At 31.3% G+C, this 50709-nt stretch overlaps 6 protein-coding genes and 1 non-coding gene across 9 annotated transcripts; 3 read left to right on the top strand and 4 right to left on the bottom strand.

Annotated features, from left to right (window-relative positions):
• Positions 1-13567: 13567 nt before the first annotated feature.
• On the top strand, positions 13568-14892 carry LOC124835745 (protein FD-like). The gene is made up of 3 exons (XM_088099884.1): positions 13568-14145; positions 14367-14447; positions 14677-14892. The coding sequence occupies exons 1-3, from the start codon at positions 13711-13713 to the stop codon at positions 14746-14748; spliced, it is 588 nt and encodes a 195-aa protein (XP_087956010.1). The 5' UTR covers positions 13568-13710; the 3' UTR covers positions 14749-14892.
• Positions 14893-19828: 4936 nt separating this feature from the next.
• On the top strand, positions 19829-19900 carry TRNAE-UUC (transfer RNA glutamic acid (anticodon UUC)). Its single transcript has one exon. It is a non-coding gene; the product is annotated as a tRNA-Glu (tRNA).
• Positions 19901-20888: 988 nt separating this feature from the next.
• On the bottom strand, positions 20889-22768 carry LOC148192066 (E3 ubiquitin-protein ligase At1g12760-like). The gene has a single exon (XM_088099916.1). It carries the CDS (start codon positions 21350-21352, stop codon positions 20987-20989), a length of 366 nt encoding a protein of 121 aa, XP_087956042.1. The 5' UTR covers positions 21353-22768; the 3' UTR covers positions 20889-20986.
• A 148-nt stretch (positions 22769-22916) lies between these two features.
• LOC124835723 (Trm112p-like protein) lies at positions 22917-24656 on the bottom strand. 2 transcript variants are annotated; one of them, XM_047310697.2, is made up of 4 exons: positions 24473-24655; positions 24341-24395; positions 23856-23993; positions 22917-23188 (listed from the first exon to the last, which is right to left on the bottom strand). In XM_047310697.2, the coding sequence occupies exons 1-3, from the start codon at positions 24559-24561 to the stop codon at positions 23865-23867; spliced, it is 273 nt and encodes a 90-aa protein (XP_047166653.1). In that variant the 5' UTR covers positions 24562-24655; the 3' UTR covers positions 22917-23188; positions 23856-23864. The 2 variants fall into 2 exon arrangements, with proteins under 2 accessions (XP_047166653.1, XP_087956043.1); XM_088099917.1 differs by lacking the exon at positions 22917-23188 and having other exon boundaries at positions 23576-23993; positions 24473-24656.
• Positions 24657-30441: 5785 nt separating this feature from the next.
• Positions 30442-32649, top strand: LOC124835749 (Pentatricopeptide repeat (PPR) superfamily protein). Its single transcript, XM_047310740.2, has one exon. The coding sequence runs from the start codon at positions 30602-30604 to the stop codon at positions 32321-32323; it is 1722 nt and encodes a 573-aa protein (XP_047166696.2). The 5' UTR covers positions 30442-30601; the 3' UTR covers positions 32324-32649.
• Positions 32650-33503: 854 nt separating this feature from the next.
• On the bottom strand, positions 33504-36163 carry LOC124835732 (SKP1-like protein 1B). The gene is made up of 2 exons (XM_047310715.2): positions 35744-36163; positions 33504-33802 (listed from the first exon to the last, which is right to left on the bottom strand). Exons 1-2 carry the CDS (start codon positions 36035-36037, stop codon positions 33629-33631), a joined length of 468 nt encoding a protein of 155 aa, XP_047166671.2. The 5' UTR covers positions 36038-36163; the 3' UTR covers positions 33504-33628.
• Positions 36164-41872: 5709 nt separating this feature from the next.
• On the bottom strand, positions 41873-47283 carry LOC124835740 (protein MID1-COMPLEMENTING ACTIVITY 1-like). Of its 2 annotated transcripts, none has more exons than XM_047310730.2 (9): positions 47129-47283; positions 46629-46806; positions 45998-46422; positions 44956-45371; positions 44590-44690; positions 43464-43535; positions 42904-43010; positions 42405-42498; positions 41873-42189 (listed from the first exon to the last, which is right to left on the bottom strand). In XM_047310730.2, exons 3-9 carry the CDS (start codon positions 46403-46405, stop codon positions 42137-42139), a joined length of 1251 nt encoding a protein of 416 aa, XP_047166686.1. In that variant the 5' UTR covers positions 46406-46422; positions 46629-46806; positions 47129-47283; the 3' UTR covers positions 41873-42136. The 2 variants fall into 2 exon arrangements, with proteins under 2 accessions (XP_047166686.1, XP_047166687.1); XM_047310731.2 differs by having other exon boundaries at positions 45998-46410.
• Between the last annotated feature and the right edge of the window lie 3426 nt (positions 47284-50709).

Raw genomic sequence — 50709 nt, 5'->3', positions numbered from 1 at the left:
TGGGGACCATTAATGAAATGGTTGGTTATTGGATAAAAAAATAAAAATAAAAATTAAATTTTATTGAAGGGTAAAAAGGGGATGGAGAGGTGCAAGGATGTGGTGGTGGTGGGAGTAATTCTCAGCTCAACGGAAACAAGAGAAGGGTTGGAAAGTGAGTTGTGAAGTGCTGTCCTTGGGATTGGGACGTGAATAGGTGGATAAAAAGGAATTCAAAATTAATTAATTAAATTTATTAGAAAGGAGGCATACCTCTGTATCTACTTCATATATTTAGTATTAATTATATCTATATTTGTATTTTTTTTTTCTCCTATAGTTGATCTTTTGAGTCCCACGATTGGTTGAGGGAAGAACTATCGTAAGCTCTTGCCGGGAGCAGCAATATTGAATTGAAAAAAAAAGCATTTTAATTATAATATAATTCTATTAAGTTAAATTAATTAAATTTACACTAATTATTTTCACTCGTTTTTTTACATTGTCTTAAATCCATCTTCCAATATAAATAAGAAGGTTTAAACCCTTTAGTTGTTCTTATTTATATGAGGTTTTTCCATTGTGATCATCTTCTTATTATAATCCTCAATTGAGTCCTTAAAAGTGTTAATTTGAATCAATTGAGTTTCTATCGTTAAATTTACTTATCAGGATTAAGTTTGTGCACAAGTGGAAGGTTGATGTGTATATTTTTTAAGACGTGACATGGTGAGAGTTGAAACGTGGCATGGTGAGACCTGAAATTTGGTAAAATGTAATAATTTAATATTTATGTGGGTAAATGAAGAAAAATTATCTTCCCCAACAGCAGAACCCATTTTCAATGGAGAAAAATCCAGCTGGGTGCCTGAAGAGATTGGAGCAATTCCTGGCACCCATTTTAGATTGAAGAGGATTCTCAGAGGCCATGGAGTTCACCACATCAAAAGAGTCACCACATCAAAAGAGTCACCAAAAGCATTGTCAAAAGCACTGGAAGAACCATTTAACATTCAGATCAAACTGATCCGCCCATAAATTCTCTATCCTAAACAAATCCAACAACCCCATTTAACATTCAAATCAAAAACCCACATAATTGTTCTTCTTCAAGACATTCTCAACAAAAACAGTTAACTTTTTTCTTCTAATATGTATTTTAATCCACTCACATTGGTTCTAAATCTCCTACCATACCTATTATCCTTCTTTGTTTTAATTTTCTCTAACTAATGTTAATTTTAAAAGAAGATACCCTCTTTAACGTGAATCGATTGAAAAATTGGAACCAAAGGTAAACAAAAAATGATGCCTTAGAGTTGAAGGGGTTTGGATCCTTCCAAACAGATATGTATCAAGCTGTTGCTGCTGTTGCTTAGGAGATGAGGGGTTTGGATCCTTCCAAACAACATTCTGCTTCCATACTTCAATTTCAACAATCGCAAAATTTCTCAAACAGGACAGTAGCTTTTGTGCAGGCCCAGATGTCGCAGCAGCCATAACATCAGCAGATTTTTGGAAATAATCAAGAGAATCAACATTCACCACAATCTCAGCTGCAAACTCAGGCTTATTTTTAGCAAGCTATCTCTTCCTTGTGCCAACAGCAAAAATTTTTTAATTCGAATGGAACTCTGGGCCTACTATTGTTTCTCCCCTGCACAGTATCTTGGGTTCATTCTCGCCCCGTTCGACGCTGTCGTGGCCGACGACGTCATCATGGTGTCGCTTAGGGTCGGAGGAGTAGTGGTGTCGTACCACCTTGACGAGATTGCGATTGGCGCCTTCGGCGCCACCTTGGCTGGCGTTTTTGTTCCTCCTCTGCTGGCAATGGCGGTCCCGGTGGCCTCACAATAACGAATGTGGAGCCGTGGGTTACCACCGTAGACCACTAAACTCCTTTAACATTGAGGCGTGAGATGGTGGATGCGTGAAGAAGGTGGCGGTGCAGCAAAGGCGATAATGGCACGATGGCTTCACGGTTGCAGCGTAGTAAGGTGGTGACGGCGAGACTGAAGGTTTTGCAGCGGCTTTACGGCGGCGACCGCTTGGGTAATTAGGTTTCTGCGGTTGGAAAAGATGACTCTAACATAGTACGAGTGATGTGGCAAAAACTGGCCACGTCAATGTTCTAACATGTGGACAAACTTAACCCTGTTAAATAAATTTAACGGCAGAGGTTCCATTGATTCACATTAGTACTTTTAAAGACATAATTGGGAATTCTAATAAAAAAGAGAGCAAAATGGAAAAAACGCACATAAACAGAGACAACTAAAGGGTTTAAACCTAAATAAGAATTATTCATTTGTTTAGATATATGAATGAGGCTCACCCTTCCCCTTAACCTTACCCGGACGATTAATAGTAAAAAAAAAAAGGTTTTTCAAGACAATTAAAAAACATCAAGAAAAAGTAAAAATATTAAAGAATGAAAAAATCTTATATTAATGAAGACATGTAACAAATAATAACGTTAAATAAAATTTCAAATTCACAACACAAACAAAAACTAATAATATTTAAAAAAAACAAAAACATTAAACAATAATTATGCAATTTCTCAAGTTTGTCCAGTATAACATTTCTACCATTATTATTTTTCTAATATTTAAAATGTTATTATTAGTTAGATTTATAAAAAAAAATTAAAAAAAAGCCAAAAAATTTCCACTTATTACACTCAACTCAACGAGAACCAACAGAACTCAAAAGATACCTATAAATTGATGTAAGAAAATATTGCAGGGAGAAAAATCACTAGTGTTACTAAAGTATTCATAATATATTAAATAATGAACCAGTATTCATAGTTGTAGAAATATACATCGATTTATTCACATTATTTTACATTATTAATATATTAAATATTGTCTTATGAGTATAACTAAATAATGGTCCATATGATTAAGGTCTTGTTTACTTGAGTGGATTTGAAAATAAATTTTGTTGTTGTTTATTTGAGTGAATTTGGAGGTAAGTGAGAATGAATTTGGAAGTAAAGTTTGTAAGTAAAGTTTGTGAGAATTAATCTAGGATTTAATTGACGTGACAGATTAAAAAAATTTACTTCCAAATCCAATCTTATTTACCTTTAAATTCACTCAAATAATCAACAAAAAAATTTATTTTCAAATTCTCTCAAATCCCCTCAATTACTCTCCCTCAAATCCACTCAAGTGAACAAGGTCTGTTTATCAGTCATGTTACACTTTCATCCTACATCGATAGCAATTTCTTTCTTAATATCGAGTTTGAGAAATTTAGATATTTAATTATATTAAATAATTAAACAAGAAAAAGAATTAGAGACAAAAAAATAACTAGTAATAGTTTTTGTTATAAATAAAAAACTATAATTATCTGTGAATTAGAATGCAAATTACCAACTAATTAAGAGATTAACTATAATTATAATTTATTTAACAAATTTTTTAGTACAATAGCTTATTTTATTACTGAAAACATACCAATTCAACTATATCAGATTTATTATTTATATTTAAAAAATTTAGAAAGTATGATTAAATTTGATTTTTAAAAAAGTATTATAATTTAAATAAAATAAAAAAAGTTAAGTTAAATGTACAAGAAATAAATTTAAATTTAATTCAATTTTGGCTTAATAGCACTGATGGTCTCTTTTGTTTAAAATGGTCCTAGTTTTTTTTTGGTTCAAAGTTGTCCTTGAGAATGTAATTTATGTTCAATTTAGTCTTTTTTTGCAGACAATGTTTAAATCGTTAACGACGCATTGTCCAGTTGTCCACAACCCAAATGAGATGACATTTAACTGCCTACGAGGATTCCCTTCAAGCACAATGAGATGGATTCTGAAAAAAAGGGAACCGAACGGTGAGGGAGAAGAATAATGGAACCAAAGAGCTGAAACGGTGAGGCTACCGAACGGTGGAAGCACGGGAGTCAATCGGTCCGCTAGAGGGATTTGCGATTTAAGCTCGTGGTCATGCAGATTTCTGGTTCTTGTGGTTTGCACGTTTGGGGTTGGCGAGGATGATGGAAGTGTGTGTGCCACAGCGGCGCGTTGAAGAAGGGAGAGTGGTAGCAGTAGCGGCGGCCATGGAGATTGCGCTGTTGTCTATGAGTGTTGTGCAAAACTCGTGATTTAGGTTGGTGCTAGAGGAGGAAGACTCGTGATTTTTTGCAGGTTTGATGGCGTCGTGGATGGAGATGTGGTGGTTGCAGGTTCTCGCGTTGAGTGGCGTGATTCTTACGGCGACGACGACCTTAAATGGGCTTTGTTGCGCGATAGCGATGGTGGCGACCTAAGATTTTGGAAGCGCGAGGAAGATGATGCGCGAAGATGGTGGTGTGGCGAGCTGAGACCCTAATCAAAAATATATTTTTAAAAAAATCAATAAATCCACCTCACTATGTCTTAATGTGTCCACGTGGGCAGTTAAGTGCCATCTCATTTGGATTTTGCACAGTTGGACAGTGCGCCGTTAACGATTTAAACGCGTTTGCAAAAAGGACTAAATTGAAAATAAATTACATTGCTTAGGACAACATTGAACAAAAAAAAAACACTAGGACCATTTCGAACAAACCTGACAAAATAGGAACCATGAGTGTTATTAAGCCTTCAATTTTATAAAACTTTAAATTTAACGTCCCAAAATTTAAAACAAACTACACTTAACAACTGAAATTACATAACCAAGAGAATGGTGAAAATCCATACTTTCTATTATACGTCTTAGTTTCACCGTTTACTAACACTTGCTCACTCTTGACATCTTTTAAACTCACACCATTAAGGTGATTATTGCAAAAAGAAAACACAAAACACACAAAAAGACAACACAAAAAGTAATGATAAGTTAATATATCAAAAGAAATAAATTATTAAATCAATCTCTACTTGGTGTTCACCAATAAGATATGAGTCCAACCACATAAGAGATTGAAACCTCTCTTTACCAAAAACCTTAAGGCAATGAATTAATGAATCTTTTATCTTTATATAGTGCTCTACTTTCTCATTTCTATTCAATGTGGGACTTAGACTCACACTTGATTCTCACCATAAAAAACCCCTTACTAGACGATCTATCAGACGCTTTCCACTAGACAACTTTTTGTCAAACGACTTCTTACCAGATGACTCCTTATCAGGCGACTCCTTATCAGACGATTCTTTTCTAGATGATTCCTTACTAGACAACTCCTTATTAGACGATTCCTTAATAATAGTAATAAAATAAATTTTAAAATAACGAGTATTTATATTTAAAAACTTGTTTTGGCTTTTCATAAAAAGATATGAATATTATAATTTGAAGAGTTTAAATTTTCTGTCATAATTTTATACTTTTAAAAAAACTTAAAATCGTAAATTGAGAGGTAGTAGAATTCGAATGAAATAAAGTGAAAATGTGTTAGGATGTAAAAAGGGTAGGTAGAAGAGGAAGCGAGGGAAAGGTGGTTTGGCCAAGTGTTGGTCTTTAATGATGTTATAAGACACAGAATGGTCTTTTCGGAGTAGCCATCAGGACCTTTACTTGGAACCACGTAGGACACCATGCCCTTATTATACTTTCTATTCTCTTCCTTCAGTTACTAACCAATTCCACTTTTCATACCACTGGACAATACCACATTGCCTTGTGCTACCTGACAAATATCCATTACATGGCTGTCACAAAAGATTTGATTCTAATCCAATCTAAGGTACCATAAACAACTCATCAAAAATCAAAATCAACTCCATATTTTATTATTATTATTTTTTCTTTCAAAACTATGTTTTCAAAATTTACTCAAATTTTAAATTTATTTATATATGTTATAAATTGGTTATATTTTTATTTGAGGTAATACTTTTAATATATTATTCATATTTTAAAATATATGCTTATCATAAAACTAAACGATTTGATAAAAATACAATAATAAATTTAACTTAACTCATAGTTCTAACTCTATAAAGTTAAACTTTAAATTTAATTGATTTATAAAATAAAATATATTATAAGTCTACCTGAGGTCTATCTTACACGCACGACAGTTCCAACAAAATTTAATATATATTTTGTTTTCATTGTAAACATAAAATAATTTTCTAAAACAAGAGCATGTCTTTACTTCACATTGATTCTGAGCATCTGTGCATTAATAGTGGTGGCATGGCATGGGTCGATGGGTCGATGGGTCTCAATCAATCACACCATTCTTGACGTGAAAGGTTTCGTTACTATGTATTGTTATTATTATAAGTTAGGAAGATTTCCTTGAAGTGAAACCCTAATTTTTTATAACAAATTTGGTGATCCCAAACGTTTGTAGAAAGAGAAAGAAATATGTTTGATGTTTTGGTTTGGTTTTGCAGGTACCAAGTAAGGTAAGAAAGAAGAACAGAGAAGGGTGTTTAAAGGAAGTTGTGTCTCGTCTTCATATGGTAAGTGAATTCGAAGAAGAAAGAAGAAAAGAAGAAAGAGAAAGAGTAGAAAAGAGGTTTGGTAGTAGAAGTAGTTGTAGGTAGTAATAGCCTACAAACAACCTGACATCAACGTAAACATAGACAAACTTTTATGGGTAAATGAGGTGTGGGAACACTCATTCATTCCAGTAAAAGCAAAAGTAGGTGGGCCCTGCGATCAAACCCTTATTTAATAATATTACATTTTTTTAATCCAAATAATAATACATGTGAATAATAAAATATTTAAATAATATTTTATGTCAAATAATTATATAAACAGTAAGTTTTTTCTTTAATTTTAATTTTCAGAACTCAAAGTTTATGTTGTAATTAAGATAAAGTTAAAAAATACGTTAAATTTAATTTCTCTTCGTTAATCTTGAATAATGATAAAAACTTTATACTATGATTTAAATTGTATATTATGAGTTTAATATAAAATTTAGATTTTGTAAAATTTAAATAGGTAAATAGGTTTAAAGACCTTTATCTTCTTGTTTTCTACATCTAGTAACCTATTCTAGCATTAAAGAATATTATGTGGTGCTTCAGTCCACTGTGGTTCCGATGACTTCTATGACCACATGTGTCGTATACAGTAAGAATCATAAAATAAATCTTCAGACAAACTTTCCGAGGGAAACTTTTATAAGAAAAGGATTAAATTATATTTTAAAACAAAAATTAAAATTATACTACTTGTCATTTTTTAAAAAATAAGTGAAAAAACTAGACTAAAATTTATGTACAAGTTAAGTTTTAGCTTATACATTTTTTTTATCCTTTTAAGTTGTTGTTGGAAAACTCATTTAAATATATTTTACTCCATAATATTTACACTTCTAGGTAGTCATATCATAACTAGAGACTGTAAGTCTGATTTGATAGTAACGAGATGATGAAGAAAAGAAAAGAAGAGAAAAAATATGTTTTGGATTCGATTCTACTATTATTCATAGAAACTAATATGTTTATTTATTGAAAAAAAAATTATATTATTTAATTTTTTTTGTCGTATCTAATTATTATTATTTTTCATCTCATTATATAATATTTAATAATAAATATTTCACAGTAAAAATTTAAAGAAAACGGCAAATTTAATTAACTTATTACGAGTTCACTCACTATTAATTTGTAGTTTTTTCTTTCAATTTTTTATTATATTTATTGCTTTCGTTGTGCATATGAAAATAAAATAAAATTTCTTACAATATTTTTGGTTGTGCATATGAAAAAATAATAATTTTCTTAAAATATTTTGAATGCACGGTGAAGTTATTGGATTCGAAAGAATCTAACAAATAAACATGTGTGTTTCTCATGAATTTTTATTCAACTAAAAACATATATTTTTACTGTATAGGAGAAAAAACAAAAAATCACACTTTAAAAAATCCAAAAAATCAATGATATTTTATAATATTTATTTCTTGATCATTTGATATGCCTTATATCAATGAAACTACCCACAAATTATTGTTTATTTCCACTGGATTTTGTCTTTTTGTATTATTTATTATTTATTTTGTTTGTTGAGAGATAGTTTTGATGAAGGGAGTGTGAATAGTGAAAGCAGGAGTGCATTGTATAATAAGCATGGGATGTATGACATGTGTACTTGAGGGACTGCTGCACGTGTCAAATCGGCGTGTCCTTAAAACATTATGGAACGGCTCTTCCTGTGGCTCAACAAGTGGGTTAACATCAGCCTTTCTTTTCTTTTTATTTAATTTTATTTTCAACAGATAGATTCGTACAACATCATGCTATGCCTATGCGTACGGTTTTTCTTTTATCATCAGACTTATAACAAAGCCTTTCTATATCTATTATTTTATTGAGTTATCAAATTTATTATTATATTATTATAATTTTTAATTACAAATTTTTAATTTAAATAAATTTCAAATATTTTTTCTCTGTATAAATTAGGAAGATTGTTGGTTTTGTCGCTTAAAATACTTTTCTTTAAAATTAAAATTAATTTTTTCATAATCTACTTTCAAAAGAACTATTTTAGTTATTTCTATAGTTAATTTAGTTGTATGTGAAAAAGTAGACAGAGCAAGCAAACAAGGGGATAATGTTTTAGCAACACATTCTTTAACACTCTTTGTTATAATCTGTAAAGATTTTTAAAAAATATGATTAGTGGAGATGTCTCTTATTAATTTAAAAAAAGAGAGTAAAAAAACAGATATTAATCTGCGTGAATAAAATTTATATAAAATATTGAAATTTTTTTAGTTAAAAATATTAATATTTTTAAAGGATCAAGATATATCTTAATTTGAGTCCATAAGTAATATACCTAAATGTTTTTTTAATTTCTTGATATAATTTGATATGTAATTCTTCAAATTCTAAGGTTGTCAGAGATGCATTAAGCAAACAAAACTTAAACCCTTAAATAGGCTAAGACCTGCAAAGATATTCTAATAATTAAGTTAAATAGGTGTGTAAGGTATTAATAAATATTATAATAAATACGTAATAATTATCTACTATTATTTATAGTAACTTTATAGGCTTTTAATTTGTTGAGACTAAATCACTTAGATAATTAAATTGTATAGGTTTTGTTAATCAATTTTATGTCTTAATCTCTTTATCAATCATGTTTGATCTCCAATTATGTCTTGTGCTTTTAACTATGATTATGATGCATTACTACTATGATGAAAATGTTACATAATATTGTTCTAGATTGACAAGACCATATCAATGACATATAATATATTATGAAATTACTTTAAGTTAACAAAATCATTTCGGTTACATATATACAATTAACATAATAAATTTATAAGATTTTTTAATTTTTTTAAGTATTTATTATTTATCCCACTTATTTTATTAAATTAAATGTTTCTAATCAATATTAAATTTCTAACCTAATTTTTTTTAGTTGGACAAGAAAAACAAAAATTATTTACAGGAAATAATAATAACAAATATAGATATTAAAAGAATAAAATATGAAGAAAATAAGATAAACTAAAAATATATATAATCAATTAATATTGAATACATTAATAATAGTTGTTTTTAATAGGATTATGAGAGAAAATTCCCGTTTACTTTGCTATTTTGATGTATATAAATGAATATTGAAAACCAAACTTGAATTTCACATGTAACTTCTTCTAGTTATATTAAAGTTTGAAAGTAATCATTTCTTATTTCAACATTTACACATGAGTTCTTCAATGTCGATTAACAAATTCTCTGAAATTCATTTTTATCATTCTCCCTCAAATCCATTTAAGTGAACATAGACTTAGTCAAGGTATTTTGTATTAGTATTTTTCATTGTAAAATAAAGAATTTAATTAGATTTTAAAAATTCAAATGATAAAGTATTTCTTTTTATACGATACCTATTTCCCGCTATTTACTAAATAAAGTGTATTTCCTAATTAAAGAATGTATCTTTTTATTATTATTCTTCTGGGACGTGTCAAAGATTTTATTCATGTTTATAGGGTCATATTTGTTTACAGTTCACATCAATCTTCCCCTGAATTTGATGTGTAAAGAAAGATATATATGAAAATTTATTATTCTTTATTCTTGTGGCTTTATTATTTAATTTTTATCATCAAATATATATATATATATATATATATATATATATATATATATATATATATATATATATTTGTATGTATATATATAAAGTAAGTCCGATATAAATTGAAAAAGAAATTTATCTGTGTTTCGACATTTTGGACTCTAAATGATAATATCTTTTCATTTTAAGAGTCATATAAATTTTGTTCTGTATTAATATACTGACTCCTCTATTTTTAAATAAGTTAAGTTATTATTTGTGTTTTTAACTACAACTCAAAGTACAACTCTGACTTTTCCTCTAACAAACCAAACTCTTTCTTATATATATTCTTTAACAATTCCAAATCTATTTTTAACCAAATACTTCTTATTTATTATTATTTTTTCTCAAAAGCTTTCAACATTGAAAAATGAAATTATTTTTTATATAATTATAAGTTATGCATTCTCATTTTATCAAAATATTATCTATTTTTAATACTTCCAATTAGATACGCAATTTTACAATCTAAACTTAAATTCTTAAATTTTACGCGACATGATAAACGCATAACACTCAAGCCATCATAATTGTTTGTTTTGATACCAAAATGTAATATTCGATCTTAGCATCTTACAATTAAAGATAACTTTGATATTTTGATAAATTCCTATATTAGATAACTACTAAAAGCAAAAAATAATTGTTACTCAATGGTGCCCTGTTATCACTTAACTTGAAAGCCTTCACATAATAGCCCAATTCAATTCTTAAAATAAAATCATTCATCAACATGCAAAAACATTTTATAGTCTGAAAGATCAAATTTTGTATTATTATTATTTCTAAAATGTTATTGTCTAGATCTTTACTTTTCTTTTATAATCTGAAAGATCAAATTTTAATCAATAAATTTTCAGTGAAATGAGATTCATGAAAATTAGAGGTGTCAATATGGGTAACCTGACTCGACCAGGTCTGGCTTATCACGGGTTGGTCACTTAGCGAGTCAACCCAACCCGGCTCACTTATTAGCGAGCTGAAAAAATTCGAACTCGGCTCGACCCACCACGGGTTGGTGGGTTAAACAGGTTGGCTCACTGACTCATTTAATTATAAATTTTTTTTTAAATTAAAAAATTACAATTTTTTTAATTCAAATCTAAATATAAGTTACACTAAAATATTGTTAAACTCCATAAACAATTCAAAATAAATAAAAAAGTATCATACAATTCAATCGTAATGCAAAAACATGTACAAAAGATAAACAAAATAAGTTTTTAATATTGATAGCTTTTGTAACACTTTTTCATTTAGAGTCTTGAATAAATAAATTTATAATATTTTTCTTTCTTGAAACATCTTTTTTATCATCATCTACAATATAATAAAAAATGCTAACTAATAATATTGAAACACAAAATAATAAATAACTAAATTAAATTAGATGGGTTAGTGAACTAACCCGGCTCACCACGAGTTTAACCTGGTGAGCCGGGTTCTAAGTGAGCCTGTGACGAGCCGGGTTGGCTTGCGGGTTACAATCCACTTTGATAACACTAACAAAAACCTTTAATTTTTGTTTTGATAGAAAAAAATTTCATTTTTAAGATACTTAAATGTATCGAATTTAAATTTAGTTTCTTTTTTTAATTTTTTTACGTAAAAAATCAAATTTAATATATCTCAATCTCATTTAAGCTTTACTTAACCTATACACAACATAATTTCATTCAATTTGAACATAACATAACAAATTCTTGATCAATATAGTGACTCAATAACTTGATTGGGTGTGAAGCAAAATTGACTTAGTTCAATTTAGACTTTGATGGACTTAGCTTTGTGCGTTAGTCCATATTCACACAAAAAATTATTAGAATAATTATAAATTATAGAAGAAATAAGATAATTAATAATATATTGTAATGTGTTCTTGATAAATCAAATACTAATATATTGTAAAACGATACTTAATATCGATATTCTATAATCATATTTTATTATAAAAAAATATCTTATTATTATTGTTTTGAAAATTTATTCGTGGATGGATTTCACTTATTTCCTACTAAAACATATGAAAATATTAATATGAATATAAAAAACTATTAGGAGTTCAGTATATTAAATATTTTCATAGAGGTGCACTTGCACTTATTTATGAGATTATGTTTCTTAAATAAAACTAATAAATTGTAAATTCAATGGTAAGTGAAGTTATATATAATGTAGAAATAAGAAAACTTAAAATAGTAATCCTTGATAACTTATTATCATAATATTTTAAATTAAAAGTAATATGAATATCTTATATGAATTGCATTGATATCTCATTATTATTTCTGGTGAATTCTTGAAAGATATATAAAAGATAATATAATTATATACATATATTTTATTTAGGGTTCAGAATCAAAGCAATTTTCTTGGTATTGTAACTGCACACATCGAATCAAGATATATAATTAATTGTCATGCTTTGTGTTAACTATGAACACAGGGTTTGACATGTAACATTAAGAACTTACTTACCACAACAACATTAGACAAAGGTACAGTTCCTGTCTCATGTTAACTCTTATGTGATAGGTATCGAAATATCTCGATGTTTGGATTAAGAATTTTGTCTTCAAATAGTGGAAAATGGTTCTTAAATGTACAGATACTTTTCATGATTAAACAGGTGTTATTTTCCCTTCTCGTAACCCAAGGCCCTGATTATTAGCTTGAATCTAAATATTCCTCGGGCTTATATGAAATTCAAGATTTAATGTTTCATTTTTTTGTGCCCTCAATGTCAATTTTATTTAGAAACCTGGACACGAACAACCTCTGGAGAAAAGATGAATACAAAATATTAATTATTGTCCTTTATTGTGCACATGAAAAGCTTTTTTTGTTGGTTCGCACATGAAAAGCTTCGATGGTCCACATTGAGTTTCTTCAATTGGCAAACAGCTAACATCATCATGCATCGAAAATATGCATAGGATCAAGCATTAAAGTGGTCCCATTTCTCACAACATCACTTCCTTCTTCTTGTAGACCATGATATAATAATCCCAATTTGACAATCCACACTTTGTTGTTTAAGTAGTGTTTAAATTTAGAAGAAAAAAAAGAGTGTAAAATACAACCTCAAGAGCTTCTAAAATAAGTGTTACTTGGAGTATATAAAATGACAAAAATATATATATAAATAGAGAGAGAGAGAAAAAAAAAGTTGACAAATTGTTAATTAGGATCATCATGTATACATATAAAAAACCACTTAAGATAAGATGGTCTCTTAAAATCAATAATTGGGAGTTAAAATTTTAGTTAACATGTTGATAAAAATAGGTATTTAATGAAATTATGAAGTGAAAAAAAAAAGTGTAGTTGAATTAATTTAACAGGTGAGAAAATGGAAACTGGGAGGGGAGGGTTATGATTTATCATTGGCTAGGGTTTTGGCTGGCGCATGTCACGTGTCGAGAATCCGACATGACTACTCACACAGAGTGCACAGAGATCTGCAAAATATAGAACAACCACCAAACACAAACTTGACTCACCCTCTTCTTTCTCTTTCTGTTTCTGTTTCTGTTTCACCTTCTCAACCATTTCTCGGTCTTTAATAAGCTAGAAAAGTTTGCAACATTGCCGAATCCTACCAAACAAGGTCATCATAAAATTCCCTAAAAATCACAATCACACTCATCACTTTCTCCTTTCAACAATGGAAGAGGTGTGGAAAGACATAAATCTTGCTACCTTAAATGACCAAGTCACACGCTCCGCAACAACGCACTCCAACTTGGGAGGAGTAATCCTCCAAGACTTTCTCGCTCGACCCTTCACCATGGATCCACCAAACACCATTCTTTCCTCTCAAACTCCCTCCCTCTACGGCGCCCCCTCCTCACCGGCACCACCACTCCTCACGGCTCTCAGCCTGAGCTCACACCCCCACCTCCATTTCGACCCTCACACTCAAAAACCCTCACATCCCCACCACCCTCCTCCACCTTCCAACCACTCTTGCTTCACCACCCCAACCACCGCCTCCTTAGGCGCCAAAAGATTCGCAGAACCCGATTGCAACCTCGGAGACAGAAGAAACAAGCGCATGATCAAGAACCGCGAGTCCGCTGCACGATCGCGAGCCAGGAAACAGGAAAAATTTAGCTTCACCTTTTCGCTCTCCTTAATTTTTCCGACCGTGGGATTTAAGTCCCACAATTCTAGGTTTAACTGAATCTAGTAGTTCCGCAAATTTAGGTCGAGGATAAAAACAAAACAAAAAAAAGTGTCATGAGGTTAAACGAAACAAATATCACTGTTGGCAAACTGGATGTATTACGCGCCTTACACCGTTTTTTTTTTTGGTCTCTTCAGGCTTACACGAATGAATTGGAGGTAGAAGTTGAGCAATTGAAGGAAGAGAATGCAAGGCTGAAAAGACAGCAAAAACAGGTATGTTTCTGGTTGGAGAATTTCCATTTGTGTATAGGGGGTTGAATGCGTTTCACAAATAACATTAAGAAGAGAGATAAAATGACAGAATTTGGGAACATACTATAAAAAAACAGAAGTGGTGTGATTAATGTCCTACGTCATTGTATAGCTAAAAAAGTGGTTGATGGTTTGATGTTGCACTGGTAGTAGTAGAAGGTGATTGTGTCCCTATTTGACTGCATTTCAGCTGAGTGAAGTTGCAGCCAGTGAGCAAAAGAAGAAGAGTAGCCTATATCGAGCATCTACGGCTCCATTTTGAAGAGGGTCCTCGATGGTTTAACCCACTTCGCCCACATGCCCCTCAATCTTCGGTTTACCCTTTTCAGTGATAATGATGTAATGCATTTCTGGATTTGTGGTCGCCACATTTCCACCTTTAAATTCCTATTCCTTCCTTTTCTGACCTTACATAGTAATAGTATATAGTGTAGTAGTAATTTGGGGAATGTAAGAGAAGAAACAAGAATGTGGTTTTTGCTTCTTCCATTCCCTACTTATTTTCATTGCCCTTTTTATGGTATTGCCTTCCTAACTAGTTTTGAGTTTTAACGTCTTTCTCTTTAGTTTTTCCTCTTTATCGCTAAAATTTCTTCATGCGGAGAGTAATGTTCCTGTTTCTTGTTTCTTTCCTGAACTATCCATTCTTGCCCTAGCTTATCCAACATTGCTTTATATGTATGTTTTAATTATTAGTACATATGTAACCGTACCATTTCACTTTAAAACCTCTATTAATGTTTTTCTTTTTTAATCTTTCTATCCCATCAACTTGTTTTATTTGCAATTTTCTTTATCTCTTTTGAGATGTCATCACTAAAACTCATCACTCATGTAGCATGCATCTAGGTACCCATTATCTTCTTTTGGAGAATCACTTTTAAACACTTTATAAGTTTTCACACATTTAATCAACCGTCTAGTCTTCCTTATAGATCTTTTTCTAGGTTTCAAAACGAGCCATTTCGAATAATCTTTAATTTGTTATCTTACAACTGCTTAATTACCATAAATGTGTTCTACGAATTAACAATTTAGTTAATTTAAACTTTTAAAACGATAGTTGAAATAGTAATCAAACTTAGAATTTATTATTGCCTTTAGCATTTTGATACTTTTTTAAACCCATTTAGTATAACATTTATTCTTTTATTTTTTTAGCAAAATATTAAGTTTAAAAAATATAAGTGTATAAAATTAATAGAGTATAATTATGTTTTTTACAAAAGATCGAAAATATAAAAAAATGAATATAACAAGATTTTTAATTTTAATTAAAATCTTTAAAAAAAATAATTTGTTTCATTAACGATTCCGGCTAGTGGAAGAGGGGACCAGAAAAGTTTTATATGCTGGAGGATATTTTGCAGGACAAGACGTTTTGTTCTTTTGGCTACGTGGCGCCAACTATTATTATGTCCCTTTAATTTGGACTTTTTTCTAAAGAAAAAAACAGTTATTTAAAAACAAATTATTTTTAAGAAATTACTTTATGCCTATATCATGACATGGTTGACATAAGGAACTGGGCAAAAAAGGCTAGTAAAAAATATTTTTTTATGTTGTCATGTTTAATAAAGTTAATTTAGTAAATAGCCATTTAAATAATGTCTTATTATTTTTATCTGTTTAAAGTAAGTTAAACTGGTTTTTTTATTTTTTAAGTTTAAGTTATATAGAGAACAATCCATGTGAAGTGTTCCATTGAAAAACTGTGCCAATTACCTTTTGATTAGCTCTCGACATTATTTATGTTGACATTGGGTGGTTCATCTCAGTAGTTTTGGTCATAAATATTTCTCAGATGTTATTATTGCAAACAAAAATCGCATAAGAATTTTGAATCATTTTCGACGTATAAAAACCGTGGTTTCCCTAATTACTTTTGTATTTGTGAAAGAAAAAAATAATAATAAAGGAAAGTGTCAATTGTGTCTAAAAGATTGTTTTGAAAGTTAAAAATATCATTAAAAAATATGGTAATACTGGAAAATTCAGTTCTTTTATAAAGTTGTAAATTCAACCATAACTTTTGTTTTTTTATTTCTAAGGAAGTCATACATTCAAAATTTTCTAAAAATGATAAAAAGTCGCGTTTCTAATTATAATTTATTACTTTTTTAATTTTTCTTTAATCTCAATAATGGTATAATATGTTGAAAAATTAAGATGAATAAGAGAATTTACATGAAAAAAACAAGATCACTAACGTATAAATAAAAAATTGATAAAATACATAGTCAAATAATATTATAGTTTTTTATATAAACGTGTTCTCAATTTATTATTATCGAATTTTTTTCAATAAACTTGGCATAAATGAAAGCTAGAAACAAGTATGAGCATTATGGGATTCCAAAAGCAATAAGATGATGAAGGTAATGGAAATAACAACAAAATATGAAGCTATGAGGTGCCGACAGCTACATGGTAAAAAATGTGGTATAATTTGTGAAACAAAAAACATGTTTTTTGTAGCACTTTGTGATGTGTGATTGGGCCAGTGTTTATTGTGAACCTGGGTTGTCGCAAGGTGCAACATAAAAAACAACAGATAAGTTGCTACTTCCAACATAATTTATCAATGTTGTTTTGCGGTCCCCAGTGAATGATCAGATTCAGGTCCTTCGTGTTTTTTTTTCTTCCAACAAAAGCTTTATTTTTGGTTAAAAAACAATTTTAAGTTTAACTTTATTTATAAAGTGAGATTGTTTATATTTACATATATATATATATATATATATATATATATATATATATATATATATATATATATATATATATATATATGGGGTTTGCTAACGCGCGTACGCCTGTTTTTCAGTTGGTACATTTTAGCAATGTGTACCGGATTTTAGTAGACAAAAATATCCTTATATACCATGGATTCTAAGTTTTAAGGTTAAGGGTATTTTAATAATTTTCATTCTCAAAACTTAAAAAAAAAAAAGAAACCCCCCAAACCCTTACTCACCTCTCTCATTCCTCTCAACCCTTTCTCTTTCATCTTTCTCACTCCAATCTTTTCTCTATCATCTCTGTAGTCCCAATTGAAAAAAAACATCCTACTGTAGCCCCAATTGAAAAAATCAGAAACACCCTATTGTAGCCCCAATTGAAAAAATCAGAAACACTTGCCGTCAAACAATCTTACAAAAAAATGATTTTATAATGAGTTTTGATCTTATAATTTTTGTCTTATCTAATTTTATCCAATTTTCACACACATAAAGGAATTGGTAATTGACCTCGAAAAGATCAGAAATATTTGTTGTTAAACAATTTCTTACAAAAAATGATTTTATAATGAGTTTTTATTTTATAATTTTTGTCTTATGTAATTTTTTCTAATTTTCACCAGCATAATGACATCAGAAGAATTGGTAATTGGTCTGGAAAAAATCAGAAACACTCGTTGTTAAACAATTTCTTACAAAAAATGACTTTATAATGAGTTTCATTTTATAATTTTTGTCGTATATAATTTTATCTAAAGGAATTGGTAATTGGCCTGGAGGGTTTTTTTAGAGATGATGATTCAATATATGCAGATGATGAAATTAGAGAAATTAGTGAAGATGGTGAAATTGAAGAGATCTTGAATGAACCTTTGCCTGAAGGTGAATATGTCAATGACTCAACTCTTTACAAAGGCAAATTGTTTAAAGACAAGTGCTTCTGATTTTTTCAATTGGGGCTACAGTAGGGATGACAGAGAAAATGTTGGAGTGAGAGAGATGAAAGAGAAAGGGTTGAGAGGAATGAGAGAGGTGAGTAAGGGTTTGGGGGTTTCTTTTTTTTTTTTTTAAATTTTGAGAATTAAAATTATTAAAATACCCTTAACCTTAAAACTTAGAATCCATGGTATATAAGGATATTTTTGTCTACTAAAATCCGGTACACATTGCTAAAATGTACCAACTGAAAAACAGGCGTACGCGCGTTAGCAAACCCCTATATATATATATATATATATATATATATATATATATATATATATATATATATATATATATATATATATATATATATATATATATATATATATATATATATATATATATATATATATATATATATATATATATATATATATATATATATATACTATAAATTGTCTTTGTTTTTAATTAATATAGAGTTTCTAACCTACTTTCCATTGAACTGTGAACTAGATATTAGTGAATGATCTCGTATTGATTCAATAAAAGATGAAATAATATGTTTATTAAAAACTGATGTCTTCACGGTGAGTAGCACAATAAGCCAAACAAACAATTTTTTTTATTAAAATAAACTTTAACACTATGATATTATGTTAGGAAATAAAATTTTTTAAATTTAAATTTAGTTTAATTTTATAAAACTAATTTGTAAGTTCAAATTTGCATTACATATATTTAAATTAACTTTATTACGAGACTCCAAACAAAAAAATTGTTTTTTTTTCTCCTTTTATGAAATAAATATTTTTATCCTGTGCTGTAATGTGAGTGAATTGTTGAGTGAAGAGTGGAGGAATTGTCTTCTCCACTTGGTGGTGTGGGAATGTTGGATGATAAGGAAATTTGTTGACGTGGGTAGAAGAAGGGTGTTATTGGTGTGAATTTTGAATGTCTGTCTGAGATAACATAAAGGCTTTTATCGAAAGATGATGTGGTACAACAAATGGGAATATTATTGTCGATGTTTCAGCTGAATGAATATCAATGGAGGCCCACTAGGTTCCTTGCTTCCTTCTCTCACAACACAACCATTGACTTCACCAAAACCACAGGATAAGCTTTTTCTTCCTTTTTATCCTAAATTCCCCCACGCCAACTCTACTCATATCATCTTCTACCTAAAAATATCAAATTCCAACTTTTCACTTAATTAAGTTTTTTCCTTTGGGAATTTATTATTTTCTTATTTTCTTGTGGTTTATTTTTTATTACGTGCTTCTCTTCATCGAATAGTCATATTATATAAATTTATATAAGAAACTTTACATTAACTTACATTTGTAGTCGTTATTGCCTTCATGCATTTCAATATGATATGATCTATAACATGTCTAATTTGTTTAAAATTATTTATCGTAACTGATATCATTTGCAAAGTGAGTCAAGAAAAAAGTCTGTTTAAATCACGTTAAATATACATTGTAAGTTTCATGTTACAGTGATTTCAGAAAAAGCCTATACTCAATAATTAAAAGGAATATTTACGCCGCTATAATTTCATGGTAGCACAAACTTGTAGGAAGAGCTAAACAAAATGATAAATTGTACGCTGGAATAATAAGTTATCAATAATTATGTATTAAAAATATATTTAAATGTGTAAAACGTGAATAAGATTCCGTTGTCGTCCAGCGGTTAGGATATCTGGCTTTCACCCAGGAGACCCGGGTTCGATTCCCGGCAACGGAACTTTTCTTAATGTGTTTTTTGGACTGATTATATTTGTATTTATTTTATTCATTAGTTTTATCTAATTAAAATTTTGAAACACAATTTTGGAAAAGTCGTTGAGAGTTTTCAGTGGGAGGAGACGTGAAAATTCATCCCCAATTATTCACGAACACGATGTGACATTGTTTTCCGTGGAAAAACATCCATCTAGAAGGGTACTAATTTAAGAAACCTAGTCTCGGACTTTCGAAAACTAATCGTCGTAAGTATGATGAGATATATTCCAAAAACTATGAATGAATTAGTTGCATAATGGGACAAACTCAAATGGGGTTAAGGTTTGCACAAGAAAAGGAAATGCTAAGCTAGAAAAGGAGAGAAACGTGAAAAAGGTTGCAAAAAGTAAGATAAATACGAGAAAGGATATAAAATCGGGAGAATGTGTATGTGTATAAAGAGGGTGATAAAAAGGTACTTATTAACGAAGTAATTTCCAAATGTAGTTTTCAGAATTGAACAAAAAATTCAAAAAAGAAAAATATAAAAATAAAAAAGACATTGGGCTGGATAGCTATTGCATTCACCTATTGGGCCCTGATGGTCCCGTGGTTCGGTGAATTAATTATGTATTGGTCTAATTAGCTTCTGAGGAGAGAGTTTAGCTGATATTAATTTTTAATCTATTTTTGATAATTTTAATTAATGATAAAGCATGCGGTACAACATTTAAATATATCAAATTATTGGATAATTTTAGGCTTCAAATAGATCTGTAAATCACCGTATTGAATTAGTGCTGAGTGAGCTAGATCGAGGATGAATGTTGTGAAGATGATGATGTGTTTCTTAAAGAAAACAGAAAGCATCACGCTGAATGAAATTGCCTAAAGAGGAGAATGAACATTTTAATCCTATTCTTATTATGTAATTCATTATCAAATATTGGCATATAGAAGAGAATCGATTCCTCAATAAAGTAAAAGAAAGTGAGAAAAGGAAGACACGATGATTTGAATTCATATATATATCAGAAAAGAAAGGCAATTTGTTTGATCTTGGTTTATATGAGATTGGAAAGGCTTGCATCAAGAAAACTTGAAAGCATCACATACCAGCTATATGGAAAGAAGAAAACCATATCAACATCTCTTCAGAGAAGATTTCAGAACGATGAGACTTCTGCTCTGCTCCCAATGAGAAACGGCAAAGTGGGCATGTTTTGTGGTGACCCTTAAGCCATCTGTTTACACAAATCTTATGGAATTTGTGAGAGCAAGGAAGAACACGGATTTCATCTCTTGCCTTTAACCTTGACAGGCACACACAACACCAACAATCTTCATTAAAATTGCTGATGCAAGAAGGTAAAGGAGCATCCTTGTTCCTTTGCCCTTCGGCTAGGCCAATTAGATTGCTCACAAGTGATACCAAGCCTTTAAGAGTCATCTCATTTACTCCTGGGAAAACCATGTCAATAAGAACACCCTTTTGAAGAAAAGGAGTTGCAACTAATGGTCACAGTATCATAGAAATATAAGATTCATCTAGTGATAAAAGTTAAAATAAAGGATATGAGAAGTTTTGAGTTCAACTCTCTCTACTAATATTCAAAAGATATGAAATTGATCTGAAAAGAAAATAAAAAAAGTTTCAGATTTAAATTCTTCTACTATTAAAAGTTAACAATTAGTATTTGTCCATAAATAAAAATAGTTCCTTAGATGTTTTGCTTGGTTTGAAAGGGTGGTTAGATAAGGATTGTGTGACAGTTTCTATCGTCCAAACATAAAAGCGGTTACACCAACATCAGAGTGTTACATTTGACCTAGTACCTCATTCCTTTGAGGTAGAATAGTGCTATAAACTACCGGATTCCTAATTCCAGTGTAATACCAAGTGTATTCCACTATCTGTTTGATTATGCTTTTTCAACATATTTTTTCTTTCTCCTCCTTGTTTCTTACTTTATTGTTTTTTTCTAGTTTTCTGTTGTTGATCTTTTCATACATTTGGAATGGCGTTCAGGGAAGGCATCATTAGCTTGCATGGTTAATTGAGATAGAGATGTATTTTGAGACCCCTAGCTCGTAGAGCACTCATGTTCAATATTTTCACCAAATCTTATACTTGTCTTAGTCAATGAAAACTCATACTCTACTACTGTTCCCAGCCCACGTTTTGCATCAGCATGCACAGTCATTGCAAATGTAAGAATCCTACACAAACAATCACCTTTACACTATGTTGTAGATGCTGTGAAAGGAATCAATGAGAGTAGAAATAAAAACTTTTGATGCTTATTAATACCTTGAAGTATCTTCTTAAAGGATTTTTTTTTTTAAATAGACTACTTTCTCTGTAACTAGATTAATAAATATTAGTTGTATTGTATGATTGACAAACGAATATAGTACAAATTAAGATATTTTTTTTTATTTCTTAAAATGTTAAAAAACTTTTTATAACGAAAATTTAAAATACTTTTTGTTAAGAGAAAAAGCAGAAGCCTTTTTTCTAGTTTGTATAAAAATATTTACATTATGTACTTATTTCTTTGAGCTATTTTTTTTATTCATCAAAATAAGAAAAGAGAAAATTCTCTATTTTTTTTTCTTTTATTTCTATCAATCAAAATAGTACTCCTTTCTACTCTATTTCTTTTTATTTCTATTGGGTCCTCTTTTCTCTTCTTTTGTTAACTCAAAATCTAAATAGATATTAATCTTTTTTTATCTAACTAGTATGTTTGAAATTATTGGGTGAGTGCAGACTGACTGGGTACTTTAACATTTAACTAGATACGTAATATTGTCAACTAGGGATTGTAAGGAATTACTCTTGAATTGGCTGGAGATATTTCAACATCATGTTCATGTTGATAGTTTTTGAAGTTTAATCCTTTTTAAAAAAAAATGCACTGGTTATTTTTATAATGTACAGTGCAGGTATGTAGCTTTTTATCTTGAACTTTTAGTGTAAAACACGCTTGCAAAATGCACTATGAAGGATCTATCTCCAACAAAATATAGTAGAGTTTAGAAGGAACCACTACAACATTTACTTCACGTCATATTGCAAAGAAATAGATATTTGAACAGACACATCACAAAGTGTGTCTTTCTTGATCTGATTTACACTTACTTTTTTCACTGATCTCTTTTAGATATGACAATGGATAATAACATTTATTGATATCTGTAAAAACTAAATCCTATGATGGATAACGAACGTATTAATAACATGATAAAGTTACACTGTATAGTTGTCACTGCAAACTTTTATCTTTATTTCTTTATCTTCTTGTACCTACATAAAATGTGACTTACTGAGTTATAAACCAAACCAACATAGCAAAGATTTATAGACTGCCACATTAGAGGTTCATCACCAAAGACCCATTAGATTCAGAAGTTTCAAATTTTGTTATTGCAAAAAGATTATATTACAATGTACTAGATATTTACAATGCAGACAAGTCAAAAAGTTAAAAGAATATACAGGGAGAAGACACCAAAGAAAAAAAATTGAAAGTGCTCTCGATTTCCTTTATGTAAAGCTATTGATTATAGATCTCCATAGCCTTATATCACTTTAACAGAGGTTAGCATCCTCAAAACTTGTAATTGAACCAAACAAATTACAACTTCTGTTTCTTAACCAAGTTGTGTATCACTACTAATTTTCACAAGAGTGTAATAATAAACCTCGAATCATACAGTTAGAGAACTCTGGGAGATACAAATCAGCTATTCATACAAACAACGAAAGGGGAAAGTGAGATTAATTTGTTCAAATTCTTTTCATTCAAGGAAAAGAAGAAAAACACTATTCTTCCCTCCAAGCGAAAACAGCGTAATTTCTTTCTCTCACACAACATTACACTTTCAGCAGGGTCACAGAAAGTTGATCATCATAGAAAGAACAACAGCAACCAACCCTAAGGAACTGAAATCCAAACATGAAAAAATCTTACTAATTAATCTCAGGCACTTCTTCCATGACTCTCTTCATTCACGGCTGATAAATTGGTATCCCTATCATGTTTTGACGCATCTTCTTCCTCAAGTATCTTCCCATCTCTTGGAACCAAGCACGGTACCCCGTTTTTTATCTAACAAGTAAAAAGAAAAAAAAGAAACATAACTACATGAGTCAACACTCACCATTAAACAATATGCACGCTATCATGGGAGAGAGGGGTAATTTCCCCCTGTAATAAACATTTTCATTAAAAACATTTTATAATCCTCCTAGATTCTTGAATTTACAGATAGAACAAACTACAGATTCATAAATGCTGGAAAATAGGGCTTATGCAGTAACCCTTGCGGAGAGAATTAGGATTTCAGCAACAAAACAACATTGTCAGCTGATAAGGATCCTTAAAATTCCCAAAAGGATAAAAAAGGAACAGAAAATGAAATTGAAATGAAAGAGAAGAGGGGAATTAGAACCGACGGGAAAGGCAACGCCAATAGCATCACTGATCAGGGAATTTGATTCCTCACAATACCTGCAAAACCAAAGAAAGATTATAAGTAAAAAAATGAAGAAAAATATGAACATTTATGAAGAAATTGAGAAGAGAACCTCAAAGGTTGCTTAGAAAGAGGGCAAACGAGGATGTCGGATAGGGTTTTGGCTGCTTTTTGCAGAACCTCTTTACTTCCTCGCACCATTTCCGTTCAACTTCACTAACTCTTTCACGCTAAACTGCCAGGTACTCCTCTCAAGTAATTTTCATAAATTGCAAAATGGCCCTCTGATGAATTTTCCTAATTGTAGGTCTCAGGCTCCATCACGTTTACAATAAATATTTTTATTTTCGGACATAATGCTTAGAAATAACTTTCCTGAAAAATAACAAATTTAGTTCTTTTTCATATTGTTGGATAAATTCTGTAATGCATAAAAATTAATATATTTTATTCTTAGTATAAGAACAAAAATAACTTTAATTTTATTTATATTTATTAATATTTAAAATAATTAAGTAATGTTTAATTTTTAGTAGTTGCCATATATATTTATTAAAAAATATGTTAAAATTTTAAAGTAAAAATGAAATATTTATATGTTTTAAAATTAAAAATAAAAAAATTTATAAATAGTTAAACTTAAGAAGTCAAAATTGCATAAAACAAAATATCGGAACAAAGATTATGGGTAATTAAAAATTGGCTAAAATTATAAAATTAACAAATTTCATTTAATCCATTTGTTGTTTTTTTTTTTTGGGATGTACATTCAATGCTCCTATAAAAATGTTTTTAAAAGTTTTAAAAACTTACAATTTGATAAATGTTTTTTTCTTAATTATTTAAATATCTTTGTTTTGATCCCTAATACAATAATATTATTTGATCTCGAAGAGCCTTAATAGAGTATTTTAACCTTGTCCATAGCATGTTAAATAAAATATTTATCGTGATATTTTTCATTCAACTTAGATAAAGTATGTCGTGATTGTGATATTTTTAACTTTGGCTGTGGTTAAAATAATTTAAACTTTATCTAACTTAAAATTTAACTCAATATTTCAAAAATACTTTCAATTCACCTCTTCTTAGAATCTTCTTTTCAACTTTAAACATAACTTGGTTTTGGACAAAGAAATTCCATCTTAATTGTAATAGTGATATTATCTTTTCTATAAATATTAATATTAATTTTGACAACATTAAATTTTAAGAAATTATGTTTGGAAACCCTTACACAATGGAGGAAGAAAGAATGAAAATTTTTAATTTTTGAGAAAGCGTGACTGATAGGTCCCATTTTTCAAAATAAATAATCAAATTTATGATAAGAAGTAGATTGCTGATTTTTAAGTATATAAAAGTAATGTTTTTTTTTTAGGAAAATGTTTCTTCGACAACAGATTTTTGACAATAATTTGACAACGATACGTGTCACATTATCATTGGTTGTCTTTATCAAATTTTTTTAAAAGTTTCATTTTGTCTTCAAGGGCATCTTTGGAAAGAATGTTCAGAAACATTTTGGTACTTTTCACTTTTTGAAACAATATTCATAAGAAAAACCTATTCCTCTCTTCGAAACTCTCTCACCGCCTTCGACATTCCTCATTCGAATCTCCGTCACCGAAGTACTGTGTTTATCCACTGTTGTTCGTTCGTTGCTTGGGTCCACCGTTGTCTCCGGAGGAAGTCGTCTCTCTCTGTCCGCCATTGAAGTGTTGTCTTTGTATCGCTTGGGTCCACCGTTGGCGTCATTTCTCCAAAGCTTTCGTTTTCTCGCTCGTGCTATTGTTCCTTCGTCGGTTGGAATAAAGTTTCTCTTAACATGACCTTTTCTTGGGGTAAGTTGTTGTCTATTGGCTTCTTGGTTGGGGTATTGAAATTATCAAATGTGTTAGTAATCTTTATATCTCTTAGTTGTTTCTGCTTTTGGAAAATTATATTATTTTTTTAATTATTTCTCTATATTTACATATTTGGAATTTTTGCAGCCCAATTTTTTGGTTCTTGATTTGAGATATTTGTTTCGCCAGAGCAAGGTAAAGTATGTAATCTTTTTTATAGACTTTTGTAATAACTAATTTATTAGGAGCCTTGGTGATTGAGAACATTAGGTATTATGCTCATCAAACATATGATTTGTTGATGTTTCAATGAGAAAAGTATGCTTGATTACAACAATGTAAGTATCAGTAACTTTGTTAAAAGACTAGATGATTTTGGTATTGTGTTAATTTTTTAAAGTAACTTGTGTTGATTTCAGGAGCAATTGCAAGTATTTAGACAAAAATATATATGGACTGGATTCTAGACAATGACAACGTGTGAAGAGAACAAGTGCTGCAACACTTAGGATTTTATAGGTTTTCAATTATATGTTGATTAGTTGCCTAGATATTTACATTGTATGAGCCTTGTACATGTTTTTTGTAAACAAAAGATTATGATTATAAATGTTGGGTAATATGTACTAATAATATATTATATAAATAAAATTTCAATTTTGATAGAGTACCATACGTTTTCTTCCAGTGTTGTTCGACCATATATATTGAAACCTTTTTTTGGGGAGCAGTGTTCATCTAGCTGGGGAGTACCGTTGAAGTTTCTGTACAAATTACGCTTTTTCCTCTGGTAATCGATTACCAGAGGAAAAAGGGTAATTTGTACAGAAACTTCAACGGTACTCCCCAGCTAGATGAACATTGCACCCCAACTCTGTTTTTCTGACCTTTGCTACTTGTTTTGTTCTTAACTTTCTCCACCAAACTCCAAATGACTTGATTCTTGTTTTGTTGGAATCTAGACTCAAAGAGCTTTCCAAAAAAACAAGAATCAACTCATTTGGAGTTCGGTGGAGAAAGTTATGAGCAAAACAACCAGCAAAGATGAGAGGTGGTAGAAATATATAAAACGTTAACTTTAAGGAATTAACTGCACCTACTCAGATGTCCAAAAATTATAAATTAGTAGTCATTGGAAAGATTTTTGAGTCTAATTTCTAATAAAAAAAGAATCACATCATTTGGAGGTCTGTGGAAAAAGTTATGATTAAAATAGTCAGTAAAGGTCAAAGTTGACAGCATGGGTTATACACCTCACCTCAATTGGAGAAAACCACCTAAATGGACATTTTTATTTTGAAGAAATCAATGACCCAACCTCATTATTGGTGCAGGGAGCACACCCAATAACATTTAACTCACTCACCCATCTCAAAAAATGAAAAATTCAACAAAAATAGAGAATGGGGAGTAGTGTTCATCTAGCTAGGGAGTACAGCTGAAGTTTATGTACAAATTACCCATTTTCCTTTGGTAATCGATTACAGGGGTCTTGTAATCGATTACTAGAGGAAAAAGGGTAATTTGTACAGAAACTTCAACTGTACTCCCGAGCTAGATGAACACTGCTCCCTAACTTTGTTTTTCTGACCTTTGCTACTTGTTTTGTTCTTAAATTTGTCCACCGAAGTCCAAATGACTTGATTCTTGTTTTGTTGGAATCTAGACTCAAAGAGTTTTCCAACAAAACAAGAATCAACTCATTTGGAGTTCGGTGGAGAAAGTTATGAGCAAAACAACCAGCAAAGATGAGATGTGGTAGAAATATATAAAACGTTAACTTTAAGGAATTAACTGCACCTACTCAGGTGTCCAAAAATTATAAATTAGTAGTCATTGGAAAGATATTTGAGTCTAATTTCTAATAAAAAAAGAATCACATCATTTGGAGGTCTGTGGAAAAAGTTATGATTAAAATAGTCAGGAAAGGTCAAAGTTGACAGCATGGGTTATGCACATCACCTCAATTGGAGAAAACCACCTAAATGAACATTTTTATTTTGAAGAAATCAATGACCTAACCTCATTATTGGTGCAGAGAGCTCACCGAATAACATTGAACTCACTCACCCATCTCAAAAAAGGAAAAATTCAACAAAAATAGAGAATGGGGAGCAGTGTTCATCTAGTTGGGGAGTACAGTTGAAGTTTCGATACAAATTACCCTTTTTCCTCTGGTAATCGATTACAGGGGTCTTGTAATCGATTACCAGAGGAAAAAGGGTAATTTGTACAAAAACTTCAACTGTACTCCCCATCTAGATGAACACTGCTCCCCAACTCTGTTTTTCTGAACTTTGCTACTTGTTTTATTCTTAACTTTCTCCACTGAACTCCAAATGACTTGATTCTTGTTCTGTTGGAATCTAGACTCAAAGAGCTTTCCAACAAAACAAGAATCAACGCATTTGGAGTTCGGTGGAGAAAGTTATGAGCAAAACAACCAGCAAAGGTTAGAGGTGGTAGAAATATATAAAACGTTAACTTCAGCAATCCAAGGACGCATACCCAGACGAAAACTAAGTTCCCACTCACGACCCATGTAGCAAGCTACACCAAGTAAGAAGTGTAGAACAATTAGTTCATAAGGACCGCCGTTGTATAACCATTCATCAACAGAAGCTGCTTCCCATATCGGATAAAAATGCAAACCTATAGCCGCAGAAGTAGGAATAATCGCACCAGAAATGATATTGTTTCCATAAAGTAGAGATCCAGAAACAGGCTCACGAATACCATCAATATCTACTGGAGGGGCAGCGATAAAAGCGATAATAAATACAGAAGTTGCAGTCAATAAAGTAGGAATCATCAAAACACCAAACCATCCAATGTAAAGACGATTTTCGGTGCTGGTTATCCAAGGAATTAACTGCACCTACTCAGGTGTCAAAAAATTATAAATTAGTAGTCATTGGAAAGATATTTGAGTCTACTTTCTAATAAAAAAAGAATCACATCATTTGGAGGTCTGTGGAAAAAGTTATGATTAAAATAGTCAGCAAAGGTCAAAGTTGACAGCATGGGTTATGCACCTCACCTCAATTGGAGAAAACCACCTATAGGTGTTTGAACCAAGGTAGTTCAAGTTCATGACAATTTTTGCACAACTCGTAGAGGAAGAAGTTATTAACTTCTGCAATCAATTTGATCGACAACCATCTTCTTAGATTACATTTCATTGTATACTGTTATGTATCTTTTCATTTCAAAACTTGTTGTTTCGTGAAATGTCATTACGTTTTTTTATTAATGTATGTGCTTTTTAATATTGTTATAATTTTTCATTACTCAATACCCTTCATTATTTCGTTTATATTTGTTTAATATTGAAGTATTCCAACTTGAAGTGTTCCATTAATGATCCATCCATAAAACCTTCAAAAGACAGTCATAACGAATCCAAAATATTCCTGGGGAGTGCTTAAGCCACGTCTGGGTAGCACTCTTCAACTTTCGGTACAAAAGGAGATTTTTCTACTGGTAAGCGATTACCAGCTCCCTGTAATCGATTACAACAACATCAGTTCTTTGTCAATGGTGCAGGAACTCACCTCTCAACCCAGAAACACCTTAACTTGGTCTTTCAATGATGACGAACAAACAACTGCAAAAATGGAGGAGGGAGAACACTGCTATGAAGAGAGAAGTTGAAATGAAATTCAAATCCCTAAAATGGAGAGAGAAGACAGTGATAAGGAGAGAAGATAGAGTTCGAAAACGAAGAGGGCAGTTTCGGAATCCAAACTTCAACCCATTCCAAATCAGATTTTAAATTAAAAAAAACATTCAAATTCGACCAATTAAAACTTGACACGTGGCGTTGTCAAATCTTTATCAAATTGGCGTTGTTGGAATATCGCGATCCTTTTTTTTATGAGGAAAGTGTTTTTTCTAAACCAGCCGATTGAGAAAACGTGCTTCACATTCTTCTTTTAACCAAGAGTACTTTCATAAACATTTAGATTTGGCCTAATTTTGAAAAGTACACTTTTGAATCATTATTTTTCAAATGATATATAAAATTAACTAAATATTAGTTTTTATTACTTATTTTCAATTAGTACAAAATATATATTAATAATACAGATAACTTTATGCCATCATAATTGTTTACATAAATTTTTTAAAAGAAAAAATGAAATTATTGTTTTCATAACTTCAAATTAATTAGTATTTAACTTCGTATTTAAAAACTCTTTTATGTACTTTTCAATTCTGTGGTATGGTTGGATGAAACGCACCGTTCAGTGTTTGCATCGTGAACACAACACAAGGCACGCACTGTGGTCTCTCCACAGAAGAGGCGAGCTGAGAAGAGAGGCATGTTGGCCGTCAATGGCGATTAAGCTTTCCTCATCGGTAAAAGACTGTGAAACCCAACCTCCAAATGAATGGCCAGATTCTCCACGCGCCAACGGTTCCCATTCCGAAGAACCTTTCTCACGCGCCCCATCACCACCACTCGCACTTCATCTTCTTCGCTCACTGAAGCGAAAAAGCCAGGATTTTCGCTCTTCTCACAATTCGAAACGCTTCTTCGAAACTCCTGCCAAAGTGCTCGCCACCTCCTTCAAATCCAAGCTCTCCTCGTCACTTCTAGCCTCTTCCGCAACCACTTTTTGGCACGCACCGTTTTGAGTCGAGCCTCCCGCTTATGCGACGTCGCTTACACCCTTTTGATCTTTCACCACATTAACTCCTCCGACACCTTCTGCGTCAACACCGTTATCCACGCCTATTGTGATAGCGATGCACCTCATCAAACTGTTATCTTTTACTTTCGCTCTTTGATGCGCGGGTTCTTTCCGAATAGCTACACCTTTGTTCCACTCGTTGGCTCGTGTGCGAAGATGGGTTGCATTGATTATGGGGAAAAGTGCCATGCGCAGGCCACCAAGAATGGTGTTGACTCTGTGTTGCCTGTCCAGAACTCTTTGATTCACATGTATGCTTGTTGTGGGAGTGTTCAGCTTGCTAGGGTATTGTTTGATGGCATGTTGACAAGGGATTTGGTCTCGTGGAACTCGATCATCGATGGACACATGATGGTTGGGGAGTTGAATGCTGCACACCGACTGTTTGATGAAATGCCTGAGAGGAATTTGGTTACTTGGAACGTGATGATTAGCGGGTATTTGAAGGGTAGGAACCCTGGATGTGCGATGAAGTTGTTTCGCACAATGGGTGGGTTGGGAATGAGGGGTAATGCCAGGACTATGGTTTGTCTGGCTACAGCGTGTGGTCGGTCGGGTAGACTCAAGGAAGGGAGATCGGTTCATGGGAGCATTGTTAGGATGTTCGTGAGGTCAAGTTTGATTATAGATACGGCTTTGATTGATATGTACTCTAAATGCAGGAGGGTCGAGGCGGCGCGGAGAGTGTTTGAGAGGATGACAGAAAGGAATTTGATTTCATGGAATGCAATGATCTTAGGGAGCTGCATTCAGGGGAATCCTGAAGATGGACTAAGCCTGTTTGGCGTAATGGTTGGGATGGATGGAAATGACAGGGAAGAGAGTTTGAGGTTGCTCCCTGATGAAGTAACCTTCATTGGCATTCTTTGTGCCTGTGCTCGGGCGGAGCTTTTGGCTGAGGGCAGGTCTTACTTCAAACAGATGACTGAGGTGTTTGGTCTGAAGCCAAATTATGCTCATTTTTGGTGCATGGCAAACCTTCTTGCGAATGTGGGGCTTGCTGATGAGGCAGAAGAGTTTCTGCATGGCATGGCAAAATTTGATGGGCATATGTCATGTGAGTCATTTTTATGGGCAAGTTTGCTTGGTTTGTGTCGTTTCAAGAGGGATGTGTACTTGGGGGAGCGAATTGCTAAGCTTCTTGTTAACTTGGATCCTAAGAACCTGGTCTGTTACCAGTTTCTACTGATCATTTATGCCGTGTCTGGTCAATGGGAGAATGTTTCTGGAGTGCAAAAGCTGATTAAGGAAAGAAGGTTAGGGATAATACCTGGAAGCAGTCTTTTGGACTTGAAAAATATAGTTCACAATTTCAAAGTATCAAATAAAGTCCAAGAGGGAATTGAAGAAGTAAATACGATGATGGATGAAGTAGCTCATAGATTCAGGTTGCCAAGTCCGGATTTAAGTCGGTCATAAGTAGGCCGCAAGGAAAGCACAAGCTAGATTATCACAGAAACCCTTGAACAAGTAGTGTAAGAATTCAATTCACATTCTTTTATCAGGAATTTTGTTGATCGAGAGATCTACTCACTCAACAATCACTTAGGATCCCAGTTTTATAAAATGCCAGTCTGTCACTCACAGAAGTCCCAGTTTTGTGTTGAGGTTTTGGATTTATGATTAAGCTTATAATCTTAAATCGCTTGTGCGGAACAGACATTATAGATTTTTTTTTCTCCCCCTGCAATAGCAGGATTGGCATTCGAAATGTTTCCCCAAGGAATGTTACAAACATGAATTTATTTGAGCTTTTAAAATTTACGACAAAAGTAGTTGGGTTATGTTTAACAATTACATTCGTATTACGCTTTTAATACCCGGGCCTCCTTTATTAAAAAAATGTGCATTTTAAAATAGTAAAGAAAATGGTCTGTATAATCTCATCCCGAAGAAAAAAATTATATATAAAAATATCAAATTCGAAAAGGCAAAATTTTCTAGTGAGTATATATAAACACGTCGAGGATACCATGACGCTAAACTATTATTTATCGGCAAATACTAACCAGTGAGCCCAACACTACTTAAGAAAATTGTTATTTTCTTATATTAAAATACATAAAAATGAACTTTCGTCTGTAATTACATTGGTTGTCAAAATTCGTTCTCTACAGTTAAAAACTGAAATCAAGTTTGAAACAAGAGAAACGATTGTACTTAATGGGTAAGTGGTGGTCTCTAGGTAAATTAATCTCGAGGATGCTCTCTAGTATTTAATAGTGATCAAGAACTATAATTCGGTCATGAGTGAGTGTTTGATATTCTGAATGTCCTTCGCTGCTTTTTGGATTCAAGAATTGCAGTATAAGAAACTGTTTGGTAAAGACGATCATGAAATGGTGTCCCCAAACCTTTACATATTAGTAAGCATACAGTGGTCTTAGCACTGTGGCACCATTTAGGTGCTTACACTTATTACCATGTAATATACGTGATGATAATTTAGGAGCCAAAGGATGGCTATTATTGAACTCAATAACCCTCGTGTCAGAATAATCGCTTCCCCTCATCACAACTATTAATTACAATTCAAGCGCTATTAACGTTCATGTAGGTAGATAAATCTGACTCGTGAACACAGTCAACATAAATAGTCTGAAATCGAAAACAAACAAGTATATAGCATAGGTAAATCTACAAGGAAGATCTTTGAAAAACAGACAAGCATAGCATAAAACCACATGGCAGATCTTTGATTCAGATTTTATGAGCTTAACAAAATCATTCAAATGCCCATTGATTTTCCCGACGAACTTCCTCTTCTTCCTCAGGGGTGAAGTCATTCTTAATGTTAAAGGTCTTGCGAATTTCCTCTGGAGTCTTCCCCTTGATCATGTCTGCTACAGTCTGGCATGTAAGATCCAGCAGGCTCTTGATGTTCAGGTAGTTCGCAGCCTAAAAGGAAAATTGTCTCATTAATACGTAACAGTGTAGACTTCGCCTAATAAATAAACAGAGTATATATTGGGACGAGATTCTTCATAAACAATTCTATGAGATTAAAATAAAAAGAAAATTTTAAACTAACTTTTTCAAAAAGCTAAAATTAACTTGATTATGCTATCTTGCGCTCAAGAAAATTTTAACAAGTTATTGTTTCACTTTTAATAGAGATAAGAGGATATGCACACTACATAGAAAATGGGAAATTTCCTATAAGGAATTGAGTGAGTGCCAAATGAATCAAAAGATTCATGTTTGGTTGGGGAAAACATCATACACATCTTGAATTTCCTATAAGGAATTGAGTGAGTGACAAATGAATCAAAAGATTCATGTCTGGTTGGGGAAAGCATCACACACATCTTGAAATGAATGGGAAGAAAGTCTACTTTCATGAAGTGAATTATTAAATAATCAAAAACGGAAAATCTAAAGAACCATTCGAAACTCAGAAGAATTAGGGGGTAGAGGTCGTTGAACAACTTGAAAAATCACATGCGTACTCAAGGAAAGTTAATTCAGAAGCATGGGTTTCTGTGATTGGCATTGCAATTTGCAAACTATTAAAAGGTATATATTTTATTTCTCGAAAGTTTCATTTTAGAAATAAATGCAGGAGACCTCAGCAATTGATGAAGAATTTACAGATGAATATGAAGTCATGCACAAAAAACTACAGCATTGAATGAATCTCAATGAAAATTCCCAAAATTTAATGGGTACACAACAATCTTAAGGAATAACGAATGCCAACAGTGCAACTCTATGAATTACAAACGCACAAATTTGGTTCCCTGATAATGTTTTAGAGAGATAAATTACTTCCAGGTAGCAAGACATATCAGTGCGGCAAGAAAAGCTAAATAAAATCGTAGAAATTCCATAAACTTGACTCTTAAATGTGGCTCCCAAACTCATTAAGAGTTTGCCTATTATAAATAGTAATATTAGTCTATTAATGACACAATAAGTATGATAGTACATTAGTGGTAACTAAGATTAAACATACATAAATGATCCAATCATATATAATAAGAGACATAATTTCTTAAAGTGAAAATACTTCAAAAAAACAACTAAATTCTTCAAATATTTTGGGTACTAATAACATTAATTTCAAACTCGTTGACTCACATCTTGAAGCGAGGGTTTAAGCAAGTTCACAAAAGTTTACCCAAGTTTAGTCAGAAAGGGATTTGATAAGGAGTTAACTCAGTTTTCTCTACCCAATATAGTAAACTCGCAAGAGTTCAAGAGATAATAATTACGGAATTAGACAACCTTACACACCCTTATATATAAACAATGCCTTTTCATGCGAGCCAATACAAACACAACCATTCAGCAACCCCTAACACTGCATCGAAATCATCTAAAATCTCAGATAAGGTCAATAGCAAACATCAGATCACATAATTGGCCCTTAGCGAGTTTGCAGCTACACACAACTCGAAGAACCAACTACCATCACCACGGATCACAGCATGTAATAACAAACACACGAAAAAACGAAAAATGAAAAGATTCCGAATCATTATACTGCAGCTCCATAAATGGAAGAACACCATAGCGCATAAACGAGAAGAATAAATCATCAATCAGTTAACTAAGTATTATCCTAGCTCCTAAATAATCAAATAATAACTATTTAGTAATAAAATTGCTTTAACAGTATCCCGAATATTAAATACCAATCAATTTAGTCTTTGCATTGATATATTTAGCCAACATACACAGATACTAATTTGTGAGATGTGATATATTTATTAATATACAAACATACATGTAGAGCCTAAGTTGTGAGATTTTCCAACATTGAAGAGACTATCTAGTATGATTTGTAATTAAAACCGAGGGATGAAATTTAAAAGGTTTTGAAAAAGATTAACTGACCAGGATGAGATCGAAGAGCGTGGCCTGGTCGACCTTGACGAAATCCGCGTCCCAGGCCTTGAGATCTTCCTCAGAAGGTTTGTCATCGGGATTGGCGGCATCGACATGTTTTTTGCAGTACTCGATGACTTTAGCGAGGATCTTGCTGGTAACGTTGGGGAGAGGGATGCCGCTGTCGGCGCAGTCGTCCTCAATCATGTGCTTTATCGTCTGCGACTCCAGCGCCACCGCCTCGTCCACCTCGAACGCCTCCCCGTCGGAACTCTTCAGGGTGATCTTCCTCGCCGATGACATGATGATATGTCGACGATGATGATTATGATTCCGAACGAAAGAAACGAAGGAAAAGGGAAAGTCACGAACCCTAACTTTTCTCTGATTGAGATGAAAAGGCAAATAACTCACTCGGGCTTTATTTATAATGCAAGGATATCAACTCTCTCTCTCTCTCTGGTTACGAATAGTCTGATTTATCCGTAAGATCTATAGAAAAAATAAACGTTACACACACGACTCTTAAATTTTTTTTCTATCATTATCTTCATTGAATTTTGACAGTTTCTAAATAAATGTAAATAAAATCTAAACCAAAATATAAATAAAATCTTAACCAAAATATAAATCTAAATAAAATCTTAACCAAAACAAAAATATCAATTGACTCAAAATAAAAATAATTATTTAACTTATCTTTATTTTATACAATAAAATAAAACAATAATATATCTAAATAAATAAAAAATAAAAACTACCTATTTCTATTTCATTTTTATAAAATTAAATTAAATATTATTAGACTCAAACTAATAAAATTATTAATAAATCTCTAAAACTTAAATTTCTTAATAAAATCCTCCTCATATCTATCCAACAGTTATTCATCACAAATAATTATTAACAAATATATAAATAATAATTTTATTGATTGACATTATAAAATAGGGTTAGTTTGTTTAAACTGTTTAAAAAAATATTTTTAGTAAGCATTTATTACGATATTTTATCTATGTATGTGAAATTATTGCAAAAAAGGTTTTGTACAAGAATAATATAAAAAAAATTATTTCTTAACTCAAACAATATTCTTAATAAATATGAAGTAAACTTTATTTGATAAATTATTTTCAGATTTTTTTTATTTCTACTTTATATTGCCAGTAAATTGTTGAGTTGTTGATTTTTATATGGAGTTGCTTGTTTATTTTGGCCTTAGTTTTTCTTTCTTGGTTTTTATTTTGTTTTAGCTTACCCTTAGAAGCCACAAGGTTTATATTACTTTTAATAAGGCATGAATGATTCTAATATAATTGAATTGGATTTGCTTAAACAAAATCTAAATATTCCATTATTTAAATAAAGCTGATCGAATAGTTGTTTTATTTCACCATTCTTTCATTTACAAAATTTTGAGAAAAAGAAAAATACTCTCGTATTTATTTAATTATTATCAAATATAGATTTAATTAGTGATTTAATTTTTTGATTGGTTGGTTTAGTTTATTTATTGTTTTTTTATTTAATTCGGCCATTTAATTTAAAAAAAAATAGTTTAATTTGGTCGGTTAATACCATGTACAGATATGTCAAATTGTGAAATTTTTAATTTTTATTTTTATTTTTAAAAAACATAATACGTATCATTGTCACGAAATCAATCATTACTTAACATGTGATAATTTATTTTTTAAAATAAATAAATAAATAAATTTTAAAAAATTGGAACTTTTAGGAACCCTAACCTTTCTCTTATTGAAATGAAAAGACAAATAACTTACTCTTTTAATATACTATTCAAGTTTTTTTACATAAACTTTTAAACTTGTGTCTATATTAACCGTGTTTGATGTTTGTTTGTGTTTATTAAGAGAATTAGAGATTGAAGAAAAAATAATAATTATTGTTAAATTTATAATTGGGTTTTGAATATAATTAACTTTAAAAATAATTTTTAGATTTAAAAAGTCAATATCAGTATAAAATATAAATAGTAAACTTTGTAAAATTATAAAGAGTAAAACATGTACAAAAATATAATAGACTATTTAAAAGTATAAACGATATATAAAAATATCTAGAGTTGACTCGCTAAAAATATATATTAGTATATGAATAGACTTATGTAATGTGAATTATTAGACTCAACTAATTAGTATATGAACATATTTGTCTAATGTGTATTGTTAGACTCCTCTAATTAAGGGATTGACAAATTCATTCAATATGTATTGTTAGACTCAACTAATTAGTATATGAACATATTTGTTCAATATATATTGTTAGATTCATTTAATTAGTACATGGACAAACTTGTGTAATGGATATTACTTACCTAATCATATAATGGATAAAATCGTCTAATAAGTATTAGCATATTGTCCAAAATATATATATATATGAACAAATTTATTTAATATATATTATTAGACTATTGTAATTATATGTATAAATAAATTTGTTTAATATTTGTTACAAATCTATCTCACATCGATTTATGAATTATTTTTCAATATTTTCTTCTTCCATATAGCATTTTCTTAAAAACATAAAAAACGGGAGGATCTTTCAATTGATAAAATTTCAAATATATTGAGATGATAAACATGAAAATATAAATTTAACTTGATATGTTTGATCTATAATGTATCTAACTTACTTTAAAAAGTATATATATAATTTTATAAATGAAATATCAAATAAATTAATCAAGATATGACAATGACAATAATGATGATTTATGTAATAAAAAAAATTAGTATATTGAATTTTAGTTTTCAAAACAGCACTTGTGGTAACGTTGTAACTTTTTCATCTCTGCTGTAAGTGACTTTTGTACAGTTCTTGCTCTATCACGAACTTTTCTTAGATTTACAAAAGGAGATATATTAGTTTAATTACAACTGTTTATATATGCGTTAATGATTCCTACAAACCCTTTTGCATGTATAAATTTCTGGAATTGTGATACATTAATTGAAATTGAATTATGAAAAATATTTACTTTGTTTATAAGATAATATATGTTTTATAATGAATCAATATTAAATTACACAATTGAACATTATAATATATTTTAGAATTAATATGTATGAAAAGTTCCTTCCTTTGGTAGCTCTGTCTTCTGCATGACCAATATCGTCGTTCCTTTTTTGGTCAGTCAAAACTGTCGTCGGTGGCACCTATTATCGCCAGAGATATTGTCAGCCACTACGGTGTTCCTTCCTCCGTGCGTGCGTGAGGTAAGCTCTGACACTGTGAAGCATCGCCAGCGACACCGTTGCTCACGCCTCCGTCGCTCGTCGTCGCAACAACTTGGACTGACAAGGTTGCTGGCCCTGTCAACGATGCTCTCCCGCGCAAGTCACCATCGCGACTAAGCCAGGGTCGTCGCTCCTCCTCACCGGCCAAGAGCGTCGCCGCAGACCACCATCTCAGTCCTCTCTCACGCAGAACCAGCCATTGTGACGATCATCAAGCTCGACCAGAGATACTGTCACCGTCCTTTGCGGCAGTTCAAACTTTTTGTTTTCCCCTTTTGTGCGAGACAGAGGAGTTCACCTACTTCTATTCGAAGCCGAAAATCACTATCAAAGATTGTTTTTCTTCTTTTTTTCGGTGTTTTTCTATATTTTTGTTGGGTTTGAATGTGCATGTGATTATATGAAGATGATGGAGATTTTTTAAGGTATGAGTGAAGGTGGTGATATTGGGTGATGAATATGAGTGTTATTGGGAGTGATAAATGAGGTTGATGAATCTGTTTGTAATGATTTTGCTGAGAGCAAGAATGAGTAGTTGTTTTTGGCAAAGAAAGTGAAAGAAGATGAAAAGATGAAAGAATCAAGACAATGGTGCATGAAGGGTAAGTTACTTTCCATGTCAACATCTAATTCACTAACACATCAGCATAAATACACCTACAAAATAACAAGTTAACATTGTCTTTTGCCATATCATCAATTCTTTAACTCCGTTTGTTTTTATTTTAGGGACTTCGTTGATACAAAATTTACGAAATGAGGACGCATTTGACACTCTTTTCAAATGTTGAACCTAATTGACACACTTGAGCAAAACTATGAACAAAATAAGCAATGAAGCCTATTTTTTTACATTACAACAAATAGAGATTCATAGTTAGAGAGTGAGTGTTTCTTCCTACACTACCTCACTTTTTGTTCTTGCACCTCCCATATTGTTTGAAAGTTCTAAAACTATCATTTGTATTTAAAAAAATCTTACACTTCACTTCTTTTCTTTAATGAATTTCAAAATTCATTGAATAAAATTTCAAATCTTCAACGAATTTCAAAAATTTGTTGAAATTTTTGAAAGAAGTTATTTTTGGAATGTGAAAATGAAAGGAAAAATATGGGATAGTGTAAAAAGAAGTGTTTTGGTGGATATGTTAAAGGGGTGGACATGTATAATCTTAGAATTGATAATTATCACTGATGTGGTTGATTTTGAAATTTGTAAGTAGTATTGAGGATTAAACTATGTTCCATTCCAGAGACATGACAAAAAGAAAAGAGTGAAAATTGATAAGAACAATATACAGTAGAAAAAGTTGAGAAATTATGTGTAGAAATTATCTACGATGGATCATAGCTCACGCACAAAAAATCGGTTGAAGCGAATAGAACATTAATGTTATTAATTTAGTGGTGGGTCAATGAAATACTTAGTAGTATAGTTTTATTTTTCGAGTATCTCGATAAGAAGATTAAGGATTAATAAGTTTTTTTTTTTATAATAACAAATTATTTCATTGCAATAAATTAATTTTTTAAAGGGTAAGAACTCAAATGCCATGTAAACCTTCTTGAACGGGTTTCTTTTATAAACCAATGTTAAACTTGAGCAACTGACATTGGGTTACTTTAACCTTAGAAAAATGTCAAATACGAAAATTACGGTTGAGTAGTGAAAACACATGTCCTTTCTTTTACATAATTATTCTAGTTTAAAAGATATTTATTTGAAGAATAAAAGGATAAAATAATTATTTTAATTTAAAATAGTTAAATTTAAATAAATGATCACTTAAAGGATAAAAGTGTTAAAAATTTGTGTACAGCAAAAAAAAAAAAGAAATCTCCTTTAATAATGTCATGGATAACTTATTTATTCGAAGTAATATTCTTTTCTACACTATTTCAACGTTAAATCATATTTGAAAAATATAAGTTTAGAAAGGTTAAAAATGTTTGGGGTTTAAAATGTTGCAAAAGTCCAATCCAAGTCACGTTCTTTAAAATTCACGAGTCTTGATGTTTTTCCAATTAGGGCATTGGAATGAGCAAATCCAAGTCTGGTGCCCTCAAATAGGTATTCAGACACACTAAAACATTCACTGGGTGAATTAGGTTGACTCATATTTTTTTGGATGGACATGGCTACGGCAACCGGATATCAATCAGGTAACACAACAAAATAACGAAATATGGAGAAATAAGAAAACTTAAAACCTGAAGAAATAAAAAAGAAATTCCCAGTGACTGAAAAGGGGTCACAAAAGCTGTTGGAGGGGTGTTTGGTTTGAATTTTAATACTAGTTGAAGACTTGAGTTGAAGTGCAATTGCCATGGGGTTACGAGATTGGAACCATGCTGCTTGTACTGTTTCATTTTCTTGGGTCAATTCAAACACAACAGAGATAAGGGATTGCAATTACCTACCACTGTCGTATAGTTATAGTATCTTGCTGTGGGGCGTTTTGGTCAGTTTGGTTTCGACGAGTTCGATATTCGAGAACTCGAGGAGTACGAGAGCAATAAGTTCGTGCACGTACTAATCTCGTCCTACTCCCATTACACCTTTAGGATTGACCAGATGAAAATTAGTAACTTTTTGGATTGGTGCAGAATAAAATGATCGAAGTACAAATGAATAAATATGGAACCGAACTCATCTTAAATGACTTGTTAAAACAGAACAAATGAATAAATATGTCAAGGCTGATCCATTTTTACTCACCACCTTAAAAAATCAACACTTCTGCATTCAACTTTATGTTTTGTTAATGTATCAAGCAAATAATAATCGATTTCAACAAAAACCAGGCTTAGCTAATCAAATGAGTAATGACATAAATAGATGAAAGGTTTCAGTTGTATGCATGACAAAATATGCCAATAAATTAACTCGGACTATATTAAACCAGGGGGAAAATTAGGTTTATGATACAGCATCAACTATATCTAGAAACAACTTTTATCAAGAACAATGAAACAAGTCACTATACATAATTTAAACGAGGCCAGGTGCGGTGAGAATAAAAATACATAACTCCTGCCTTCCTGTGAAAACGCTAATACAGATAGCCTCTACTTTACCATGATCTTCGAGTCAACTTGAATTCGCTAACAAACCAATGATGATTTAATTTCTTAGTTAAGATTCCATGTACTGAGATGGTGGAGGGCTTGTTTTGGTCTTCTCAGGACCTGCAAAATGGTTTAACATCAAACATTTCGTATGTGTGCAGTGATCAGAAAATGAGGCAGTAGAGAGAAATTGATAATAAGCCAGATCCAAATTCAACAGGTTTTGCTGAGAATGAAAGACGATCATGACAACTACTAGGTGAATTAGCACTTCGAACAAGATGAAGTTCCCAATATTATATATTAAAGCAATTTGAGGAATTATGAGGACATACCAATGATCCCACGGATCTCCACTTCTCTCCATTCTTGAACAAGGGCACAGCAGCAACACATCAAATGAGAGAGGAAATCATCGATAAAGCCCCCCTGGCATAGAAAGTAGCTGTGGGTAAAAAATATTCAAAGAAACCAACAAATTTATGTATCATACTAATTCCAGTGCTCAAATCTTAACAAATACATCTATATTTTTAACTCGGCTTGAAAATTGGATGAACAGAACCTACTTTGAATAATAAAAGTTGGTACAAATTGAATAAACATGGATTAATAATACCGAGTGCTATGACCATGCTTAAAAAAATAGATGGGCACTATGGAACATATCCAGTGGAATAAGAATACATTTACAATTAATAATGATGCCAAAGAAAGCATCACATGCAATGTGTATCTTAAAAGCTTATGATATCCAAAAATCTCAAACACTGGTTGCACCAAAAAAGAAGGAATGAGATGTCATATTTATTCAGAGAAGGAAGGAAGCATTACTGTGATGTTCAACATCTTCCGAAGCTTTCTCCTTACGCAGCAAGTATAGCAACAACAAGACAAAATTAATGAATATGCCATCAAGTCATTACACGCTTCTGCAGAGGCTGAAAAAAAGAAGAAGCTGAAATCATAGTAGCAAAGCCTCAATAATGCTCAAAGTATTTCAAACCAACCATATTGAAGGTAAGAATAACAAGCAAAGAGAAAGTTTTGCAACTGAGAACCCTTAGCATTAACTTTTAACCGATGGAAAAGTTCTCAATTACATAAAAGCATGTCTTTATTATATGTCAAATTAGATGAATATAGGATTATGTGGCACATGATGCCACTGATAATACTAAAAAGGCTGTCTCTTAAAACATTGTTTTAACTTTAAATTTATTAAAATTAAGGCCTTTCCAGATAGTGGGTCTGCATGGGCCTGGGTGGTCTGAATCTTTATCACCTTCAGTCTCCACAACAAAAGAAATTGCACACAAGACTTCAGCTATGAAAGGCCCATAAGAAAGATTCATCATCTCTTTAATAGTAACATTATATCATAGCTAACTTACATATGGGCCTGTTTCTTGCAACAGAAGCAATCTTTGAAAATGTTCCACAAGGATAGAAGAATGTCTTCATACCTGCAGTGCAAATGTTATACTTGTTATTAGGAATTGAAAGTATACAGGTATTGGATGCTCTCTCGCGCTAACTTATTTTTATGTATAGTATTTCCATGTTTGTTTGTTTTTTTCATTCAAAGGACCGATGTCCAGTTCTTACTATCATTTCTATTCAATCAAAACATAAGAGATTTTCAAACCTCTATGAGGCTATCCCTTGACAAACCATTGACCTCTAAAACTTTCTTAATGGTTACTCTAACTAGAGATAGTGTAACCTCTATCTAATCTATTCTCCTAATTGATGCTCCTTCAAGACACACCAACATAAGTCCAAACAACCAAAGAGAAGCTTCTACCATTTTTTCTTGAGTAGGTATGACCCTAAAGTGTCCATCTATTTCATTCATTCTAAGTCCTATCTTGTCTAGTATGGGCACTGATTAAACCCAAATTTTCTTCTATGCTACATCGAGCCTATTCTGTTGTTAGACTTTTACCACCCAATACTCAATTGTATAAAACACTAACATGCTTATAACTATACCGTAATTTTTGCCTTAAGCTTCAGTCTTATATATCCTATTTTCTAATTCTCATGCAGCTGTCTATTTCATCCAATTAGTGTTGAGCAGCATATCATGCAAAAACCACATTCCTATTAGTGTAACTTGAGGGAATTAAAATTTTGTGAAAGAGAAAGAATGTCAAAGTTAAATTAAACAAGTATTTCAACTGAGTAGATCCCAAACAAAGGAAGGGGGACCACCGAATCATTTTACCTCAATAGAGACATGCTGAACGTACAATAGTTTAAAAAGTTTGAAAAATAAACCTCAATTTGATGGCAAAAGGAACAAGAATTTGTGGCTGGGATTTTGTAGCATCATGCATGATAAAGGGTTACAGACTAATAAACTAGTGGCGCTAACATATTGGAAATGAACACGAAAAGGCATTACCATTCGTTGATAAGGCTACAAAAACAGTGAACAGTAATATGCAGGTAATAAACCTCGGATGAGTAAATGGTAAACAGAACCTAAAAAAAATCAAGCAAGAGGGAACATACAGAGTGAAGGCTCAGAACAACAAGCAAGTAAATCAGTGTGCCAATCTTCATCCTGATATGAACGCCCAGCTGATACTAGATCCTTTTGCGCAACTGAATATCTGTTTGGCATCAATATGAGTTAGTAATAAAAAAGGTAAAGACATCCAAATTATTAAAAATAGCTATCGTTGACAGCATGTGACTGGAATAAAGGGATGAAATGGACGAAGCAGAAACTTTTAGAGTAGTCAAAACTAAATTGACTTCCTAGATAACAAAGGGATAAGGTTCAAAATTTACATAAATATTGTGACTTTCGGTTAACTAGCTATCCTGAGTGAACCTACAAAAACATTGAAGTCGAGGAAGAGAGAAATGAATAACCTTGATTGTGAATGCTTATCAACTTTTGCATGGTGTTTTTCATCAGATGAATGCTCGTTGTCACTGTGGTCTTTAGAATAATTGTATTCCTCTTTCTTGTGATTTTTCTCTGGTGAACACTTCTCTGGAACAGAATAAGCTGCGACTTCTGTGACATCTAGTAAACGTTGAATAACTTGACACTGATTCATATCCAAATTTGCTTGCGACCGCTGTAGCTCTAATTTAAGCTTTTCATTTTCTTTTTTAAGCGCTTCAGTGAAAGAACAGTTGGGATAAGAACAGGATAGTGTTTTTTTCAACACAGCAGTGTCATCGATGTCAGGCTCTGGTTTAAAAATAACTGTTTGTGCCTTTTGGTCATCATCATCCAATGTGTATTCACGTTGATCCATCTCAATAACTTCAAGTCTCTCCTGAATATTCCAGAGAATGAGAGAAGTAACAGATTGTTAACCATATTTTCAGACCAAATTTACAATAGCATATGCTATCATTACATTGACAGAGCAGTTCACAATCCTCATAAATATTGAGATTCGCAAAATCCATAAATAAAATGTTTTCACAACAGCCACTCATGCATACACATACATATATACATACACACTCACAAACTGGGAAGAGAAACAGGGATTTGATTAATTGGTTGATGCTTTACAACTTGGGCTAGTGCCTTATTTTATAGTGGTGCTGGCGCTGATTGAAAACTAAGGTAAAAGCAAAAGTAATGCTTGACTCGATTCACAGGATCACAATAAAGCAGGAACCAGACAATGAGTTGAACCATAATTTACAATAAATGCTTTGTTATCCTCGTACAAAATAGTACGACACAGCATCAGGGGACATAATTGTGTGGATACATGTAATGAAGAAACAGGGCCCTTTTCTGTATAAGAATGTCTTAAAGTGTGAATCTTGATATGACTTTCAACAAGAGAATTTAAGTAAATGTTAATTTAGGAGTGATCAACAATAAAAAGACCATTCACAGCTAGAGATAGCATATAATCGAACACAGCAAAAAAATAGCAGATACCCTGACTCTAGCATTGTCCACAAGAGTAATGAGAGGAACAAGACGCAGGTATCTATCAATTTCATTCTGAGCCTTCCTGAACTGATAAACAATGTTCCAGCCCATAGCCAGCAAATAGAGGTAGCTACGGTCCTGACAACTATTGACCAATATATAAGACCTTCTGAGGGCATCTTCCAACTGCTCCAGAGGCTCCCTAGTTTCTGGGTACCTCTTCAGCTCCGAGATCTTGAGCTGCTCCAGCAAATTCCCAATCAACTTCAGATGCTGTGCAAACTGCCTGCAGTTCTTCTTATGCATACGAGCAGTGCTTGCAGCTCTCACAATCATCCCAATCAGCTTCACAGCGTCTACGCCAGTCAACTGTGCCACATTCGCAAGTTCCCCCATTTGATCCCATGACGCCATGCTCTCTGCAAGTCAACCTAAAACCCAGTCACATCAGCTCCGAACACCCATTCTAAAATGCAAATCAATCCTTAATTTCATCATGAAAATCGGAATAAATTCTTAAAAATAATATAAAAAAATGGAACAAGTTATATCAGTGATTATTAAAAAATTAGTATAAATATTCATTGTTAAAAAAAAACATGCACAAAAAATATTTATTCCTTGTAAGAGAATATACCTTTAACTAATAATAAAATTAGTTGTTCCACTCAACCAGTCCTACAGCAAAAGGCGAAGGCGAAGCCAAACAGAAAATGATCAATAACAAAATGTTTCAGACCGGATCAAGCATTCCGCATAAATGTTCCTCAGAAATAGCATTGCCTGTGAGATCTTGACTATTCAGAGACAACCCACTGGAAAAAAAATGGCAAATACAATTAACACATTCAGAAAAACAAATATACAAAAAAATCTTGACGCTGAAGAAACATGAGATATGATCACTACATTAGAACGTAAAGCATGTAATTAAAATAGTAAACACATCCAAATCCAGTTCAATCAATTTATGTATTGATTAACACTTAAAAGAAGGGAGAAATAAAGTAACAGAGCTGAGAACCGTATTAGAATGCATTATTACACATTTTCATTTCACGGAATGCATCAATCAGAGGCAATGCAGCGACTGGTTACTGTTTTCGTTAACATTGACCGGTGAAGAGCGTTACTTACACGAAAGAGAAGAGAGGAAAAAGGAACATAGAATTCAGGTGATGACAGGCATTGCTTTGGCAAAGGAACGTTCACCCTTCTGAATCACTCTTTGTCTCTCTCTTGCTCTTATCATCGCTCACAGTTTCGGTTCGGTGCTGTTTTGTGCAGTGTGAAGCTTGGCCGCATGTGATGTCACCCCAACACAACCAAAGTGCCCTCCGTCTGAACCTATTATTACGACAATGCCATTCTCGGTTTCACGGACCACGAAACTGTAACGGCGTCACAGAACAGGCTGACCTTTCCAGTAAGAGTAGAGAAAGTAAGAGTTATTTAATGGCGTGCCAGCTGGCACCGTTAAGTAGTTGAAGCAATGTGCATGAACAGTTGCAGTCTGAGTTTGCTCACAAATGAAACCCACTTACCAAAGTTTAATAGAACCTAGCTTAGGTAGGGATACAAAATTTAAGTAATATAAATTGTGGTAAAAGATTCTACAATCCTAGTATAAGTATGGTAATATATCTTTTAGACTTGATTACAAGGTAATTTTGTTTTATCTTTTGATTTTATAATTTGAGTGTTTAATAAAAAAATTAAGATTTCATATTTTTTATTAAGTATATATTATTAAATTTATTTATTAACATGTAAATATTATTTATTTCTTTCACTCATTGACACACTTTTCATACTATTGCTTGTAACTATCACTTATGGTCATGGTCCCCACTATAATATAGGGGACAATTAGGATTTTTAATATTTTATATGTTTTAGGTAAGAAATAAAAGTTATTTTTCTTAACTGTGTTTAATCTTTTTTTTAAAGAGAATAAAAAATTTTAATTTCACTTTTTTGAAGAAGAAAAAAATGTCTTTGATGGATGTTGAAAGATTTAAGGTTGGTTGGTTAGATTGGAAGTTGGGAGGTTGAAAAGGAAAAGAGAAAAAGGTTAATAACGTGATTTAAGGATAAATAAGGAGATTAATTGTTAAAAGAAAAGGCAATTAAGAATGGGAAGAAGGATAAAATTTCATTGATATTAAATGATAGAAGTGCAAGGTAAAAGAGGATGACACAGAAACCATGTAGTGAGGTGCACGTGGTCCTCCACTCCTTTATGTCTCGCTGTTCCCAACTTCATGCTTCTAAACTGTAACCAATTACAGATGCTGCCATACTGCTTTTATATAACCTATAAATATTAATAACTCAAATTTAATTTTTTAACTGTTAAGACATCCTCATTAATTATTTATTTATTATAATTTTACTTTTCATAAATCACTATTATTATCTATTATGTTTCGGCCTTACCCCACCTTGCTAACCATATGCTCTGGTATGTTCCATGGATATACATAGATCTTTCGTGCTCATAACATATAGTTTTATCCTTTGGATGTCATGGTTGACATTGTTAAGTGGGTTATCAGAATGAAAATTGCTTCTAGTACCAATGTTACTAAATGAAAAAAAAAATTGTTACTGATCAATTATTCTTTAATAAGAAAAAAATATAACAAAATAACTAATGGTAATCTGAAATATAATAAGAGTTTGGTCTATTAAAGAGGAGATTCACTGCGAAGATGCAACTAATGAGAGGTTTACTAAACAGACACAATATCAAATGAGATATAAATCTAATATATAAGATATTATACTATTCTCTGTCCAAAATCTTTAAGACGATAAGTTAACGAGTCTTTTAACTTTATATATTGTTCAACTTTTTTATTTATACCTAGTTGAGACTTAAATTCACATTTAAATTCCTAATAAGAAGATGATAATAATTTTCAATAAAACTATATGTAAACTTGTATTATTTTTTCTCTCTTTATCAAACACTTATTTATATATATATATATATATATATAACAAGTTTTTCATATGATATTTGTATGTTATACCAATTTAGAAGAGATGAATTCAATGAATTTTAATATAAACTTTTGATTTTATACTTCAATTTATTTTATTTTTTCATAATATTTTTAAATCCTTAATAAAAGAATTGATACTTAACCTGAGAAACATGAATCTATGACACTTTTTTTCAACTCAAATTCTTAAGGAATTAGATATATAGTATTTTTCTTAATACAACACACATTTCATTAATATTTATTTAATTTATTTAATCTGAAACTCGTAACTTCATACCTAAATTACCATTAACATACTATATTTTAAAAGTCTATTAAAAAATTATAGTAAAAGCATGTTTCAAGACTTCATATTCACAATTAAAACATTTTTTTATTCTCTCTTAACCAAAACCAAGTCTCACATGATATGTAATTGATAAACTGTTTTCTACTAAATACGGTTGAAAATACATTTATTAGATAAACTACTACATTAATGATATATAAATTGATGAGTTTAAATAATCAATGTAGATTTCTTCAAAGTTGAATTACTTTATTGTAACTTATATTTCCTTTGAATTTTAAAACACTGTCTAATTAATATAATTAACACTTGCGTTTTTTTTTTGTAAATTTTTAATAATAAATTGTCTAACATGTTGAAAGTCTGAAAATAAACTCATTTTTCAATATATATATATATATATATATATATATATATATATATATATATATATATAAGTAATTACAATTTGTATATTATACACATTTTAACTTGTAAGTATATTCAATTAAAAGAAATACTATTTTACTATTAGGAAAAAAAAACACTAAAAGATATCTATTAATTTATTTTAATTTGAGCTTGTGTTTGAAGGAGAATGATCGCGCAAGAAAAAAAAGAAAAAGCGGTTTTATTAAAGTTAATTTTGTATATCCTCTCACCAAACAACAACAATTATTGTCTAACTTGGCACCAATTAAAATGCAATTAAAGTGTTTTTTTCTACATATATTTCCCCACAATGTTATATTTGCAAATTTTTTATATGGCACAATGGCCTAAACCTTTAACAATATTACTTTGTTCATATAATATTTTATGAATAATTTATTGTCTATGATACTGTAAAACTTTTATGGTTGTTTGGTACAGAAAAAGTCAAATAAGATTATCGAAAATGTTAGACAGACACAGTTATCTGTTAAGACGCCAATTATTTTAATATTCTTTTAAAGTCATTGGTAATGATGTAGGAACTAGATAAGTTTATTTACGAAACTTAATATTTATTTTAATTGCATATTTTATATTAAACTTAAAACAATTCACATCAATTAGAGGTTTCAAAATTAAACTAGATATAAAATATTTGTTTAAGAAAAGTTGGTAATAAGATTTTCTTTTAAGGGAAAATAATTGTAATTATATATGCTGCTATTTGTATGATGGCCTACACATGAACCGTTACATTACATCCACGTCAGATTAGCACATAGAAGTGCTTTACGTGGGTTTTATCTTAAAATATGGAAGGTACGAATGTTTTGTATTTTCATCTTTACACATGTTGTTCTATAATTTTATTAAAAATAAAACTATACTTTAAGTTTTTTATTTTATATTATTTTTTAAAATGATTATAGAGAAACTTCATCTCATGTTCTAACTTGTGACGTTTAATAATTATTGGTAACTAATTATCAGGGATGATGTTA

This window comes from Vigna umbellata, chromosome 10 (genome assembly GCF_029865625.1).
Source record: "Vigna umbellata cultivar VRB3 chromosome 10, Vumbellata_1.0, whole genome shotgun sequence".
Lineage (NCBI taxonomy): Eukaryota > Viridiplantae > Streptophyta > Magnoliopsida > Fabales > Fabaceae > Vigna > Vigna umbellata.
The sequence above is the reverse complement of the archived record's forward strand: the minus strand, read 5'-3'. Positions and strand labels throughout refer to the sequence as shown.

Excerpts from the sequence above, each read along its gene's own strand:
- LOC124835723 (XM_088099917.1), bottom strand. The coding sequence starts at position 24,561 with ATGGTGCGAGGAAGTAAAGAGGTTCTGCAAAAAGCAGCCAAAACCCTA. Across the intron at positions 24,396-24,472 it reads CTTTCTAAGCAACCTTTGAG|GTATTGTGAGGAATCAAATT; the intron begins GTTCTCTTCTCA and ends TTGGTTTTGCAG. Across the intron at positions 23,994-24,340 it reads CTATTGGCGTTGCCTTTCCC|ATAAAAAACGGGGTACCGTG; the intron begins GTCGGTTCTAAT and ends TTTACTTGTTAG.
- LOC124835732 (XM_047310715.2), bottom strand. The coding sequence starts at position 36,037 with ATGTCATCGGCGAGGAAGATCACCCTGAAGAGTTCCGACGGGGAGGCG. Across the intron at positions 33,803-35,743 it reads CGCTCTTCGATCTCATCCTG|GCTGCGAACTACCTGAACAT; the intron begins GTCAGTTAATCT and ends TTTTCCTTTTAG.
- LOC124835740 (XM_047310730.2), bottom strand. The coding sequence starts at position 46,405 with ATGGCGTCATGGGATCAAATGGGGGAACTTGCGAATGTGGCACAGTTG. Across the intron at positions 44,691-44,955 it reads GATAAGCATTCACAATCAAG|ATATTCAGTTGCGCAAAAGG; the intron begins GTTATTCATTTC and ends GATGCCAAACAG. Across the intron at positions 43,011-43,463 it reads TGCAAGAAACAGGCCCATAT|CCTCTGCAGAAGCGTGTAAT; the intron begins GTAAGTTAGCTA and ends TCTTTTTTTCAG.
- LOC124835745 (XM_088099884.1), top strand. The coding sequence starts at position 13,711 with ATGGAAGAGGTGTGGAAAGACATAAATCTTGCTACCTTAAATGACCAA. Across the intron at positions 14,146-14,366 it reads CACGATCGCGAGCCAGGAAA|CAGGCTTACACGAATGAATT; the intron begins CAGGAAAAATTT and ends TTTTGGTCTCTT. Across the intron at positions 14,448-14,676 it reads TGAAAAGACAGCAAAAACAG|CTGAGTGAAGTTGCAGCCAG; the intron begins GTATGTTTCTGG and ends ACTGCATTTCAG.
- LOC148192066 (XM_088099916.1), bottom strand. The coding sequence starts at position 21,352 with ATGGTTTTCCCAGGAGTAAATGAGATGACTCTTAAAGGCTTGGTATCA.
- LOC124835749 (XM_047310740.2), top strand. The coding sequence starts at position 30,602 with ATGGCCAGATTCTCCACGCGCCAACGGTTCCCATTCCGAAGAACCTTT.